At 43.4% G+C, this 72,089-nt stretch overlaps 1 protein-coding gene and 1 long non-coding RNA gene across 5 annotated transcripts; one reads left to right on the top strand and one right to left on the bottom strand.

The window, feature by feature from the left end:
- Nucleotides 1-24,761: 24,761 nt before the first annotated feature.
- Nucleotides 24,762-29,296, bottom strand: LOC124692867. 4 transcript variants are annotated; one of them, XR_006999749.1, is made up of 5 exons: nucleotides 28,862-29,296; nucleotides 28,478-28,544; nucleotides 28,002-28,131; nucleotides 27,573-27,769; nucleotides 24,762-26,768 (listed from the first exon to the last, which is right to left on the bottom strand). It is a non-coding gene; the product is annotated as an uncharacterized LOC124692867 (long non-coding RNA). The 4 variants fall into 4 exon arrangements; XR_006999747.1 differs by having other exon boundaries at nucleotides 28,478-29,296; XR_006999748.1 differs by having other exon boundaries at nucleotides 28,002-28,544.
- A 4,221-nt stretch (nucleotides 29,297-33,517) lies between these two features.
- Nucleotides 33,518-46,437, top strand: LOC124692866 (E3 ubiquitin-protein ligase BRE1-like 1). The gene is made up of 19 exons (XM_047226301.1): nucleotides 33,518-33,880; nucleotides 35,249-35,410; nucleotides 35,492-35,579; nucleotides 35,826-36,023; nucleotides 36,139-36,306; nucleotides 37,700-37,893; nucleotides 37,987-38,070; nucleotides 38,534-38,653; nucleotides 38,731-38,917; nucleotides 39,008-39,168; nucleotides 39,260-39,331; nucleotides 39,489-39,565; nucleotides 39,776-39,970; nucleotides 40,154-40,226; nucleotides 40,428-40,514; nucleotides 45,106-45,243; nucleotides 45,328-45,530; nucleotides 45,616-45,781; nucleotides 45,857-46,437. Exons 1-19 carry the CDS (start codon nucleotides 33,761-33,763, stop codon nucleotides 45,986-45,988), a joined length of 2,625 nt encoding a protein of 874 aa, XP_047082257.1. The 5' UTR covers nucleotides 33,518-33,760; the 3' UTR covers nucleotides 45,989-46,437.
- Nucleotides 46,438-72,089: the final 25,652 nt, after the last annotated feature.

Below are 72,089 nucleotides of genomic sequence, written 5' to 3'. Positions count from 1 at the left end.
ATTAATTTACCGGGCCAAATTTTAAGATTTTGTACTTTATGGAATCCTCAGACCATGTACTCCAACTTGGTATAGGAGTTGTACAACTTTTATACATGCAAAAACTTGCTTTAGTAAAATCTATTCAAATCAGTAATTCAAAGATAATTCAAATTCTATAAATCGTTTTCGAATGATTCCAATTGCCCTATTATTGTGTTAATGTAGCCTATCCAGGGAGGTCAAATTCATATTTTTACAACACATAATGCTTTCTGTAGCTAATTAGTAAGGTTGTATATGTAAGGTAGATACTCGATTAATGGTTTTTCTAAATCAAATTAAATGTCCAGAATACTTTATTAACATTGCACATATCAGAGAGCACATAATGCAACACTTACACACCACCTCTCTTGTGAAGTTTAAATTGTTGCATAGCATGCATGCATACATGTCTATGATTGTTCATATCGAATGTTTGTTTATTTGTTGTGATTGTTTGAATAGATTGTGGAGGAGATCAAGGAGGTGCTTGTGATTGCTGTGAGTGTGCGGGTTGCATTGATCAAGGCAAGTGACACTCAATTACCTACTTATTTTGTTAAACATTAGTGTTTTATAAATTAGTATGCATGGTAGGAATTTGTTTTTGAAAGTTATGCTATGCTTATCAATCCTAGTAGTGTGTAGCCACCATGAACCCTTGCTAGGATTCTTAGTTTGCCTAGCAATAACAAAGTGCCACTGCTAGTTTTGATCTATTTGGATTGTGAGTATTGGGAATTAAAATTAACAACTTTAATGAATCACCTGGGTGGATTGATTGTGTGGTGGGCGGCTGCTCAGAGCTCCGACCCTGGAGTAACCAGTGGCAGGTGGGTAACTGAGAGTGCGTAGTTGAATAGTCGTTGCTCCGGACTGCACCTCTGGTTTTCATCAGAGGATCGTGCGGGGGTTTACTACCTGTAATGGGTTTTAAGCCTGCGAGTTTCACTTGTGGTTAGCCACCCAGGATTAAAGAGATTAATATGTCGTCCATGTTTTAGTTAGCTTCCAGTGCAGCCTTATGGTATTATGGGCTCTGCCGGGATTAAGTAAGTTGTGAGGTCAAACTTGTTGCTAGACATGATGATGTGGCTGGCTACCAAACGGGAACGCGTCTAGCTGGTTATGGTTGAAGCCTCCTTCTGAAAGATCTTGTCTCATTTCTTCTCTTGGGAAGGGTGGGTCGTAAGGTGAAAGTGCACAACCTCTCGAGAGTAAACCTAAGATCTTAGTCATGTCCCCGGTTATGGACAATTTGAGCTTTCTAGGCAGGGAATGTACGGAAGAATCTCATCACCTTTTCAGAATAAGTTAAAATTTGAGTAGCAATTGTCGGATAGTACATGGGAGATGTAACCATGATACTGTTTATGACATCATTATGAGTTTTGTAAAATGTTTTGTTTTGAAAAAAAATGTAGGATAAAATTGGCTTTGTGCAAAATTGCCTAAACTCCACTTGCCAAATATCATGTAGATAGTTAAGCCCAAAACAGCCACCATATAAGTGTCATTTGCCAGTATATCATTGTACTGACCTCCATTCGTGGGGCTGCATATTCAAATGTGCAGGTTCGTCCGAGGAGGATTACTAGGTAGGATCTCGAGTCTACATTCCAACATGCCTGCCTGTGGCGCATGAAGATAATGGAGGCTCATTGAAGTTATTTTTCCGTTGTGTTTGCTTTGAACATTTATATTTGAGCTAGTCTGTTTGGCTATGCAATTTGTAAGACTTTATTTTATCTCCTGAGGATCTACGTTGTAATAAATTTGATACTATTGCTATGATTACTACATTTGAAATGTGTGTGCTATCAGTGATTCCGGGAATAACACTATACACAGGTATCATGTCTTTATTTAAAAGGTAGGGTGCAACAAAATGGTATCAGAGCATAGTGTTGCCTGTAGGATCGAGACCCTAGGATTTGGAAAACCCTAGGATACAAACTTGTTTAAAATGATAATTGTGAAAGTTTAATTATGCACTTATCTATTCTTTTGGATTCCTTTCTAATCTTGTATTCTCCTATAAAATTGTAGATGGCCGACTACGACGAGACGTTTGTTGCTGGAGACGAACCTTTCTACCTCAGCGACATATTGTTTGATATGTCATCACTAGTTGGGATAGCACCTTCGATCATCCAGGACAGGCAGCTGTACAAGGAGCATGACACAGAGGCTTGGTTGATCAAGACCTTTATTCCGGGAAGTGATGATGACCTTGATGATCCGGGCATGACATATTCTGACGTCTACCCTGATTGGATGAGTTCTGTGGAGATCGCCATCCAGGGCGCCATTGCCCGCATCCGCCACAAGTTCCATCGTAAGATTCCCCCGACGTCGCCTTACTATCAATTCGGTGAGCGTTCAGAAGATGGTACACCACTCCGCCGCATGGGTACTCGGAATAACTCGGTTTGTTGCAATTATATGATCGAGAGGGAGTTTGTGTCCGCTAACTCCGAGATTCTGCTGAAGAGGCAAACCGCCTTGGTGGGTGAAGCCAGGGAGATGCTCCAATATGCCAACGCCAGAAATATGCAGATGGAAGCAGCTCTGTTGGCCATAGATGATAAGAGACTGGCGCTAGAAGAGCTCATCGCCCTTCTAGAGGATCCAGTGAAGCTGGAAGAGAAGATAATCATTAGCGACAACTGGGCAAGGACAGTCCAGAAGACACTAACGCTGATGCTGGAGAACAGGGCCATTGAAACTAAGGAGAAGGATGAGCTCATGGCCGGTCCATAGATTTCGGGGGCCTAGGGCAACACGGCTCCAAGGGTCCCTTCTTTACCGTGTCGAAGCTTTTTAGGGCAGGGGGCCATGGCCCCCTACTATGGAGAATTTCTTAAAGATATATATTTATGCTAACTGCCTAAATTTTATTCACAATTTAAGTACGACTGGTGTTCTTGGCACCCTTAAGAATCTCCGTCATGTTCCGCCATTTGGTTACGCATAATTTTTAAAAAATATTATTAGTATTCCACAAGAGAAATATTTGGGTAATGCAATAGCAAACTAAATAGTATTTACATTTGAAAGATCCATGGTCTTTGGAATCTTAGTAAAGACATTGAAACTATTTATTTCTATTGATCGAGCAAACTATATATCATGATTCTTAATTTTACCATAGCTACATGTATAATTTATGAGAGTCGGTGTTGTGCTTCATATTTGGAAAGGCTAGAGAGATATCATGTCACCGGGAAAAATTATTTAGAAGTATTGAATTATTTTTGTAAAAGGAGTCAGAGTAGAGGTATGGCAAGAAGATTGGATCTTTTGTATTTTCTAGAATTATTCTAAGCCGTATGGCCTAAACAGTAACTATTGATTTTTATGGTATTAGGAATCGGAGTAGATGAGCGGTAAGCTACATCATAAAACATCTATATTTTTTAGAATTATTTTAAACTATACAGCCCAAAGAATATATGTGTAAGTGTATTAAATATGCAAACAAATCTTGAGCCAGGAGTCCTACCCCTTAGCATGCTATGGAGCGATCAAGAGACGTTAGAAGATCCCTTTAGATTTTTAAGTTTTCTTTTTCATTACGTTTTTCCTTGTATTGTCCTACTATCTGATGTAAGGCAGTACTAGCTATCTTAGTCGTATTTTCGAACCTCGATAAGTTTTAAGTAAAAGTTTGAATTTCTGGTTTTCAATATTTCTGTTTGGTTGTGTGACTTGCTTGTGCATGGGTAGGAAATTTTACTTCATAGATCTATCTATCTTGTTTCTTATCTGTGCTAAAACTGTATCAGATGCCGCCAAGACGTGACCCAACTCAGGACGATCTGAATCAGATGATGACAGCTCAGGCACAGCTCATGCAGATGATGACCCAGTTCATCCAAACCGCCCAGAACAACAACAACAATCCACCACCACCACCACCTCCACCGCCGCCGCCACCTCCACCACCACCACCACCCCCAGTGGATAGACTCGCCAGATTTCTGAGACTCCGACCAGCTAAGTTCTCCAGTGCCACTGAACCAATTGTAGCTGATGACTGGCTGCGCTCTGTCAGCAAAGACTTAGTCACCTGTGAGTGCATGGAGGCTGAGAAGATTAGGTTCACCGCTCACCTGCTGGAAGGACCTGCTGCGATGTGGTGGGAGACTTATCAACTCACCCATCCCATAGATGACTTGGACTGGGAAACCTTCGAGGATGGATTCCGTACTGCCCACATCTCCTCGGGCATTATGAATCCCAAGAGAGATGAATTCCGCAGTCTGAGACATGGAGGGAGAACCCTGAAGGAATACATGGATGACTTCTGTACCTTGGCGAGGTATGCCCCTGAGGACATTGACACAGATGCTAAGAGGAAGGAGAAGTTCCTCAATGGACTTAAGGGTGAACTGAAGATTCCATTGTCGGTAGCTTACGCACCCAGTTACCAGTCCCTACTTGACCAAGCTATCACCCTGGACAACAATATCAAGAAGGAGGAGAACCGCAAGAGGAAGTTTGGCAATAAGAGTCACACTGAGCCATTCCACAAGAAGCACCATTCTTCTGATGGGAATGGAAGTCACAGCTCACACAGGCATAACAGTCATTTCAACAAGGGGAATGGCAACAATTTCAATGGTCACAAGTTCAATGGAGGATCCAGGGGAAATCATTCCAATGGGAATCACAGTGGAAACAATGGCCGTCAGAATGGGGGTAATGGACACCCCAATGGAAATAATGGCCAACACCGACACAATTCAAGAGACTTGTCCCATATTACCTGCTACAAGTGTAAGAAGACTGGACACTTTGCCACTTAATGCCCAGAGAATAAGCTTGTTGATGCCACCAAGTCAAATACATTCCAGAAGGGACAGGCGAATCATATCAATGTGGAGGAAGTGATGAATGAACCTGACGCTGTGATGGGTATGTTTCCACTCAACTCATTTACGGCATTAGTTCTATTTGATATTGGTGCATCACATTCATTCAAAGAGCTTTTGTGAATAAAAATGGATTACCCACCGAAACAATAGGAAAAACAATTAAAGTAAGTTCTCCTGGTGGAGAGATGATAGTTAACTCGGGATGACGAGATTTGGTTTTAGAGATTGGCCCCTATAAATTCGTCGCCCACTTAGTAATACTAGAATCACAAGGTTTGGATGTTATTTTGGGAATGGACTGGATGACAACCTATAGAGGAGTCATAGATTGTGTGAGTAAATCAATCACTCTCACAACCCCTGATGGCGTGTATTTCACACGTTCGTTGGGCAACCCCAAGAGGAAGGTATGATGCGCACAGCAGCAAGTTTTCCCTCAGAAAGAAACCAAGGTTTATCGAACCAGGAGGAGCCAAGAAGCACGTTGAAGGTTGATGGCGGCGGGATGTAGTGCGGCGCAACACCAGAGATTCCGGCGCCAACGTGGAACCTGCACAACACAACCAAAGTACTTTGCCCCAACGAAACGAGTGAGGTTGTCAATCTCACCGGCTTGCTGTAACAAAGGATTAACCGTATTGTGTGGAAGATGATTGTTTACGAGAGAAAATAGTAAAACAAGTATTGCGAGCAGATTTGTATTTCAGTATTAAAGAATGGACCGGGGTCCACAGTTCACTAGAGGTGTCTCTCCCATAAGATAAAAGCATGTTGGGTGAACAAATTACGGTCGGGCAATTGACAAATAGAGAGGGCATAACAATGCACATACATGACATGATAAGTATAGTGAGATTTAATTGGGCATTACGACAAAGTACATAGACCGCCATCCAACTGCATCTATGCCTAAAAAGTCCACCTTCAGGTTATCATCCGAACCCCTCCGGTATTAAGTTGCTAAACAACGAGACAATTGCATTAAGTATGGTGCGTAATGTAATCAACAACTACATCCTCGGACATAGCGCCAATGTTTTATCCCTAGTGGCAACGAGCACAACACAACCTTAGGGGTTTCTGTCACTCCCCAGGTGTCAATGCGGGCATGAACCCACTATCGAGCATAAGTACTCCCTCTTGGAGTTAAAAGTAAAAACTTGGCCGAGCCTCTACTAGAAACGGAGAGCATGCAAGATCATAAACAACACATGTATAATAACTTGATAATTAACATGACATGGTATTCTCTATCCATCGGATCCCGACAAACACAACATATAGAATTACAGATAGATGATCTTGATCATGTTAGGCAGCTCACAAGATCCAACAATGAAGCACAATGAGGAGAAGACAACCATCTAGCTACCGCTATGGACCCATAGTCCAGGGGTGAACTACTCACTCATCACTCCGGAGGCGACCATGGCGGTGTAGAGTCCTCCGGGAGATGAATCCCCTCTCCGGCAGGGTGCCGGAGGAGATCTCCAGAATCCCCCGAGATGGGATCGGCGGCGACGGCGTCTCAGTAAGGTTTTCCGTATCGTGGTTTTTCGCATCGGGGGTTTCGCGACGGAGGCTTTAAGTAGGCGGAAGGGCAGGTCAAGGGGCGTCACGAGGGGCCCACGCTATAGGCCGGCGCGGCCAAGGCCTGGGCCGCGCCGCCCTATAGCTTGGCCACCTCGTGGCCCCACTTCGTGTGTTCTTCGGTCTTCGGAAGCTCCGTGGAAAAATAGGGCCACGGGTCTTCGTTTCGTCCAATTCGAGAATATTTCGTTACTAGGATTTCGAAACCAAAAACAGCAGAAAACAGGAACCGGCACTTCGGCATCTTGTTAATAGGTTAGTTCCGAAAATGCACGAATATGACATAAAGTGTGCATAAAACATGTAGGTATCATCAATAATATGGCATAGAACATAAGAAATTATCGATACGTCGGAGACGTATCAAGCATCCCTAAGCTTAGTTCCGCTTCGTCCCGAGCGAGGTAAAACGATAAGAAAGATAATTTACGAAGTGATATGCCATCATAACCTTGATCATACTATTTGTAAACATATGTAGTGGATGCAGCGATCAAAACAATGGTGATGACATGAGTAAACAGGTGAATCATATAGCAAAGACTTTCATGAATAGTACTTCAAGACAAGTATTAATAAGTCTTGCATAAGAGTTAACTCATAAAGCAATAAATCAAAGTAAAGGTATTGAAGCAACACAAAGGAAGATTAAGTTTCAGCGGTTGCTTTCAACTTGTAACATGTATATCTCATGGATAATAGTCAACATAGAGTAATATAACAAGTACAATATGCAAATATGTAGGAATCAATGCACGGTTCACACAAGTGTTTGCTTCTTGAGGTGGAGAGAAATAGGTAAAGCTGACTCAACATAAAAGTAAAGAGAATGGTCCTTCAAAGAGGAAAGCATCGATTGCTATATTTGTGCTAGAGCTTTTATTTTGAAAACATGAAACAATTTTGTCAACGGTAGTAATAAAGCATATGAGTTATGAAAGTTATATCTTACAAGTTGCAAGTCTCATGCATAGTATACTAATAGTGCCCGCACCTTGTCCTAATTAACTTGGACTACCGGATCTTTGCAATGCACATGTTTTGACCAAGTGTCACAATGGGGTACCTCCATGCCGCCTCGTACAAAGGTCTAAGGACAAAGCTCGCATTTTGGATTTCTCGCTTTTGATTATTCTCAACTTAGACATCCATACCGGGACAACATGGACAACAGATAATGGACTCCTCTTTAATGCATAAGCATGTGGCAACAATTATTATTCTCATATGAGATTGAGGATATATGTCCAAACTGAAACTTCCACCATGAATCATGGCTTTAGTTAGCGGCCCAAAGTTCTTCTCTAACAACATGCATGCTCCAACCATGAAGGTGGTAGATCTCTCTTGCTTCGGACAAGACGGACATGCATAGCAACTCACATGATATTCAACAAAGAATAGTTGATGGCGTCCCCGAAACATGGTTATCGCTCAACAAGCAACTTAATAAGAGATAAAGTGCATAAGTACATATTCAATACCACAATAGTTTTTAAGCTATTTGTCCCATGAGCTATATATTGCAAAGGTGAATGATGGAATTTTAAAGGTAGCACTCAAGCAATTTACTTTGGAATGGCGGATAAATACCATGTAGTAGGCAGGTATGGTGGACACAAATGGCATAGTGGTTGGCTCAAGTATTTTGGATGCATGAGAAGTATTCCCTCTCGATACAAGGTTTAGGCTAGCAAGGTTATTTGAAACAAACACAAGGATGAACGGTACAGCAAAACTCACATAAAAGACATATGGTAAACATTATAAGACTCCATACCGTCTTCCTTGTTGTTCAAAACTCAATACTAGATGTTATCTAGACTCTAGAGAAACCAAATATGCAAACCAAATTAGCAAGCTCTAAGTATTTCTTCATTAATGGGTGCAAAGTATATGATGCAAGAGCTTAAACATGAGCACAACAATTGCCAAGTATCAAATTATCCAAGACATTATAGCAATTTACTACATGTATCATTTTCCAATTCCAACCATATAACAATTTAACGAAGAAGAAACTTCGCCATGAATACTATGAGTAGAGCCTAAGGACATATTTGTCCATATGCAACAGCGGAGCGTGTCTCTCTCCCATAAAGTGAATGCTAGGATCCATTTTATTCAAACAAAACAAAAAACAAAAACAAACCGACGCTCCAAGCAAAGTACATAAGATGTGGCCGAATAAAAATATAGTTTCAGGGGAGGAACCTGATAATTTTGTCGATGAAGAAGGGGATGCCTTGGGCATCCCCAAGCTTAGACGCTTGAGTCTTCTTAATATATGCAGGGGTGAACCACCGGGGCATCCCCAAGCTTAGAGCTTTCACTCTCCTTGATCATATTGCATCATACTCCTCTCTTGATCCTTGAAAACTTCCTCCACACCAAACTCGAAACAACTCATTAGAGGGTTAGTGCACAATAAAAATTAACATGTTCAGAGGTGACACAATCATTCTTAACACTTCTGGACATTGCATAAAGCTACTGGACATTAATGGATCAAAGAAATTCATCCAACATAGCAAAAGAGGCAATGCGAAATAAAAGGCAGAATCTGTCAAAACAGAACAGTCCGTAAAGATGGATTTTATTAGGCCACCAGACTTGCTCAAATAAAAATGCTCAAATTGAATGAAAGTTGCGTACATATCTGAGGATCATGCACGTAAATTGGCTTAATTTTCTGAGCTACCTACAGGGAGGTAGACCCAGATTCGCGACGGCAAAGAAATCTGGAACTGCGCAGTAATCCAAATCTAGTACTTACTTTACTATCAAAGACTTTACTTGGCACAACAAAACTCAAAACTAAGATAAGGAGAGGTTGCTACAGTAGTAAACAACTTCCAAGACTCAAAATAAAAACCAAGTACTGTAGCAAAATAACACATGGGTTATCTCCCAAGAAGTTCTTTCTTTATAGCCATTAAGATGGGCTCAGCAGTTTTAATGATGCACTCGCAAGAAATAGTATTTGAAGCAAAAGAGAGCATCAAGAGGCAAATTCAAAGCACATTTAAGTCTAAAATGCTTCCTATGCATAGGAATCTTGTAAATAAACGAGTTCATGAAGAGCAAAGTAACAAGCATAGGAAGATAAAACAAGTGTAGCTTCAAAAAATTTAGCACATAGAGAGGTGTTTTAGTAACATGAAAATTTCTACAACCATATTTTCCTCTCTCATAATAATTTTCAGTAGCATCATGAGCAAACTCAACAATGTAACTATCACATAAAGCATTCTTATCATGAGTCTCATGCATAAAATTATTACTCTCCATGTAAGCATAATCAATTTTATTAGTTGTAGTGGGAGCAAATTCAACAAAGTGGCTATCATCATATATAGGAGGCATATTGTAATCATAAAAGAAAATTTTCTCCTCAATGCTTGGGGGACTAAAAAGATCATGCTCATCGAGCCAGCTTCCCCAAGCTTGGAATTTTCCATAGCATTAGCAACAATGGTGTTCAAAGCATCCATAGTAATAACATTCCCATTAGCATGCATATAAAGTTCCATGGGTTTTTTAATTCTCTCTTCAAACACATCATGTCCTAATTCAAGATAAAGTTCATAAAGATCTCTCATATTTTTGTTGTTTTCCATTATGCTTAACTAGTGAAATAAAAACATGCATGATATTAAGTAAAGTAAAACAAGTAACTAATTTTTTTGTGTTTTGATATAGAGTGCAAGACAGTAGATAAAGTAAAGCTAGCAACTAATTTTTTTGTGTTTTGATATAATGCATCAAACAAAGTAGTAAATAAAATAAAGCAAGACAAAAACAAAGTAAAGAAATTGAGAAGTGGAGACTCCCCTTGCAGCGTGTCTTGATCTCCCGGCAACGGCGCCGGAAAAAGAGCTTGATGGCGTGTATTTCACACGTTCGTTGGGCAACCCCAAGAGGAAGGTATGATGCGCACAGCAGCAAGTTTTCCCTCGAGAAAGAAACCAAGGTTTATCGAACCGGGAGGAGCCAAGAAGCACGTTGAAGGTTGATGGCGGCGGGATGTAGTGCGGCGCAACACCGGAGATTCCGGCGCCAACGTGGAACCTGCACAACACAACCAAAGTACTTTGCCCCAACGAAACAGTGAGGTTGTCAATCTCACCGGCTTGCTGTAACAAAGGATTAACCGTATTGTGTGGAAGATGATTGTTTACGAGAGAAAATAGTAAAACAAGTATTGCGAGCAGATTTGTATTTCGAGTATTAAAGAATGGACCGGGGTCCACGGTTCACTAGAGGTGTCTCTCCCATAAGATAAAAGCATGTTGGGTGAACAAATTACGGTCGGGCAATTGACAAATAGAGAGGGCATAACAATGCACATACATGACATGATAAGTATAGTGAGATTTAATTGGGCATTACGACAAAGTACATAGACCGCCATCCAACTGCATCTATGCCTAAAAAGTCCACCTTCGGGTTATCATCCGAACCCCCTCCGGTATTAAGTTGCTAAACAACGAGACAATTGCATTAAGTATGGTGCGTAATGTAATCAACAACTACATCCTCGGACATAGCGCCAATGTTTTATCCCTAGTGGCAACAGCACAACACAACCTTAGGGGTTTCGTCACTCCCCAGGTGTCAATGCGGGCATGAACCCACTATCGAGCATAAGTACTCCCTCTTGGAGTTAAAAGTAAAAACTTGGCCAGAGCCTCTACTAGAAACGGAGAGCATGCAAGATCATAAACAACACATGTATAATAACTTGATAATTAACATGACATGGTATTCTCTATCCATCGGATCCCGACAAACACAACATATAGAATTACAGATAGATGATCTTGATCATGTTAGGCAGCTCACAAGAGCCAACAATGAAGCACAATGAGGAGAAGACAACCATCTAGCTACTGCTATGGACCCATAGTCCAGGGGTGAACTACTCACTCATCACTCCGGAGGCGACCATGGCGGTGTAGAGTCCTCCGGGAGATGAATCCCCTCTCCGGCAGGGTGCCGGAGGAGATCTCCAGAATCCCCCGAGATGGGATCGGCGGCGACGGCGTCTCAGTAAGGTTTTCCGTATCGTGGTTTTTCGCATCAGGGGTTTCGCGGCGGAGGCTTTAAGTAGGCGGAAGGGCAGGTCAAGGGGCGTCACGAGGGGCCCACGCTATAGGTCGGCGCGGCCAGGGCTTGGGCCGCGCCGCCCTATAGCTTGGCCACCTCGTGGCCCCACTTCGTGTGTTCTTCGGTCTTCCGGAAGCTCCGTGGAAAAATAGGGCCACGGGTCTTCGTTTCGTCCAATTCCGAGAATATTTCGTTACTAGGATTTACGAAACCAAAAACAGCGAGAAAACGAGAGCGGCACTTCGGCATCTTGTTAATAGGTTAGTTCCAGAAAATGCACGAATATGACATAAAGTGTGCATAAAACATGTAGGTATCATCAATAATATGGCATAGAACATAAGAAATTATCGATACGTCGGAGACGTATCAACCCCCGAGGGAAAAAGAATTAGGTTCAGATCCCAATTGGACTTTGGAGAAATAAGGCTAGAAAATCTTAAGGGGGTTAGCCTAGACCAAGTACGCATAGTAAAGGAATACCCTGATGTTTTCCTCGAGGAGCTACCGAGAATGCCTCCTGATAGGGATGTGGAATTCCTTATAGAAGCTGCTTCCGAGCACAGAGCCCTATAGCAAAGAGACCTTATCCTATGTCTACTGATGAGTTGAAGGAACTCAAGAAACAGCTGAAGGAGCAGTTAGGAAAAGGTTTCATTAGGGAGAGTTCGTCGCCGTGGGGAGCGCCTGTTCTGTTTGTTGAGAAGAAGGATAAGAGCCAGCGTTTAGTTATGGATTACCGTTCGCTAAATGAAGTTACCATCAAGAACAAATACCCCCTACCCAGAATCAATGATCTTTTTGATCAGTTGGTTGGAGCTAGTGTGTTTTCTAAGATCGACCTTCGGTCTGGATATTTTCAGCTCTAGATTAGAGAGCATGACATCCCCAAGACAGCCTTTGTCACTAGATATGGTTTGTATGAGTATACGGTGATGCCCTTCGGCTTAACCAATGCTCCCTCATACTTCATGAATATGATGAACAAGGTGTTCATGGAATTCCTCGACAAGTTTGTCGTAGTCTTCATTGACGACATACTTATCTATTCCAAGAGTGAAGAGGAACATGAGAAACACCTTCGCCTAATATTGGAGAAACTCCGAGAACATCAGCTATATGCCAAATTTAGTAAATGCGAATTTTGGCTCAGTGAAGTGGGATTTCTTGGACACATCATATCCAAGGAAGGGATTGTTGTTGATCCATCCAAGGTAGCAGCTGTGACAGAATGGGAACCACCCAAGAATGTTGGAGAAATTCGTAGCTTCCTGGGATTGGCAGGATACTATAGGAGATTCATTGAGAATTTCTCCAAGATAGCAAAACCGATGACTGAGTTGCTGAAGAAAGAGAAGAAGTTTACTTGGACTGAAGCATGTGAAGCGAGTTTCCAGGAATTGAAGAAGAGATTAGTGTCTGCATCGATCCTGTGTTTACCAGATCTGAAGAAGGAGTTCCAGGTGTACTATGACGCTTCTCATCAAGGGCTTGGAAGTGTGTTGATGCAGGAAGGCAAGGTAGCAGCTTATGCTTCTAGGCAACTCAAGAAACATGAAATCAATTACCCCACACACGATATAGAGTTGGCTTCAGAGGTCCATGCACTGAAGACCTGGAGACACTATTTGATGGGGAAACGATGTGAGGTATTCACCGACCACAAGAGTTTGAAGTACATTTTCACCCAGAAGGATTTAAACATGAGACAAAGAAGATGGTTCGAACTCATCAAGGATTACGATTTGAGTTTGCAATACCACCCTGGTAAAGCAAACGTAGTGGCAGATGCCTTAAGCCGTAAGTCTTATGTAAATTGTCTGTCGACCGAAGAATTACCTGAAGATCTGTGCAAGGGATTGAAGGACCTTAGTTTGGAAGTAGTACCGGAAGGATTTGTAGCATCCTTGATAATACAACCAATGCTGATGGATAGGATAAAGAAAACCCAGAAGGGAGACGAAGATATAGAGAAGATAAAGGTAAACTTGAAGGGGGATAAAGCGAAAGGTTTTAGTGAAGATGAGCAGGGTATTGTTTGGTTTGGAAATCGTATTTGTGTAGCTAAAGACCCTGAACTTAGGGAGCTGATATTTCAGGAAGCTCATGAGACACCATATTCCATTCACCCCGGCAATACCAAGATGTACATGGATCTGAAGGAGAAATTTTGGTGGAATAATATGAAACGAGACATCGCTGAATATATAGCCAAGTGTGATGTATGTAACAGAGTGAAGGCTGAACATCAGAAGCCAACTGGATTGTTGCAACCACTGAAGGTTCCAGAATGGAAGTGGGACCAAATTGGTATGGACTTCATTACTGGATTACCCCGAACAAAATCTGGTTATGATTCGATTTGGGTTATTGTAGATCGTTTGACAAAGGTAGCTCACTTCGTGCCCGTAAAGACCACTTACACCAGCGCAAAGTTAGCAGATATCTATTTGAAGAGGATAGTATGTCTTCACGGAGTTCCTAAGAGTATTGTGTCTGATAGAGGTACAGACGAGGGATCACCTCGCCAATGCCTACGTATTGTAGACTTGGGTTTCGGGAGAGAGCGACGATGGAGATTCCGGGGTCGAGATTAGGCACACGACGTACCCAGCTTCGGATCCTCTCGGTGGAGGACACCTACGTGCTGCTAGCAATCCAGTATATGATCATAGATGTGTTCACAGGGTGCCGCCGTAGCGGAGCTATGTTGTCTATCTTCTGTCTATCTGTTGGCCTCCTTATTTCGGGTACCCTGGCTAGCTTTATATATGCAACCAGCCTAGGGTTTTACAAGAGTCCTAGTCGACTACTTCTTCGGGTTGCCTTGTTGGGCCTTCTCCATATTGGGTCTTCTCCATATTAGGCCGAGCCAGGTATACTAATAATGGGTACCCGAAGGGTATGCCCATGTCAGTAGCCCCCGAGTTTATAGGGAAGTCGAAGACTTGCGTAGAAACTCCAAGCATAACAATCTCTGAAGTTGAAGAAAATACAAGGCGAGGTCCATGCCGTAGATCACGTGTAGCGTAAATGATGTCGACGATTCTTGAAATTATCGGGTGCGCGGCAGCGCTCCCGATGGGAGTAGCCCCCGAGTCTATGGGAAAGTGCTTGCACTTGGGCATAGACTCAAGTTGTACTACTCGATGAAGAATTTGACTGTACTTCTGGGCGCAGCCCCTCTTTTTATCGACTCCTGTTAGAGGACTTAATGAAATCCAGCACTCCCGATGGGAGTAGGCTCCACTCGAGTCGTAGAATCGAGTTGAGTCTACAAACATTGATTGTCGTAGATGTTGTCGAAGTTATTTTCTATCGGGTGCGCGACCGGCGCTCCGATGGGAGTAGCCCCGAGGCTACGGCCAAGTGTTTGCACTTGGGTGTAGGCTCAACTTGCTTGTAGTTGACTCCACAATTTTTCCACTTTCTTGTATCTTATTGGAAGGGTGAACAATGCTCTCGATAAGAGTAGCCCCCGAGCCTATGGGCAGGTGCTTGCACCTGGGCACAGGCTCGAGTTGTACTACTCGATAAAGAACTTGGCACAACCCCTCTTTTTATCGACTCCAGGCCGTTGCTATTTTTATTTGGCATTCATATCTATATTGTACATGGATAATGGTAATTGGGGCTAGTTCATCTGACGGATCAGGTACTAGTTAACTGCTCTAGTGGCAATCCGCAAAAACCTACTTCAAGATCACGTCCCTGGACATGATCTCGGGATGCGAGTGTTAACTCGACGGGTGCCGCTTAAGGTCTTACCATCTGTCGAGCCCCGGTCATGTTTTATCGGGTCCACAGCGCGTCCGGCTGGGATATTTCTTCACATCTGTTGATGTGGAAAAAAGTAGCGGAGCGCGAGTCTTTGGCGATGCCACGCCACACAGGACGGACCCGGGGTCTTACCTTCGCAGAGTTTTGCGGCATTCAGAGATTGTTCGCTACTTTGGCGCTCTGAGAATATTTTGTCAAGTGCCTTGTTCGGCTAATGCAATGACCCATTTTGCGGGTTCTTCTATTTTCCTCTCGGGCTTGATGAGATAGGCGAATATATTGGTTATTCTATATTGTCGGGTACATCACCGATGCTCTTGCTCGGAACAATATGACGAGTCAATGGACCCGAAGATTTGTCCACCTTTTTTTTTGGTTCCTCCTTGATGAAAATTTCGTCGAGTTCTTTCTTGAAGAAAATTTCTTCGGGTCCTCCTTGAGGACAATTCTTCGGGTTCCTCCTTCAGGAAAATACTTCGGGTTTCTCCTCCAGGATAATTTTTCAGGACCTTCTTGAAGATAATTCTTCTTGACCTCCTTGAGGATAATTTTTCGGGACCTTCTCTTTTTTTGAAGACAATTTCGTCGAGTTCTCCCTGTAGACAATTTCGTCGGGTTCTCTCTTATATACTTTGAATTTTGCTTTCTCCTGCACAAATAAACAAACTTTTTCTATATTTCCTTGACTCTCTTTTTCGCATGCGGTGTTAGATGCTCAGATTCGATGATATATAAAGTGAATATATGCCGCGCAGCCCCCGAGCATCGGGTGCGACGAAAGTAAACGATAATCAACTTTGTGCAAAATAAAAGAGCACTTAGCTTTTTGGACACGATGAAGTCGATGCGCGATGAGGTCTTCGAGTGCAGCGAAAAAGTCGAGCCGAAGTAGAAACCATAAAATAATGAAAGTGGATGCCACAAAATTGTTGATGAAGAGATAGCCGAGCCCCCAAGCACTGCTGGGGTGATGTCATAATTGTTGCTTAGACGTTGTGTCACAGTTGTTACTCACGACGAAGTCGTTGTCGAGCCTCCGAGTGTTTAGCCGTGATGTAGGAAGAAGCCATTGGAGATGAAGTCGTTTGAAGATTGAACCATTGTAGATTACGCCATAAAAAATGAAGCACTGGAGATGAATCCAAGATGAAGTATTTGAGATGAATCCACGTTGAAGATTACGCCATTAACCATAAAGTATATATTGAAGATGAATCCGCCAATATCATAGATGATGAGTCCATTGACCCGAAGAAACATAAATCCAATAATAACCATAGAAGATGAATCCATTGACCCGGAAACGCATCGGGTAGTATTGTATAAGAGTAAACCCAATCCACATAGATGAATCCGAATAAATTCACTGACCCGAAGAAATAAATCCGGTAATAACCATAGAAGATGAATCCATTGACCCGGAAACCCATCGGGTAATATTGTATAAGTGAAGCAATTATTAACCAAAGAAAACCAATCCAGTAATCCGGAGAATAAATCCACTGAGCCGAAGAAGATAAATCCAAAGCCGAAAAAAAGAAATTCACCAAGTAACTGAATATATTTGTGGTAACGAAGTAATGGTGAAGCCCCCAGTGTTTGGGTGAATTTGCTGTAATAATGTAATGACGCAGCCCCCGAGTATTTGGGTGTGGCGAAAGTAAATGATAGTTAACTTTTGAAAGAGGAACACTTAGCTTTGTTTATCAGGTGCGACGGAGTCGTCGCTGCAACAGTCGATGTAAACGCGCGATGTCTGGCTGACATTGTTGATGTAGTCGCGCGGAACCTAGCGGGCGTGGTCGATGAAGATGACAATGTCGAAGTAATTGCACAACAAAAAGGCGAGACACATGATGGCGAACGGGATCGATGCAGCAAAGTCGTCGAAACTTATTACCGATCCGCAGTTATATTATGGCGCAAAAAACTTGCGCGCAAATAAATAGTACGAGCAAAACAGAATTGGCCAAATAATTTTGCAAGTAGTGATTATTCGGAAGTATAGCACCTGGCTGGAAGTAATAGACGCGGGGAAGTAGTCGAAGCTTGTTCCGTAATTGAAGATGTCAACAGCAGCGACGAAATACGAAGCCGATAGTTTTTCTGTCGAACGGCGAGTTCGCGCTGGCTAGCGTCCGCTCATGGACGAATCCCTCACACATAATACAAATAAATATGTCATTTGTCCATAAAAATAATGCTCAGGTGTCTTCACCCGATTAATCATAACATGCGTTTCATATGTATTCTTCTACTCGTGCATAGTAAGAAGTAGTAATAATGAAGCTTATATTGAAATCTGAACTCAATGACGGAAAGAACTAAAATAATATCACTTGGATGCAGTAGCAAGCAATAGTTTGGATTCTGTACCTTTTCGCGTGAGATGGCAGTACCTGATTGACTTTCCATTGGCCACCGACGAGTGCTTTGGTACTTGCCCGATAGGTCACGTTACCTTTTTTTTGTTGGATTTCGGCTTCCTCCGATCTCATGTGCGTCACGGTGGATCGATCTCTCTAAGATGATAATGAGCGCACCTAGCTTCTGATTCACGCACGCAGCTCCCGATCCACGCATGCAGCTTCCGATCCAATTTGGCGGTATCATGGACGATGAAGTTGATGAAGTATACTATCCGACCAGATTCAATCTGGCTAGCTGTCGATGACGGATCCCGCCCGGATAACAAAATCCAGTCGCCGCGATCCCCACAGACGGCGCTAATTGTCGAGGGATCACCTCGCCAATGCCTACGTATTGTAGACTTGGATTTCGGGAGAGAGCGACGATGGAGATTCCGGGGTCGAGATTAGGCACACGACGTACCCAGCTTCGGGTCTTCTCGGTGGAGGACACCTACGTGCTGCTAGCAATCCAGTATTTGATCATAGATGTGTTCACAGGGTGCCGTCGTAGCGGAGCTATGTTGTCTATCTTCTGTCTATCTGTTGGCCTCCTTACCCTGGCTAGCTTTATATATGCAACCAGCCTAGGGTTTTACAAGAGTCCTAGTCGACTACTTCTTCGGGTTGCCTTGTTGGGCCTTCTCCATATTGGGCCGAGCCAGGTATACTAATAATGGGTACCCGAAGGGTATGCCCATGTCAGGTACCCAGTTTACCTCGCATTTCTGGAAGCAGTTGCATGAGTCCTTGGGAACCAGATTGGAGTTTTGTACAACATTTCATCCTCAGACAGATGGACATACTGAGAGAGTGAATCAGATCCTAGAGGATATGTTGAGAGCCTGTGTTATAGATTATGGAACTAGTTGGGATGACAGTTTACCGTATGCGGAGTTCTCCTACAACAATAGCTACCAAGCCAGCATAGAGATGTCCCCATTAATTTGAAGCCCTGTATGGGAGAAAGTGTACCACGCCCCTGCTGTGGAGTGGAGTAGGAGAAAGGAGTTTCTTTGGACCAGATATTATCCAAGAAGCCGAAGAAAAGGTTAGACTGATCAAGGATAGATTGAATGTAGCACAGTCTAGACAGAAGAGCTATGCTAACAATAAGCGTAGAGATGTCTCGTACGAAATAGGCGATAGAGTTTATCTTAGAGTATCACCTCTTCGAGGAGTCAAGAGATTTGGAATCAAGGGAAAGTTAGCCCCAAGATTCATCGGACCGTTCAAGATCTTATCTCGCAAAGGAGAAGCAGCTTATGAGATTGAATTGCCAGAGATTTTTTCAGGAGTTCATAATGTGTTCCATGTCAGTCAGTTGAAGAAGTGTCACCCTGAGATGTCGGAAACGCCATTGAAAGATACAATACCGCTCGAGAAAGTTCAACTGGAAAGTGACCTGAAGTATGAGGAGAAACCTATCAAGATCTTGGAGAGAGCTGAAATAAATACTCGCACCAAGACTATCAAGTTCTGCAAGGTTCAATGGAGTCACCATACCAAGCAACTTGGGAACGCGAAGACAATCTTCAAGAAGATTACCCACACCTATTTGCTAGCCTTTCCGAAGCCTGAGGACGTGCTTCATCTTAAGGGGGTTAGTCTGTAACATCCCTAGTTTTCAAAATACAAAAACCTTCATGCATTCATGGCATCATTGCATTTTCTCATTTACACATAAAAGGTTAAGCACAAATATGACACAACCATAGCTACATACTCAAATGCAAAGAACTTTATTTTCCTACCATGCTAATTTGAGTCAAAACATTGTTCACTATTGTTTAAATCAAAGCCCCAAATTTTACAAAAATTTAGAAACTGGTTTGACCCTATTTGGATTCCTAAATCAAAAGTTATGAAGAAAACAGTAAAAAGAAAATGAAAAAGAAAAGAAACAAAAAAAAGAAAGAGAAAACGGTTCGGACTGGCCGAGTCGGGCCAGCTCGACCGCGTCGGCCCAAAGCGGCCTGGAAACACGGCCCGCACCGCACCTCCCCTGCTTTTTTTCTTTTTCCATTTCTGTCACCGACACGTGGGGCCCTCCCGTCAGCGGGGCCCGCACGTCAGCTTCTTCTTCCACTCGTGTCCGACCTGGACTCTGCCACCACCGTGGCCTGCCCGAGATTGACGCAGAGCAATCTCCGCCGTCCGAGGGCCTCGACGTCCGTGCCCTACTCCTATTTGTACTCCGCGACCCCCGCGTATTTCCCCCCCACACCGCACGCGCCGCCGCGTCGCCAGACCACGCCGATTCCTCGCCGTGGCTGCAGCCGGCCGCGCCACCTCCAACCAAGCAGCGCCGCCGCCCTAGCCCACCAATTGCCGCGTCGCTGCCACCAAACTCGCCACCGCGCCGAGCCGCACCCCGTAGATACCTTCGCCTCCGCCAGGGACCATCGGAACCGCCGCTGCCTTCACTTACCGAGCCGCCCCGCCACTTCGTCGTCGTCGGCCAGGTAAGCTCGGGCCCCCTTTTCTTTTTATTCTTTTCCTTTTATTATTTCGCCGTTAGATCTAGATCCCGTGGCCCAGATTAGATCCACTGCCAAAACGATATCCGCCAATCACGTAGCGCCGCGTGGCGCCTAGTCAGCGCCCCGGTCAGAGTGGTCAAACCGTGTTTAAATTCGAAATTTGAATCCTAGATTGTTGTCCAAACTTGTAAAATCAATATAAAATCAACCGTTTGTCCAAATTTAACAAATTTTGTATCGTTGGAAAGCTGGTAATATGTAGAATACAACTATGCAGTAATATGGTATAGGTACTGTGTCGGTTTTCGCATGTAAATTCAAATAGAGAAATTGATTGGTTTACACTATATAAATTTTATAAATTAATTTACCGGGCCAAATTTTAAGATTTTGTACTTTCTGGAATCTTCAGAACATGTACTTCAACTTGGTATAAGAGTTGTACAACTTTGATACGTGCACAAACTTGCTTTAGTAAAATCTATTCAAATCAGTAATTCGAAGATAATTCAAATTCTGTAAATCATTTTCGAATGATTCTAATTGCCCTATTCTTGTGTTACTGTAGCCTATCCACGGAGGTCAAATTCATATTTTTACAACACATAATGCTTGCTGTAGCTAATTAGTAAGGTTGTATATATAAGGTAGATACTCGATTAATGGTTTTTCTAAATCAAATTAAATGTCCAGAATACTTTATTAACATTGCACATATCAGAGAGCACATAGTGCAACACTTACACACCACCTCTCTTGTGAAGTTTAAATTGTTGCATATCATGCATGCATACATGTCTATGATTGTTCATATCGAATGTTTGTTTATTTGTTGTGATTGTTTGAATAGATTGTGGAGGAGATCAAGGAGGTGCTTGTGATTGCTGTGAGTGTGCGGGTTGCTTTGATCAAGGCAAGTGACACTCAATTACCTACTTATTTTGTTAAGCATTAGTGTTTTATAAATTAGTATGCATGGTAGGAATTTGTTTTCGAAAGTTATGCTATGCTTATCAATCCTAGTAATGTGTAGCCACCATGAACCCTTGCTAGGATTCTTAGTTTGCCTAGCAATAACAAAGTGCCACTGCTGGTTTTGATCTATTTGGATTGTGAGTATTGGGAATTAAAATTAACAACTTAATGAATCACCTGGGTGAATTGATTGTGTGGTGGGCGGCTGCTCAGGGCTCCGACCCTGGAATAACCAGTGGCAGGTGGGTACCTGAGAGTGCGCAGTTGAATAGTGGTTGCTCCGGACTGCACCTCTGGTTTTTCATCAGAGGATCGTGCGGGGGTTTATTACCTGTAATGGGTTTTAAGGCTGCGAGTTTCACTTGTGGTTAGCCACCTAGGATTAAAGAGATTAATATGTTGTCCATGTTTTAGTTAGCTTCCAGTGCAGCCTTATGGTATTATGGGCTCTGCCGGGATTAAGTAAGTTGTGAGGTCAAACTTGTTGCTAGACATGATGATGCGGCTGGCTACCAAACGGGAACGGGTCTAGCTGGTTATGGTTGAAGCCTCCTTCTGAAAGATCTTGTCTCATTTCTTCTCTTGGGAAGGGTGGGTCGTAAGGTGAAAGTGCACAACCTCTCGAGAGTAAACCTAGGATCTTAGCCGTGTCCCCGGTTATGGACAATTTGAGCTTTCTAGGCAGGGAATGTACGGAAGAATCTCATCACCTTTTCAGAATAAGTTAAAATTTGAGTAGCAACTGTTGGATAGTACATGGGAGATGTAACCATGATACTATTTATGCCTTTCTTTGTGATCATGACAAGTGACTTTTGTTCCTAGATGGGCTTGGGGCCAAATTTGACACGTGGGTTGATTTGCATATTTTATTGTAAAACTTAAACTGAAAATGTGAGATGACCATTTTACGTCTTATTAATTAAGTGAAAAAATAATTAACAATATGGATAAGAAAATAGGATCCAAGCAGGATGACTTCAGGTCCAATGGTTTTAATTTCATTTTTAATTTCATCGAGGCACGATCATTTGAGTTGCAAAATCCTCCTAATCAATTTTATTCAAGTTATTTGATCTACTTTAACATAATGTAAATAGGCTTAGTTTTATTGGATTCATTTTAGTTTTTAAGTTATGAGTGGTTTAATAATGCATGGCTATTATGCATTTTATACCTTGTGGTTTTTTATATTTCCGTAAAAATTGTTATCACTGGTTATGATTTAGATAGAGTTAGAAGATCAAGATAAGATAGGATCAGATAGAATAAGGTAGTAATAGAATCTATAATCTTTCTATTCTTAATAGGTGATCCCATTTCTCTTCACATGCAGCCTATCCACCTCAGCAGGTCCCACTCACATCCACGTCATACCATCAAAACCAAAAGAGGTAGCATCGTTCGTGGTAGGACTCTTTTCTAACTTCCAGCCCCGACACCTTCTTCCGGTTCACGAAAAACATCTGCGTCAGTTGGCATTCCCGCACCATCAAGGATGGTCTCCTCGGCTCCTCCATATTCCAATCCCAACCCCCGACACCATCCTTTCCGATTCATGTTTTTATTAGGAAGGTTCCAGACTTCCATCCGTTCCGCTCCCTTTCTAGATGATCCCACGTTATATCTACCCCTGATCTCTTTCCTCCCCATCATGTGCTCTCATCTTGGATCCCATCCACTCCAGTTCTTGAAAGTTGTGGATGCGTAGACTACCATCAGTGCCTAGCAGAGGGAGACATCCGACCAGGCATTCCGCCGGTGGCCGTCGCCATGGGCCATGGACGACCAACTTGCCTCCATGTGTTCGGGTCCATCATCAGGCTGCTCAACTGAAGGAGAAGCCGCTTTGTCTCATTATTTGTCTTCTATTCCAACCAGGTGATTCTTTGTCTGCTGAAGACACGTCGGACAAGGTGTAGGTATGCAGGACTTACACAATCGTAATCCAGATTAGCAGTTGTTCAAGGATAATATTGAGAAGAATTGGAAGGCTGATGTTTGTTGATTTGATTTGTACTTCTCCTATTTCCGTTCAGTTTTGTTCCTGTGATATCTTTGCCTTCGTCAATTTGTCAAGTCTTTCCACAGGAAGATACGTCTTCTTTCAGTTTGCAGCATATTCGTCCAATGCAGAGCCATGTACTACAACAAATTGACCGATCAGTTACAGTTGTGTTGAATAGAGCTTTGGTGGGTTGCAAATCATCCATCAGGTTACTTTTGACCAATCTGACTGCAGAATTTCAGTGGTCCCGATAAAAAAGTGTTTTGTATGAATGTATGATAGATTTATAAATTTTCTGAGATTCTCAGCATTGCGTGTGTGGCCTTGCCGCCTTGGTAAAGAGATTTGGATATTATTTAAGTTGCATCTCTACTGACAGCTCAGTTATAATAGGCAGGGCTCCTTTTTATTACCATTGATTGATTTTTTTCTTCTTCCGGATATTAGCAGCATGGGCCAAGCTCTACCATGCGCTTTGCTTCCATTATCTGCAGTTGGTAAATAGTGGTTGCTAATCCCTCACGCTAAGTTCTACACGCCTATTCTTCAATGGTTTCCAGCGATACCCAGCAAAGAAAATGTTTCCAGTGATACGGCTAAGCACAACATTAATCAGGAGGCGGAGTTGCCGGATGGCTGATCCATTCCTCTATCCTTCGTCTTCTCCAACAGCTAAATATTATTCCATGTTTCTCTTAATTTTTGAAAAAAATGTATGGCTTAAGTACATGTTCGTTTAGAATCGTGAAGCTTATTTTGTTTGGAGAAGATTTGACATGTGAGGCAACTACCACAGCGTACATATGCCACTTCCATGGTCTGCCATGGTATAAGCCAACAATGTTAAACCTCCTCTTCCTCTCATGATATTTCTGCAGTTTTTTTTTGTCATGTTCCAACATGTTCACTGAAAGTAGGTTGCGGCCCTTAAACCTCCTCTTCCTCTCATGATATTTCTGCAGGTTTTTTTTGTCATGTTCCAGCATGTCCCTTATATTGTAGACAATGATAATGAGCAGATTAGTTCATCTAACTTCACAGTCTGGGCTACTGAATATAAGGAATATACAAGTTTTATCTAAATCGTGTTAATCTCATGGATTTGCTATAACATATCTTGGGTGAAGTACTCCCACTGGTGCAGAAACTACAACCGCATATGGACATTGTTTTGGACGAAAAATAAAAAGACCAACACTGCAGAGTGACAAACAGCAACACATATGACCTCAAGAAGCTACATCTACCTCCCACCAGGCATCTGTTTTGATTGTGGAATGATGTAATGTTGAATTCCTTTTTGGTTCATCTACATATTTTCTTCTATTTTTATCACTCAAACCAAAGTTGTAGGCCCATTATGTCTGTATACTCCTAATTACATGGGAGTAGTATAAGCAAGGCTCTTTACTTTCCTAATTAATGGTTGAGTCACCAATTAACTGTTTTAGATCTGATCATCTATTACTAACTTTTTCTTAGTTTTATCTGTATACACGTAATTAGAAAAGATACACATACATGCCCGCAGCACCGCGCGGGGAATTATCTAGTATCTAAATAGGAGCAACCCACTAAGTTGATTTTCCTCAACATGCAAGCATGCCACATCATTTTTTCAGTTTCAGGTCCACGTCATTTCGTCACATTTGCCACGTCAGCAATAATCTCCCATTTTTCTTGCTCACTTTTTTCTGTTTCAGTCGATGAAACACACAATAAAGGCATTTAGCAAAAGAAGTCAATAGCAGGCCATCCCATTACTTCAGCCCACATATGCATCCATCCTCCATCTTCATTGATGATCACGTGATGTACTGGCCCAAGGCTGTTTGTCTTCTCCATCCACCTCTACACTGCCTGGCTCTCCATCTTCGCTATTAATTCCATGACGCCGCGCTCTCTTCCTCTCCCGCACGATCTCAGCGAGAAATGTAAACCGATGGCGTCAGTGCATATTTCTCTCCCTTTAAAATCCATCAACTTCAGTGCAGCTTCCATGGCCGCCATCTTCCCCATAAAACTATAAAAGTTCTTACACCCGGAGAGCCAAACATGCTTCATGTCTGATGGAAGTCAATAGCCAAGGAAAATTGCTAACACAGATAGATAACTCATGGAGGACAAAGGACAATTTTCAATAAATATGGTGGCCCTGATTATCGAGTTAGCACTTAGCACTACATTGAAATTTATGTGTGAGCGCGACTCCAAATTATGTATGCACCTACTGGACCGCAACAAAGCATCAATAGTTTTTAGAGTGTTACAAAAATAAATAACCCTAGGTAATCATGAAAGATTATAGCGCAATAATGGAAAATAGTATACTAACTCAGATTTGAATTGGAAAAAGAAAGTAGCATACCATTATAAATATAACTCAGAGCATGAAGCTAGAGAAAGAATTGATGGTCCTCTATGGCTAAGTCATACTGGAATTGAATTGGTGGGGTATGAGAAAATTGCACGAAAAGGCTTATGTAATTTAAGGATTTCAAAAGGTAAACAATGTCATAAGTAACATTGGAACTGCCAAGCATTTTTAGCATTTTCAGAACAGCAACAACTGGCATCAAAAAAATATTGGAAGAATAATTATGTTATGAGAACAGTCGAAAGAATCTTATCTTGTCGTAACTTGATGTGCACAAGATATTCCTTACAAATAAACATATAAGTTTTGAGCATTGATTCAACTAATGTTAATTTTATATTGCAGGCGTCGTAGAAAGGAGCAAGAAAACCAAGAAGTCAGCAAATATTCAATACCTTGAAAATGAAACCATGATTACCTGAGATGCAGCACATGCACCAATATTGGCAGTACACCTGGACGATTAACAGATGAATCATCATGCAACAGCTGATGCAATCTCAATTTTTAACACTAAGTTTTTTTATGCTCATGTCTACATGTAGTAAATGCAAGAGAAGCTTAGTTTCTTAAACACCCCTTGTATGGTTGTACCTGGTATCTAGAGAATATAATAGAACTTCTCCCGGGCTATCTTAACACAACTATCATCCATGATTCCTTTTTCGCCTAATTCTCCTTTTTTAGAGGGAATCAGTAGGAAGATCCCCACTACTTAAAAAGAAAGCACAAGTACATACACGAGAGTGGATAAGAACCAAGATAAATGATAAACACAACATGAATTGACAGAACAAAGGTTAACAATAAATATTGTGCATAAGCTAGTAGCAAGGCCTTGTCCAATCGGAAGATATTTGAGTATCATCCTCAGTGCAAATATAAGTGAGAGCTAACCTCAGAGATGGTACTGCTTAAAGAAAGAGTGTCCCCAATAGAGATAAATGTAAACACGCACGCATGATGGTTATATATAGAACTAACCATTTATCAAGATCGGGTCCTCGATGAGATCGTGCCAGAACTTGCAAGATGAAGCAAGGCAGGCAAGGGGGCTAGCTCAGATACGTGCATGATGTCCATAGGAAGTTGTGGCGCTGGTGCTTCTGAGTAATCTTCCTCCATGGTCTTTCCCTGCAAAGAAAAGCAAGGTACCATGTTTGTTAATCTCATCAATTAAACAATTGCCCCAAGGGAATTATATCATAAAGTTTCTTAGATTGACTTAACAGATGGATCTGACACAAATGTAAAAATAATGCACTTGGAAGAACACCCACATGAGAATTTAAACAACCATCGACCATCATAACAAGGAAATGTTAAAATATTAGTCAAATCTATAATTATTTATATAGAACCCATGTTATGCCTAGAAGATGTGCTGGAAATTCATGAACCTCTTCGGTAAACTTTATTAGGTTGACTTAACAGAGGGTTCTGATAGAATTATTGAAACAAATTTAAACCATCATCCAGCGTAATAGTAAGTTAAAATTTGGAACATCCTACAAAGGTATGATCATTTCGGTAGAACCACGACATGCCTACGATTTATAAAGCTACATGGTAAAAACACACCTCAACAGTGCAAGAGCTGATTACTGACCAAAATACCAATGTAATTCAGCTGCAATTACATAACAAGCTCTAAGTAAATAGAAAGAGTGCATATGTATGCCCCACAGAACAACATTGCATTAACAAATTTTAAGCTGCAATTGATTCAACAAACTAATGAGCCAAACTTGAAATAAAAAGACAACAATTATTCTGTCACAACCACGAGCACACAAATCCTAGGTATATAATACGTGACTGATGATTCGTGAACCTATGCAGACAGTAAGAGCAAAGCACATAGCCTGATGAACATGAAAATAACAGGTGTCTTCAGTGATATTGTTGTGTGTTGGAGGAGGTAGGGGTGAGAGTGACCTGCAGACGTAATTGTGGCAGCGAGATGCCAGATCTGGGCGTTCCATCGGGGGGTTCCAGGAGGAAGAGACCGAACCTAGAACAATGCGGCAGCGTCCACAACCTCGACGGTGGGTGGCTTGATCTTGATGACCCCGTCATTGCCAATCGTCTCATTTTCCCAAACTCTAAATCTGATCTCAAATTCAAAGCTTCATCTACAAAGGACCATACATATGCGGATATTATTGTCACAACAGTCAACTTGCAAGAATCTATATCTACAGCAGCAAATAATTCTTCGATAATAATGCTTGAATGGCTGAAGTTGCTTATCATTTTCACCGAGAAAGTTACAGAAGATAGAAATGAAGGGTTAAATCACACGTGAATTTACCATTAACTACCAAAGTTGTTTCCTCAGAATAGTTGAACCTTCTACCGACTTACCTTGATAGCATGATCATCAACCACCATATCCAGCAGTATCATCAACCATCAACTTATTCAAAAAGGAAACCTTGTTGTTGCACGTAGCACAACCCACCTACACTTCCGCTCCCGCCTTCCCCTTATGCCACTGCCAATGGTGGACATGCAATGCCAATCACTTAACAGATGAATGATAAATGATAAATGTTATGGAATCAAGAATGAAAGAAAGAAACGACAATCTATGTAGAAGACATCTCCATGATATGACACTATCAATATTAAATTCTACTAATCAATTTATCCATATAACATAAAAGTTACTCCACATAAAATTATAATGATGCCGAGAGGACGGGAAACAGTAGCATATGATCAAATATAAACATAAGTTTCACTACAAATTAATCGAATTTCAGTTTATAGAACTGTAGCTTTAAATTCAATCCACTGCAGCCAGAGACAGATGAAGAAAACCAACTCGTTTTTCTCACTCTTTGGCTTTTGTTTTGAGCTCACTCCCCCCTTGACTGGTGGCGTTGGGTGCTGTCTCCCTCCCCCCTGTAAAATCTGCTGTCACCACAAAAACGGGGCTCCACCAAAATCTCTGATGAAATGGAAAATTCAGGCGGGAGCTTTTCGCTCCCCCCCCCGGTGATCACTCAAAAAAAAAACTCGTTTTTCTCAGTCATTTGGAAGTAGTCTCTGTTGATTAGAACTCCACTGTTGTACGTTTTGGCTACTGGATTCAATTCAGTTCAGTGATATACCAATTCCTGAATGAACAATCCGCAGTAGACCAATAATTTCCGCTCGATTTGTAGTTGTTGGATCAACGATTTTGGGGGAAAACGCTTCTTTAATTTCTGTCGATGTACCTGGTTACGTGGCGGCAGCGGGTTTGTGCAGATGCAGTAGGCGGCGGCCATGACGAACCTCATCAGCCGAAGCAGCAGCTGCCGCATAACCCCCGGGGCTCTCTCAAGATCTTCAACCCCTCCTCCGCCGTCGACCCACCTTCCGCTCGGATCCGCGTTCCGCCCTACGGCTGATGCCAAGTTCACCTCTCCGCTCATCAAGGATGAAGCGGGCGACATCTAGGATGTCGGCAAGGCAACAAAACATGTGACGAGGTGGGGCATCGTGCTCTAGTTCCAGCCCAACGAGCAGACCGGCCAATCGCCTTGAGCACTCCGCGTATCGGGGGCCGGAATTCGGGGACGGGGAGACAGTGCAAGATCGCGGTGGTAGCGCAGGATGCGGGGCTGGTGGGGCGGCAAGGAGGCCGCAATAGAGCAGGACGTAGGGGGCGGCTGGAGCGGGTGGCAATCGGTGCCGTCATCGACGATGCGGGGGAGACAGAGGATAAGGAGGTCGCTGGACCGTGGGATGTGTTTTACGAATACTTGAGGGTCTAAAATGCAAAAACAGCGACCGTGCGCGGGACGAAGGATGGACGAACGGACCATGTACTGGTTGACGACGGAACGCTTTCATTCTTTTTAAGTAGTACAGATACAGATTCGAGCTTCCGTCCACTATGCAAGCCTATACTTTCTGAAGCACCCACGGGAGGAACTCTATTCCCCGTACAAGGTGAGCTCACAGCTGCCGACTTTGTTTTGAATCAGATTGGATTAATCTAGCTTTTACACTTTAAGTGATCCTCCGATGCAATTAATGGTTCTACAGGAGGTGTACCTGCTGGTCAGCTTCAATGTTTCAATTCAACTGAGGTACTAAACATGCGTTTATCCCGATTCTCACACTTTCCACTCGAATGGCGCTTCCTCTCCCTGGACTGTGCGTGCCCCCTCAAGAATAAAGTTTGCATATAAAAACTAAAAGCTAATACCATGCGCTTCTTTTGTGAGGAGGATGAATGAGAAGGGTCTTGCCTAGAACAGATTGTAAGTTGCCATCTTGACCTTGAATCTTCCGTTATAAAATTTTCCCATATTTCAGTGTCTAGGTAAGCCGGCCACATCTTACCGAAAAATACTTGATGGTAGAACTTCGATCAGCTTTTTTTGTTGTTGCAGATCTGCTGAAAATACTAGCTAATTGATAAAACTTTTTAGATGCACATTCACTATTTTAGCAGCTTTCCAAGTACCTGCATAAATTGATCTTCATATCTATGGACGCTCAAATAGTAATGTTAGGGTTTTATATGGAGTATATTGTAATGATGAACACTGATATATAGTTAGAACACAATTTGATAGTCCTACATCTATTTTGAACTATTGGCTTCGAGCACCTGATCCATTCCACAATCATGTTTCGTGCATCTTGAAAACTGAGGTATTTTGCTATAGCATCTTCCATGATTGTTGGACCAAATGACAATTTTGCTATAGCACTGACTATAAGGATTCATTTCATGACCATTCATTCTGCAATTAATTGCATGGGTTATGAATTAAAATTGACTCTTATTTCTGTAGTATTGTTTTCTTAGTCATGTCGTGCCTCAATGCAAATGTTACAGATCGATGAGCTCAAATATACATAGTGGCTTCTTCTTTCGGAGCATTTATTCTGGAAATACAGAGGGCACATAAGTGCAGAATTGCCAAAGTATGATCGTCATGGCATCAGTATCTTGCTTCCCAGAAGAGATAATTGCTTCTTTGGACAGAGCAAACAACAGTTATTAACTTCCTTTTCTTTTTCATGTATGCAAATATGTAAACGCTGCAAAATTAACAAGATCAAAATGACTATATATGCATGTGGAATGTTTTTGAATGAGCCAGGTGGTCATTATTTAACCCTTACATGTATTTTATGCATGTTGTAGTAAAAACGGTTACATATCTATTTTCTACGAGCATATCTAAATTCAATTCTTTTTACCAAATGTTTTTTCACCAAATGTTCCGCAGCAACGCGCGGGAAATTATCTAGTTGATCTTGTTTTGATGGATTGACCACATGCTAGAGAATTATTCAACACATGTGTTTATTGATGTTTAGAGAAGATGAGTTAAGCATGAACTTATTACTTGTTCATTAATGATGTGTTGTGTGTTGATTCACTTTTATTTAACCTCCCAAACTGGACTTAACCAAAGGTCCTTTCAAAGTTTTAACAGTCAACATGATGAACTAGTCTTAAAGCATCAACTTGGGTGAAACTTCAATCACTTTGATAAGTTTATCAAAAAGTTATAAACTTCCCTGGATTTTAAATGCACGAATGCAACACACATTTGTTTTCCTATTATTTGTAGCCTCTAAACTTTAGATATTACGCAGTGTCTAGCCATTATTTTATTATAGCCTACAATGTAAAATATTTACATGTTTGCATAATTATAAATAATGTGGGTAGTTGAATCAACATTTTTTTTTTCAAATTTTCAACCCACATCATGGTTATGAATATGTTACATGTGTTAGTTGTGTTCGTAAAAGGGTTGTCACGAACCAATGTGTTGGTTGTGATTTGCGACCACAAAAACATGTGCGTTGGGTGTGACGACAAAGCCATGCATTAGGCGTGAAGCCATAAAAATACTATGTACTAAGATACGACGTGAAGTTATAATGATCTAAGTACGTACCATAATTTTAACAATATCCATATTTAATGGGTTATAATTATAATTTTGTGACTCTTGGAACTAAATTTTAATGATGAAAAGAGATTCTTAACAGGAAGGTATGTTTGTTTGACATCAAAGCTTCCATGTACTTTTTTTTATCATTAACTTATTGTTATATATAGTTGGATTGTTAGTAGTGATGACGCAATTATGTAAATAGCCCTACCACACACTTATATTATTTTTTGAAGATATAGTTACCATTCTCCACAACGTAAAACATGTTGTAAATTTACTACACCTATGAAAACTTAAAAATAATTAAAAATAGAATCACACTGATGTATATGATAAATTATAGCAACAACATTGATAGAGTCCATACGAATTACATATTTTTAAATAAAGTTAATTGCAGAAAACACGAAATTGCATCATGTGTTTGTGATCATGTACAAAATATTGTGATGAGGAGATAGCAAAGAGATAGGGTTATACATGATATAAAATAAAAAAAGTAGTACTATAGTTAGTAAAGTTGATACTACGATGTGATAACACTGCCGACGATGGACCTCACGATGGCGATATTTTATTAGATTATGCATAGCTACATCTTCACGCACTTTCAATTCTACCTTAACCCGTCTGCATTTAACATAGTCTCGTAAAAACAACCCATCATGAAGAGTTAAAACCTTTTTTGGGCCTCCATGCTAAGGACACAACTGCGATCTCGAATAGCAAAATAGGTAGTACCTTTCCACCCTCAGTGCTAAGTATACATGGGCAACCTAAAGTAGCATTAACCCTAGGTATTTGGATTAGACTCTTCGTGCAATGAAAATAGCACATTTAGCTCAACCTAAGCATGCAATGGTTTGCACCACTTTTATTCAAACCTTTTCAACTCCCTCTCCAACCCTTACATAATATATACGGTTAGGAAAAATATAATCACATCGCTTATGTCCCATCAAATAGGCCAGGCAACTGGCCCCGGGCCCCATACATCATTTATGGAAACCTAGTCCCCCTTAAATATGAAGGTGCAACAAGAGGCCCGACGAATGGGCAATGATTTTGAACGATAATCATTGATTGCCACAACTAAGCAAGATCTATCTTACCAACACAAGTTAGCAAACATGAGGTCAGCATGCATGATGACACTAACTCACATGTCATGTAAAACGTCGATCCAAATGCCGTAGTTCTCCTTGGACACGTGCCAAGCAGGTTCACCGATCCGCTTCTTCATGATATACATCTTTTTTTTCCACGTCTCTCTCCCTCTCTCTCTCCACTTCACATATAACTACCGTTTGATCAATCTAATCACAAAAACTAACAAGGATATCCCACATGACAACTCCCACACATGCCACTTAACACCAAACGTCCATAAGTTATATGCCAGAATAACCAACTATTCAAGCTAAACCAGACCATTTTGCATTACTACCACTCCAGAATTTTTTTGTCCTCTCGCAAATCTCTAAACCTAACTCCAATAACCTGCCTATCCTCTTACCGCTTGGGTGCTGCCATGTAGGCCATATATTTCACCTTTCTTATTAGTTTACCTACAAAAAGAAGTATTGCTGCTTGATAGAGAGGATTGGGCTGTGTAACACCTTCCCCAACAAACTAGGGTCATGTGATAAAATTTTCAGATATTTCTCTGGATAAAATCTTGAGAAGCTGAGGTTCTATGTGACTAATGCCCAAAATATTGAGCTTTCTTGATATTCACTCGAAAAGAAAATTATCCAGAGCCAAACAAACTCCACTCCTCTTTCCCGTGCCTTTCTTTCCTCTCTTTTCTGTGTCCTGACCTGACCCCCTTGCCAAGATCGGAGCCAGCCGCCTTGTTCGTCGTCTCCACCACCGCCGCTCTACAGCTACCGCCGTGCCGTACCTTACCGTCACCGCCGACGCCTCAATCCCGTCCACGCCGCCCCGCCCCCACCCCTACCCCCTCCGCCCCCACAAAGACCCCAGCTTCCATCCCCTCCACGCGCGTCGCCGCCGTCTCCGTCCCCGTTCTCCCTTGCCGGGGCATCGCGTTCTTGCTGTCTCCACCAAATCCCAGTTTTTTGGTCACTGGGTTTTTAGGGATGAGGTTTTCTTCATCCAGCGATTAGTGAAATTCCACTGACCTTCACAATTTCTGGGTGTGCCGGGGCACACCCAGCACACCACTAGATCCGCCCCTCACCTATGGGGAGCACTGGTGACCCCGATCGGAAGCGGCGCCTCTCCGGCTCCTTTGCGCAGGGCGTGGATACGGTATCCCCTGCCAAGCGCCCAGCGCTTCCGCCTTGCTCCGACGACAAGAAGGTATATACCCCTCATTCCATCTCTCCAAGTAGCTTGCTCTTTGTTAAGGTGGGCTACTGCGTGAAGACCTGTTCCTTCGATTGTAGCTCAGGTCAAGAACCTTTCCAGGGTTGTTCCTGAATCGATTGGAGCTTCTCAAATCTCAACAAGTCATTTTACCTTGCAAAAAAGGTCATTTAACCTAGGGCTACATGTTGGGTTGTGTATCAGGTAGCTCTGCTCAACGCCTTAATCGATAGGAGCTTCTCAAAACTCATTAGTAGTTATTTTAGTTTTACCTTGTAAAGGAAGAAGTAATTGTATTTGTACATAGGGTTACATGTCTGTTCAAGCTGGTTTTGGCAATCCAGGCGCACGATGCACACACCGCTTACTATAACGGTTGGCATCCCATTCTTGTTCAGCCGTAACTTTACGTCAGCGCAGAGTTCTGCGCACAACTCTTGCCTTTTTAGTTAGACCTAAAAGGTCTTGCTGAATTGTGCAAGACATGGAGGATGTTCGATATATACCTCCTTTGAAGCCACTAGGTAGTTCACTATCGTTCACAACTATATGGTATACTCCTCTCTTCAAGCTGCTAAGTAGTTCACGCTCACTTTCTATAGTGTAAAGGCTTGTTGCTTGAATCTTATTTGGATCATGTATCAGGTAGCTCAAGTCAGCGACACTGCTAGGTCAACTTGTGACAGGCTGTATATGTCTCGTTTTACTGGATTGGCCAGCCCGCTTGGTCGCAGGGGTTACCTTGGAGTGTTGTATGTACACCGATATATGCATGAACGTTGGCAAAACCGCATTTGTCCAATCGTAACTTTACCTCAAGTTGTACTGTACAACTTTACCTGTTGCCTCTTTAGCTAGACCTAAAAGTTTTTGCCGAAGTTGTTCAAGACATGGTTAGTGTTAGATAGTAAAAGATGTGTCTCCATGAAAGCGAACATATGCTTTTAGCGAGCTAATTAAGGATATAATAACCTGTATTTTGCGAAATCATTGGATATAAATTGCTGCTTGGATTTTTAAATAGAGCTGCTCTGTTTGGTATAGGTTATGCCAGACGATGTTCGGACTAGTGCATAGATGTACAAAACAGACATATTGATCATTAATAAGGCACTGTTATTATTTGCCATAGTGCTCTAGTCTGCACATATTTGTTCTTGCACTCTCTGCTCTTCATTGCATCAGTATTGTCAAGTGTGCTCATAAACTTTATTTTCCTGTATTTAGCAAATGAATCCATGCAGCTTTATGGCTCTCATCTTGAATGCATCCTTTTGTTCCTTTTGTATACTGTAATTTTCATTAAATATTTTTTCTATGAAGTCTTAACTAATAACATTAACACTTTTTTCTGGTTGGCAGCTTGATTTTGCTGTACTCAAATATAGAAATAAGAAGCTTTCGGAACAACTAGAAGTCCATAAATTTGAATACCAAGCCCTCGAGGGTAAATTTGATGATCTAACACAGAGGCAGAGGGCTCACCACGAGACACAAGATCTGGTTAATAAGTCTTGGGAGCATGTAAGTTAAAACCCAACCTTGTTGTTACTACAAAAGACCAGGAGTCTTCCTTTTTTTCACCATAAATGTACGCTTGAACAGCTTGTGAGAGATTTGAAGGCTCTTTCTGTTTGCAAAAGTGGACCCCAAAATTCTCCTGGCGGTACAGGTCCTAGCAACATTCCTTCGGGTATGTATTTGTACTTACCTCATTTGATTTGATTGTCAGCTTATAATTACTTTCTTCCTCATGTATAACGGAAGCAGTGTATGTGTCTTCTTCTTCACTATTTCTTGTTGTGATGTGCCAGCAAGGTTTTCATGCGAGCTTTGAAACTTGCACTTCATTGTATTTCATTTATACAATGGTCTTGAAATATTTTACCATACTTGTTGTGCCAAATATTACAAGCTTTATTTCTAACGTCCTGTTCAGATGGCGCATGCATCTCAAAAGACCAGGACTTCCTTAGCAGAATCACTGAGACAGGTGCCACAGAAAGCTCTGGTTGCAATTTGGAAAACCATATACACTCTACTGATGTGTTGCAGAACGTCTTGTTATCATCAACTGATTCCTGGCATGCAAATAAGAAGTCCCCGTTGGATCTCTTTGCTGCATTACCTGAAAATGGTTTGTTCCGAGTTCACATTTCCTTGGTAATTATTTATTAGTACTTGTAGCTATAGGACTGGCAAATTTCATAACCCTTTGGTAATGTTTTCCTTATTTTGCTTCTTCACTGCAGAGTGCAGTAGGGAACTGCGAACTACTGCTAGTGAGCTATCGGTAGAGCTTAATGATGCCATACAAGCTTTAAGTGATCTCCACTTGAAGCACAGGCAGCTGACAGAGAAGCACCACAATCAGAAATATTTAAATGCTCGACGCAAAGCTGAACAGAAACGCCTTAAAGGTATCTTGCTTAAACACGAGACACTACAAATATGGATATGACCCTGATACATCAGGCAGATTCTTACTGTATTATTATTATTAATTATCCGGATACACCTCCTGTACTTGCCAATACTCTTATGATATGCATCAAGCCACTTAAATGGCAACGTATGTGTGTTGCTACATCACGCTTTCACCCAAATCCACCAATACTTAGTCACCTATTCTCCCTAAGTCCCTTCTCACCGCTGTCCCCCGCGCCTCCATCCCTCATCTGCTGCCCCTCTCACATAGCTGCTACTGCTTCCTACCCAACGTTCAAAGAAGCGGTTGCGAGCGTACGCTTAAGCGGGAAATTAAGCGCATCGGTAGCAAACACCGCTTTGCTTTGGGCCTAAGCGGCCCATTAAGCGCTGAGCGGAAAAGGCCCCTGGTTAGGGTTAGGAATTCCATCCGCTAAAAAAGGTTAGGGTTAGGAATTCCCCAATCGGCCACTCCTAGTCTTGATCCGAGACAGAACAGAGAGAGGCGGCGCCATTGAAGCTCTCCTGCGCGCTGTCGGTCAACCTCCTCCCGCACCGCTGTTCAAGCTCCTCCCACGCTGCCCTCCACCTCTCCGTCCAGATCGACCTACTCTGCTACTGCCACACATCAGGTGTTCCCTTACTCCACATCAAGTGCGTGTGTTGCAAACTTGCAGTACATTCTGTTGTGCGTGTTTACTGGTATTACTACTACTTGCTTGGGGAAATTACACAAGATCTTGCTCACAATTGTGTGTCCGTGCGGTTCGTACAAAAGGCTTAAGCTTCAACTCCTCTGAGCGCGGAACCTCACCGCTCGCTTAGCGGTTAGCACTTTTTTGAACCTTGTTCCTACTTCTGGTTAGAAATTGACAATATGGAGGTCAGGAGAGGGTTTTGATTAGAGATGAGAGGGCAGACGATATATAATAGACATAAGAGAGTAGAGGAGAGATCAGGAGGAATGTTGAGAGCCCAGTGCTGGATTGGGACTACAGAGGCGACTGGACACTGATCGGGATATGTGAAAGAGGCGGTGGGCGGTGGCAGGGGTGCCCTCAAAAGAAGCATGATGTATGCCGGGCTTGACCTGGATGAGCTTCACTGGGCTTAGTAGGGAGGTTTTTTCTCTTACACACTTTTCCTTCTTTCCTTCTCTATATCTGTACGTCCGCACAATATATCGCTGATCGTTGTTTTTGAGGATAATAACTGTATTGCCCATTGGACCAACCTAGCCACACAATGGCCCTTTGTACTGAGTTGATGCGAGGAATTACGACATTGCTTGCAGTATTGCAGTGTATGTGTGTCTATGATGCTATGCGCAACTAATGTTAAGGATCATCAAATTAACTTACATGAGATGTTTGTTAACTTTTCAAGAGGAGTTGGCAAATGCTGTTGCCGAGTTGGAAGAAAGCAACCACAAATTGGCAGTCCTCAAAGCACAGGGAGACACTACGCATGGAACTCCAATCTTCTTTCCAACTTTAGGAAATAAAAACATGCCTGGGGATAATCTCCGAGACAAACAAAAGGAGTTGCAGGATCTAGAGGCCTGTCACAAAGAGTTCACGGTAAGTATTGAATGCTTGGTTTTTTAACATCCGTGGTATTGCATACGTTTGTTGTGAACCTAACGTTGTTGCTTGTTCTATTATTTGGCTCAGGATCTGACCTCACAGCGTCTAGTGGAAATTAGGAGACTTCACGAAGAGAGAATTGAAATTTTGAACAAGTTGGCTACTTTTCAGGTTTGCATGCTGCTTGTTTAGGTGCCATACCATGTGAAGTACTAAACGATGTTATACATTTTTCGAGTGTGGTTCCAAGGTTGATATGTAATTCTAGTTTTTTCCACTCGTGCTCTGCTGCAGCCTTCTTGTATGATGGTTGCTTCTATACATAGTACCAACAGTAGCGGAAGCAGTTCTAGACTATTTTAGCATCCAAAGGGTGTCATAGAGATGTATCATTCAGAAATAGATGTTTTTTTCATGATATTATGGTTTTGAAATTCCATCCTCAACTAATCGGTGTCTAATCAAATCATCTCCTAAGTATTTTAAAATCAAGGATTAATATAATTATCCATTGGCTATGGTTTTAGTGGTTACAAGGTTAATTGAAATTACAGATAGTAGTCAATCTTAGAGTGAAGGAAGATGTGCTTCATAAAAAACTCTCGCACACCTTACTTTTGCAATTTATGAACAGAACACTTTGACGGATTTGAAGACCATTTCTTCTTCAAAAGCTTTCCAAGTTCTGAAGGATCAACTCAAAAAGTCGCAAGCAGAGTTGGACCATTACCGGGCACTACTAGAGAAATTGCAGGTAGTTAATGCTCAATATATATTTACATGTCATGTACCATAGAGGCTAGAGCCTCAGCTTCTACTTACCTTTTTCAGGTTGATAAGGATAAATTGATATGGCAAGAAAGGGAAATTAATGTAAAAGTTGATCTAGCTGCGATTCCTCATAGGGTTTCTGTGAATTGTGAGTCAAGCATTGCAATTTTAGAACAGAATCTGCGGAAAGTAGTTGATGAAAAGAATATGCTTGCGGTGAAACTCGAAGAAACTTTGAGAGAACCTGGTATGATGATTCCTGTTTGATTTTGTTAATAATATTGGTTTATTCTCTTGTGGCCATGCGATAATATAAATAAGTAAAAGCTTTCTTCAGGCCGGAACCAAATAATATCAGAATTTAAAGCGCTGGTGTCATCATTGCCAAGAGAAATGGGTGCTATGCAAACTGAACTGTCCAAGTACAAGGATGATGCTTCAGAATTGCACTCATTGCGAGCCGAACTTCACTCCCTTTCTGATATTCTGACAAGAAAGGTAAGTTTCTTGATACAAGTTTGTTGAAGAAGTTTATAAGTATTTTTAACTAATATTATTAAGTTTAAGCTATTCACTTTGTGCTTTACAGGAGCATGCTATCAATGAATCATTATGTAGATCAGCTCGTGCTGGGTCTGAAATAAGGGATCTACAGTCCAGGGTACTGATATTAAAGTTTGCTGATTTAATTAGAAATATTCTGGATTCCATTGCCTTTGTCAGACATCAGGAAAAATGGCTTGTTGTAGCTAGTTTCTTGGATTTCATTCATGTTATTTTCATGAATTCTGAAGCTATTGTATTCACATGTTGTGTAGGTTTGTGAACTAAGGCAAACGAATTGCGAGTTGAAGCTCTTTGTGGAAATGTATAAGCGCGAATCTACTGATTCTAGGTGGTTTTATTACAGCAGAAATCTTTTGTGAAACTATTTCTATGATTTATCATGTTCCTCTGCTTGTTCTCCTAATTTGTTTACAGACCAGATCATCTAAATACCTTGTACCGAGTATTCTAATCATTGTTCACTATCATTTTACCAGTCTCACCTAACTGCAACAAACTTCCACCATTCTAATGTGCATACCTTATTGTTTTGTGACAGAGATGTGCTGGAGTCCAAAGATAGAGAATACTGTGAATGGGCTTATGTCCAGAGCCTCAAATCTTCTCTTGATGAGAGTAGGCTAGAACAGCGTGTTAAGGCAGCCAATGAAGCTGAAGCAATGTCTCAGCAGAGACTAGCAAGTGGTGAAGCTGAGATTGCTGAATTAAGGGGGAAGATGGACAGTGACAGAGGGTACATGTTTTCAATACTTTTATGATGAAGCTTCTCGATTTGATATTTGGAAAGTTTATCTCTACACTTGAATATGATATGCCATTACATCTGTCTATGTAGGCAGAAGTCAGGTACATATCTATTTTTAGTTTTTAACTGGGCAAAGAGGTGCTAACTGGTGATTTTTTCTGTTCACTACAGGGATATTGGTAATTTATCTGAATTGCTGAAATCAAAACACGAGGAAGGTGAATCTTACCTGTCAGAGATCGAGGTCTGTATACTCTCTACATCTTTGTACAATGCAGAACATCAGTAATACTACCTCTGTCCATAAAAGGATGTCGCAAGTTTGTCTAAATTTTGATATATCTAGACACTCTTTAGTGTACAGATACATCCGAGTTTAGACAAATCTCCGACATTCTTTTATGGACGGAGGGAGTACTACAAATACTTATTTTCGACATTTCAGAGTATTGGACAAGCATATGAAGATATACAAACACAAAATCAACAATTGCTACAGCAAATTATTGAGAGAGATGATCACAATACAAAGGTAATTCTATGGACTCATCTGTTATTGTTTGTTCATGTTGATGTATCCTTGTCTTAGATTAGTTTGACCTGATTTCCCACTTCATGATGACCGAGAGTGGTTTTACTTAAAGCCCTTTATTGAGTTCAGCGCCCGTAGCTCGCGTATATGCCAATAAGAACTTAAACGTGGAACTAAAACGTTTAGGTTGGTACCAGGATTTTTTCCCTTTATTTTCATTTAAGTCATTGCAATTTCATCGCATAACTCACCAGACCATCGTAAGTGATTTCCTGGTGTCAGATTAAAAAATATGTTGATCATCATATTTTTCTTTTGAGCACACGGGAGGCTTAACCCCTGGTTCATTTATTGAAACCAGTTCAACATAGACACACAATCACAGGAGCATCTTCTGGTAGATGCAGCAGGTGATTTGCAACACAAACCAACAGAATGCTTTTCACGTTATACTATCGCTCAGTACATTGCAGGCTTTCAAGACACATAACGATATAGCAGTGTGAAGCTCCCTTGTGCCACCATCGACTTAGGCATGAGGGTATTGGTACCATTAACGCTGGATTATGTAGGCATATATGTTGTCTCCTAGGTGATTTTTTGTTCTTTCCATGGCTAAAAATCACTGTCCCAGCACGCCAAGTCATTGCTTTTGGCTTGACCTGCTCCATGCCCTTCACCCTGACCGGCATCATGTTGTGTTGGGTGTATGCAGTTCCCTTGGCTCCGCTACCATGGTTGATCGAGCTTTTTTATGGCCCGCATTGTGCTCCACTACTGCAGGATTTTTTTTTGTTAAGTTACTCTGACTGCTGTAGCCGCTTCCCACCTCCCTCACAGCCTCACTACATCCCCTTGATCTCCTATTCCAAACACTGAGTCGAACACATGTCAGTCTCTTTTGGTTTCCATTTTCATGCCAGCTCAGGGTGTGCATTCAGTATATACTTTTCTGGTGAAAGAAGGTTTTGTTACTTTGATAAATATGTTTTTTTGGTAAAAACACTTTAGTACTATGGTAAATATGGTATTGATTACAAATACATTGCACTTTTGGTAATTACCGAACTATTTCTGTGGTAAGAAGCTCATTAACCAAAGTTGTTGCGGATTTTAAGACAACACAATGGCATTTAACTTCGTATGTCTCAAAATGGAAATACAAATTTACATGTACATGTGAATGCATGAGGTATCAGGTCTACTCATCGGATGGCAGAAGCCTTGAGATCCGTGGAAAACTATGGTGGAGAAATATAATTCTTGCGTTTCTGCATTCAGCGAAAATCAAATGGTGTTGCGACTGCTTGACACGACATAAAGTCAATGGGTTGGCCCACAAAGGATACAGAAATCCCAGGCGAGGCATAGTCAATTGCATCTACCACTCCTAGGTGGCAGGTAGCCATTTTGGTTGATGCCCCACCCTCCATCTTATGTTACTGCATTTGTTCTCCCCTGTTTATCCTCTCAACCGTTGTTCATCCCACCTCATTCATCACAAAAAGTGCAGGTGCATGTTTGCTCCATATATTCTTGTCGCATTTCCCTCACTAATCTGTCTCATTTCTGATTCAACACACACAATGGACAAGCTCTCTCACCTTTCCACTTTCTCCAAGATAAGTCTGTTTTCTTGGTCGTGCACTCCATATCCACTCATCCTACCTCTTCATGTCCGAGGGCTGCTAATTTTCTGAGACCACCAACAGCAACCAGCAACAGCCCTCCTCTGCTCGCGAGTACATGGACATCTGTGCCAGCATGGGAGTGGCAGTGGCACCTGTAGCAGAATAGAAGGTCACCAACAAGGAGGCATGGCACATGATTTGAACAAATTAGCCAGTTTTGCATACGCATTGCAAACAGCAGCGAGCCCTATTATAAGCTTTAAAAACACAATGATGGTGCTCCATAATCTATTTCTGAACGCACAACATGGACAGTACAGCGAATAGAATAGACACTAAAACATGACAGCTGAAAGATTAGACTAAAAATCTTGAACATTTCGAATCTGGGATTGACGATTGAAGCTCGCTGGCAGTATTTTGGTGTTCAAGCTGCCCCTCTAGATGCGCTGGCAGTATTTTGGTGTTCAAGCTGCCCGTCTAGATGCAGGACCTGTTTCTCCTCAAGCTGCCCTGTAACTACCTTTCCGTGCAAATCAAGCGCTGAATCATCTCTTCCAGATTCTATTTGTGCCTCTGACAATGGATCTGCAAGCTCTTTGGCTAGAGGCCTGGAGCAATAAACAACCATCTCTTCCACCCTCCCTTGACATAGCATGAGCAAGAATTATTGCAAAAAACTCAAGCAAAGGCCATCATACATCCATCATGTGCTGTCATACACAGTTACGCGTGTCCAAAACCTTCAGTTACTCGAGACAGCCTGAACACACCAATCTACCATCATTACCAACCCAGACACATTAACATGAAGAACTGGTGGGCATAATGAACAACGTAGATAAAGAACAACGAGCATCACCCAGTACCCTTGTGAGGGCACTGAGCGTGTACGGCGAGACTGCCTTGTTCACCTTTGTCCTGATGGCTGTCACAGTGAGGGGCACTCTCTTCTATGGCGCAGCGACACCATGGTCAAGGATCTCGAAGGACCACATCCAGTGATGAGCCTGGTGGCTGCGTTGAGCCATAGCTTTGGTTTTGTTCTCCTGCTCCATCTTGATCTTGCCCGTCTGGTTCGTTGCCAGTGGCACTAAGAAACAAGGATTCCTCCCCGGAAGAACCAAAGATTATGATGCGGTAGCCAGATGCATCAGGTAGCAGCATAGGAAGGAGACTGTTAACATTTCGTCTGCTGAAATGCTCATGCAAAATTGCGAAATGCTCTGCACGAACTAAAACGCTCGCCATGACCTGGTGCAAAAGGAGGTTGAGGTGTGGGCAGGGGTGTGGGGTCAGTTCAACGCATTGGTGAGGTGTACAGAATAGGGGGAGCGGCGGCGGCATTGCCACAGCGCGCAGAAAGTGGGGCAGAAACAAAGAAGAGAGATGGGGAGACATGGAGGAACAGAATGCTGGCGTCGGCATTAAGCGGTGGCAACAATGGTGGGGAAAGGACTGAGGAGGGAGACAAGCAGATCAGAGGAGAGGGGAGAAAAGGCTAAGAACATTTCACAGGGATGCGGAGGGGCCCTAGTCTAGAAGGTACAGTTTGATGTGACTATAATTTAGCGGCAGGACATAATGGAAATACTACTAGAGAGCTACGGATGTTGAGGTGCACATCTCAAGAACAGTAGCTGCGGTTGTGATAGCTCTTTTACCCACGTGTGCATGTACAAAATCCATTCTCGTTTAAAAAACCATAGTATTTGGTAGTGCGCAGAATCTATAGCTTAATGGCTGGTTCCGTATGCCTGCATGCTAGCCTTCTTTTCTGATAGGTTCCGTGGAGAATGTGACACTGATACAAGAAAAAGGACTGCATTGCAAGCTCTCTGGCCTAGCCCACTTCTTTGCTTTCATGACAGATGAGCCTGATTTAGTACGCCGCACACCACTCACTGCTCTAGTGCGATCACTGTATATGGTGGAAGCTACCCAGGATTAGTAGTTCAGTACCACCTTGCTACTTCCTTGGTGAAGGGTAGAGGCAAGATGCATATAAGAATGCGCCTGGGTGGCACTGGATTGGACTCTACATGCGACACCGTCCCAGGTAGATATGGTGTGTGCACAACAATCAAAGGAAAATAAAATGTTTTCTTTCGGAAGTTAGGTTAACCGATGGTATTGTCGGTATTTACTGAAATACAATGAATTCAAAATGGTTCAAAATTCTGATACCGTACCGATAAACCGACCTTTTCGGTTTGGTCTGGTGTGGTTTTGTGGTTCATTTGTCGGTTGGGTATATGTATGCACAGCCCTAATGCTAGCCAAGTTGATATTGCAAGTGGTAGAATTAGTGTGGCACCCTTCTAGTTTGCTTTAAGAACCAGGAGCAACACAATAAATATCTTGTGTTCTCAACTTCTCATCAACGCCCAGAGGCCGTTGATGCATCCTTAACCAAAGCCATTGGTGCTACTACTTGAGTTGATGTCCTTGCCATGAAGTGCCCTTGTTCCCTTCAGTCTGCTCGACTTCTGAACATTGAGGGCATTGCATCCCTTCCCATTCCGCATCGGCAACCCTTCTTTGCTCTACGTTCCTATCTGCCTCTTTGGCCTTGCCGTTATGCTGAGTCAAGCACCATTCGTGGATCCAGTGCCGAGGAGATCATGCCTGTGCTTCTTGTTGTTGGTTGGAGGGGATGGGATGAAAGAGGGGATGGTGTTCTCTTCCTGCTACAAGGGAGGCATGGATGACAACATTACTGTGCTTGGAGGTGAAAATTGGGGAAACTGAATTGGAGTGCCTTTTGTCTGGCTCGTATGGCAAGGTGAGCGCTTGTGGCAAGGAACTACAACTGCAGTCATCCATGAAACTGCGGTCCACAGGAAAAATGAATCACAATCATTCTAGTCATGATTACCTTTGTTTTTCAGATATGGACCCGTAATTGTTTTTGAACAGTGACTTGTATTGCACTATCTTATGTTTATATGTTACCGCAGATCTTTATGGAAGGTGTTAAAGCGAAACAGGCGCAGGACACTTTGCATTTAGAGGTATGCAGCTTGAGCAGGAATTTACGGCAGGCAAAGAGCTTGATGGATCTCTACAGAGAGAAAATTGCTCAGTTAGATGAGAAGGTAAGTGAAAACACATAATGTAGGGAATAACATCATAGTTTTGAGGTGTGTGCTGAACACATGCATTTCCTTGCCCATTCGCAGTTAAAAGTTTGGTCAGAGATGGTAGGGAGACTTTCAGAGGATGGACGGAGACATTCTGGTTCTTTGGGCAATGCTCAAAGAAAACTGGCGGATGTACAGGGAGAGGCTCAACAGTTGAGGAAGTCAATGGATCAAGTACAAGACAAGGTTGCAAGCAGTCGATTGGAAATGGCTGGGCTGCTTGTAGAATTAGAGAAGGACAGGTAATTGCTTGCATAGATTTATTTTTCCACACTCCATGTGACATTCAGATTTCTCCATGTCTTAAGTCGAATGATGGTTCTGCAGGTTTAGTAAGAGAAGAATTGAGGATGACTTGGAACTGATGTCAAGGCAAGCCTGTTCTCTTAGAGCAAAGGCAGAGGCATCATCAGTGCTGGATAAGGTTCAGCAGGAGGTCAATGAGTACAGGGGGATACTGAAGTGTGGTGTCTGTCGCGACCGACAGAAAGAGGTGAATGGTGTTTCCTTCATTTCCTGCAATCTTTACCATATCATATCTGACAACTTATTCTGCTGTGTCGTTTAGGTTGTGATTACGAAGTGCTACCATCTTTTCTGCAATGACTGTATACAGAAATTACTCAGAAATCGTCAGCGAAGATGTCCTTCCTGTGGATTATGCTTCGGTGCTAATGATGTGAAGCCGATTTATATATGATGCTGCAGTGGCAGCTGTCGCCTGTCGCGGGGCATCTAGGACAAGTGACTTAATGCCTGCTCGTTTGGCGTGCTTGGTGGCATGATCCTTGAGTCGGAAATGTAGCTTAACTTACCGAATTTCCGCAAGGAGGCACATGCCCGAGGCTTATGCTGTGCCAGTATGGCTTCCCGCTCCGTTGTAAAGTGTGGAGTTTTCTTGTTGGAATAGCTGCTAGTCTTAGCCTGCATATACATTCTATAAGTCTGTTTGACAGATCCAAGGAAGAGAAGTTAGTGGTTCCAAAAACATACCATAGATTGTACTATATATAGTTTGTAGATCCTTTTTTGTTGTAGCTGATGATATTAAGTATGTAGGTTTTGGCTGTCCGACTCAGCTTGTACCCTGTACATCTTCCGTGGTTTTTGTTCATAGAGAAATGCAGTCAGTTGCAGAATTGGCAAGCATGCATTTGTGTTTGGTGTCACAGGCTTGGATCGTCATATGCTATGATTTTAAGTTGCATCACTTCTTGGTGGCTATAGGATGGCTGGTACGTGGGGGCCGTGTCCTGTTTTGTTCTCCGTATCCTCTTTTTTTGAGAGAAAGTTAATCACTCTCTGTTTACTGACGAGAGGACTTGAACGTCTTTATGTGGAGACAGGTTGGTAGAGATTGCAGGAGCATCAGCCTTTCTCCTTGTCTCCTTTTCGGCACACTGGTACACTGGTAAGTTATTCCGATGATGCTCGCATTGATTGCAGGATTGATATGCTCTAGTCGGTCTCATGGGGACGGCACTTTGTTTTGGGTCCGTATGTTGTTCTTTTGAAAAAGTTAATTATAAACTTTGAACTAATAGTGGTTTGGCAAAATGAACCTTAAACTCAAGTCTCTTTTAAACCATGAACTTGTAGTTGTTCCGCGAAATAAATCCCAAACTGGTAATCCCGTTGTTTGTACCCGGAACTATTTAATCCCATTTCTTTCGCCTTGGACCTTTGGCGGACAGGGAAAGGTCTTCTGTCTTCATCTCTTTCCCAACCCATCTTAGGGTCTGTTTGATTCGTAGAATTCTTCAAACATAGAAATAGGAAAACCGCTCGAGCTTTATTTGACAAACTTGTCTGGTCCTCTTATTCGTACGAACGCCCCTGCCTTCTGATCTTCCTCCTTGAGGTCTATGGCATATTTCATTTCTTTCCTTCTAGCATAGTTTCTCCTTTAAGTTACCCTCCCACAGGCCACAGCTTCTTCTAGAAGTCCGTCTACTAAATTTAGTTACATTTCTAAATTAATATTGAAAATACTAATTTATACATTTAAATAATTCGAGGAGACAACCATCTGAGAGAAGCTGAGTGAAGATAATTTTTGGAAGAGGTCCTAGAAGCCAAAAGAAGCCCCCACATAAATCTGACTGTGGGAGAGAGGGCCAGTCCGGCTCCGGTACTATACGTCCGCAATCTCGTCGCAGTGTTGCTTTCGTCATAAATGGGCGCGCTACCGCCACAGCGACAAGCCGGGCCGGCGCGACGCTGGAACCAGCCCTCCTGCGTCTATCGGATCTCACCTACGTGGAACCAGGCCGTACCATTTCTATTCAATTACCAGCAGCGTACAGGAATCAGGCGATTAATGGCTGCTACCGGTGGCAGTAACGTACGTACGAATGTGATCTTTCCCAGTCCGAGATGAGATAAGGTTTCAGTGGCACGTACCGTACGCGACGTACCCGTTGTCACACTATTCATCTCAGTGGCCGTCGATCAGCTGCCTTTTAGGGCTACACTCGCGCAGCTGCAAGGAGAGCTAGCTTTGGCCTTTGGCACGTACCACGACAATGAATGCCTTCACTACAACAAATCACTGCCGCTACTTCCATGCTCAATGGGGACGCTTCTGGCTTTTTGAGATGCCCGGTACAGCAACCCATTTATGTGCACACTCCCTCCGTGCACGGTCAGTCTCGCCTCTACTGTGGTAGCACGTAGGAGTACTACCGTTGGTACACGCAATGAATGTTGAACCCGGCCTACATAAATCTCTTCAAGGCATGTTTGGTACTAGGTCGCATGGCCGTTTCGCACGTATCTGGGCGAGATGTAAATGAATAGTTTGGTTCCGGGCTTTCTCTATATGGCGTGTCTATACGAATATTAAGGGGGACATGAATTTGGTGCACCTGGGTGACAGTGCTCCCTCCACCTTTAGTTTTTTAATTTTTTTAAAATCTCACACTTTTATGTTTTTAAAAATTATGACGTTAAACATGTAGGTTTTTTTTGAACAAGTTAAATATGTAGGTAGATATGTTCATGAGAAGTGTATGCAAAAAATTCCCGGTAAAAAATACTTTAAATTTTAGGAAATATAAAAAAAACAAATTTCTGACAAAAGGATGCACTATTGTAATACTATTTTACTACCATTAACTGTCAGAAACTTGTGTTTTTTTATATTATTCAAAATACAAAGTATTTTTAACGGGACTTTTTTGCATACACCTCACCCGTATATATCTATCTATATATTTAACGTCATAATTTTTTGAGACTAAGAAACGTGAGATTTTTAAATATTTAAGAATCTGAAAGCGAGGAGAGCACATACTGGCACTAGTAGAAAAAGGGGCAACCGTCTGAGGCTTCCGTACCGGTTCGCTTACGAACCGGTACTAAAGGGGGCTTTTATACCGGTTTGTGCGCCCAGGCGGGCGAGGAGCATCTGTACCGGTTCGTGAGGGGCTTTCGTACCGGTTCGTGTTACGAACCGGTACAAAAGGTCTTCCGCCCGAATTTCAGGCCCGTGTGGGGCCAGGGCTGGACCTTTGGTACCGATTCGTAACACGAACCGATACTAAAGGGTGCCACCCTATATTATCACATCGCCCAGCCTGGCCCTGCTCTCATTTTCTCTTCTTCCTCTCACACTCTAAAATATTTTGCACCTCTCACACTCCAACAAATTTCTATTTTTTCTCCACCATTTTAACAAGATTAACGACATCCATCTATCCAAGGGTTAACAATATCATCCTTTCTTCCGGCGTTCCTAAGCTCATTTCTTTTGTAGTTTTAACTCGTACTATTTTTCTAGTGCTAGCAAGGTGTTCGATGAAATGCCTAAGTTAGGGATTTTATTTTTTTATATGCAATTTGATCTCAAATTAAAGTATGTTTTGTAGGTTTTAGTATCATCCCCGTCCTCACCGCCGTCGATCGTCAGCGTCGTCCCCTAGCCGGCATCGTACCACCTCGGTGAGCCTCTTCTTTTTTATAAAAAAACTTATTTTTATGTGATGAACTTGAATATTAATTAAGTTGGTCACTCATATATCCATGATGTTGTGTAATTAATGATTTTTGATATACTTATATAATGCAGATGAGTCGACAATGGATGTACGGTGACCGGTGCCATCCCGACTTCATTAATGGCATGCATTATTTTCTCAACGTGGCTGAGGCAAACAGGCGGTCGAATGGTTTCATCTATTGTCCATGTAGTTCCTGTAAGAATATGAAGGATTACTCTACCTCAAAGACCCTTCACGTCCACCTGCTGGAGAACGATTTCATGCCCAGCTATAATTGTTGGACCAAGCACGGAGAAAGAGGAGTTATATTGGAAGACAACGAAGAAGAAGAGGATAGTGACAACTATCCTATGTTCACTGAAGACGGTGATAGTAGAATGGGGGAAGACGAAGCTGAAGAAGAGCCCATTTTTGATGAGCCGATTTTGATGACCCCGATGACAATTTGGGTCGAGCCATTCTTGATGCGAAGATAAACTGCGGAAGTGAAAAGGAGAGGTTGAAGTTGGAGAAAATATTAGAGGATCACAACAAACTATTGTACCCAAATTGCGAAGATGGCCAGAAAAAGCTGGGTACCACGCTGGAATTGCTGCAATGGAAGGCAGAGAATGGTACTTCTGACAAGGGATTTCAAAAGTTGCTGAAAATAATAAAGAAGATGCTTCCAGGGGAGAACGTATTGCCCTCTAGTACGTACGAAGCAAAGAAGGTTGTCTGCCCTCTAGGATTAGAGGTGCAGAAGATACATGCATGCATCAATGACTGCATCCTCTACCGCGAGGAGTACGAGAATTTGAATGCATGCCCGGTATGTAGTGCATTGAGGTATAAGATCAGGCGAGATGACCCTGGCGATGTTGAGGGCGAGTCCACCCCCAGGAGGAGGGTTCCTGCGAAGGTGATGTGGTATGGTCCTATAATACCACGGCTGAAACGTTTGTTCCAAAACAAAGAGCATGCCAAGTTGTTGCGATGGCACAAAGAGGATCGTAAGAAAGATTTGATGCTGAGACACCCCGCTGACGGGTCGCAGTGGAGAAAAATCGATAGAGAGTTCAAGCCATTTTTAGATGACGCAAGGAACTTAAGAATTGGTCTAAGTACAGATGGATTTAATCCTTTCGGGGATCGAGCAAAGCTCCAGTCATAGCACCTGGCCAGTGACTCTATATATCTATAACCTTTCTCCTTGGTTGTGCATGAAGCGGAATTCATTATGATGCCAGTGCTCATCCAGGGCCCGAGGCAACCCGGCAACGACATTGATGTGTACCTGAGGCCATTGGTGGAAGAACTTTTACAGTTGTGGCGTGAAGAAGGTGTACCTGTGTGGGATGAGCACGAACAAAAGGAATTTAACCTACGAGCGTTGTTGTTTGTAACCATCAATGATTGGCCTGCTCTTAGTAATATTTCAGGGCACTCAAACAAGGGATACAATGCATGCACACACTGTTTAGGTGAGACTGACATTATATATTTGGGAAACAAGAATGTGTACCTGGGGCATCGTTGATTTCTTCCAAAACAACATCACGTAAGAAAGAGAGGAAAGCATTTCGGAGGTGAGGCAGATAACCGAACGAAGCCTACCCGCCCTACTGGGGATGCTATATATGATATGGTCAAGGATTTAAAAGTGATCTTTGGAAAGGGTCCTCACGGACAATCTGTTCCGCATGATGTTGACGGACACGTACCCATGTGAAAGAAGAAGTCTATATTTTGGGAGCTACCCTACTGGAAAGTCCTAGAGGTTCACTCTGCAATCGACGTGATGCACGTGACAAAAAATCTTTGCGTGAACCTGCTAAACTTCTTGGGCGTGTATGGAAAGACAAAAGATACACCGGATGCACGGCAGGACCAACAAAGTATCCACGAAGGAAACAACCTGAACCCAGAGAAGTATCAAGGTCCTGCCAGCTACGCTCTTACCAAAGAAGAGAAGGAGATCTTTTTCGAAGTCCTGAGTAGCATCAAGGCCCCGTCTGGCTTCTCGTCGAATATAAAGGGAATAATAAACATGTCAGAAAAAGTTTCAAAACCTAAAGTCTCATGACTGCCACGTGATTATGACACAATTACTTACGGTTGCATTGAGGGGGCTTCTACCGGAAAATGTTCGAGTACCCATTGTGAAGCTATGTGCGTTCCTCAATGCAATTTCTCAGAAGGTGATCAATCCACTAACTCTACAAAATTTACAGAAGGATGTGGTGCAATGTCTAGTCAGCTTCGAGTTGGTGTTCCCACCATCCTTCTTCAATATTATGACACATCTCCTAGTTCACCTCGGTCGAAGAGATTGGCGTTCTCGGTCTCGTATTTCTACACAACATGTTCCCTTTGAGAGATTCATGTGAGTCTTAAAGAAGTACGTTCATAACCGTGCTAGGCCAGAAGGAAGCATATCCAAGGGCTATGGAACAGAGGAGGTCATTGAGTTTTGTGTTGACTTTATTACTGACCTTAAGCTGATCGGTGTTCCTGAATCGCGCTATGAGGGAAGACTGCGTGGAAAAGGCACGCTAGGAAAGAAAGCAACAACGTGTATGGACGGAAATTCTTTCACTCAAGCACACTACACAGTTCTACATAATTCCATCTCGGTGGCTCCATACAAAGAAGAACACAAGGATATCTTACGCTCTAAATACCCAGAGCAACGTGAATATTGGATTGATGGAGAACACATGAAGACTTTCGGCGGTTGGTTGCAAACACGTCTCATGAATGTCACTGATGACGAGCAGCTATACTTGTTGTCCAAGCAACCATCTTTGACTATATCGACTTTTCAAGGGTACAAAATTAATGGAAATACATTTTACACGTTCGCCCAAGATAAAAAGAGCACCAACCAAAACAGTGGTGTCCGCTTTGATGCAGCAGATGACAATGGGAAGAAGGTCACATATTATGGGTACATAGAGGAGATATGGGAACTTGACTATGAACCTAATTTCAAGGTCCCTTTGTTCCGGTGCAAATGGTTCAACCTGAAAGACGGGGTTCAGGTAGACCCGCAGTACGGAATGACTACAGTGGATCTCAAGAATCTAGGGTACGGCACCGAACAATTCGTCCTAGCCAGTGAAGTGGCTCAGGTTTTTTATGTGAAGGACATGTCTACCAAACTGAAAAAAAGAAAAGAAAGGCAAGAGGACACATCATACGATGAGCCAAAGCGCCACATAGTTCTTTCAGGAAAAAGAAACATCGTGGGAGTAGAGGACAAGACAGACATGTCAGAAGATTATAATAAGTTAGATGATATTCCACCCTTCAATGTAAAAACTGACCCAAGCGTCATCTTAAATAATGAAGATTGTCCATGGTTGCGTCGCAATCAGAAGAAAGGGAAACACACGAAGAAAACTCAGAAGACTAGATAGGGATCATAACTTGTGTATCTCAATATGGAAATCACTTTTGTGTAATGATGTTACTGTATGTAAGATATTAACAATGGAGATGGAGTCTTTCACGGGCTCGCAGGAAAATTTTTCCGAGGCGCAGCTTCCGAAGATGCCGTAGGGCGTGTGCACTAACGACATCTTCGAGAAGCTGCACCACGGGAGATTTCCCAACCCTTTCCCCATTACTGTTAGAGTAGATGGAGTCTTTCACGGGCTTGCAGGGAAATTTTTCCGAGGCGCAGCTTTCGAAGATGCCGTAGGGCGTGTGCACCAACGACATCTTCGAGAAGCTGCGCCACGGGAGGTTTCCCAAGCCTTTCCCCATTACTGTTAGAGTAGATGGAGCCTTTCACGGGCTTGCAGGGAAATTTTTCCGAGGCGCAGCTTCCGAAGATGCCGTAGGGCGCGTGCACCAACGACATCTTCGAGAAGCTGCGCCATGGGAGATTTCCCAACCCTTTCCCCATTACTGTTATAGTAGATGGAGTCTTTCACGGGCTTGCAGGGAAAATTTTCCGAGGCGCAACTTCCGAAGATGACGTAGGGCGTGTGCACCAACGACATCTTCGAGAAGCTACGCCACGGGAGATTTCCCAACCCTTTCCTCCATCCATTGGGATGAAACTCTCCCTACCCACTTGTTGATCTGCTTGCCAAGGCGTATCATTGTTCCTTTTATAGGCACGACGCCGCTTCTGCTTTGTCGTGTTCCTCCGACAGGGTGTCGTGCGCTACATGCTTTATCTCATCAAGCAGTGCGTCCACCCACGCGTCCTTATCCTGCCGACATCTTTAGTCCCGGTAGCACCCACGAGCCGGTACTAAAGGTTACCCACGCGTCCTTATCCCACCGACAGTTTTGTTAGATGACACAAAAACCACCTTTAGACCCGGTTGCACCCGCGAGCCGGTACTAAAGGTTACCCACGCGTCCTTATCCCACCGACAGCTTTATTCCCGGTTGCACCCACCAGCCGGTACTAAACGTCCCAGATAAGGACCTCCCAGATAAGCCTCCCCCAGATAAGACCCCCCATCTTCCCGCGCTTTCCACCGGTTCCCGCCTCCGTCTTCCCGCCTCCGTCTTCCCGCCATTTTTTCACTATATATATGTAGGCTTGGCTTACATTTACATATCACATCTAGACTCATATCTGCAAACCTCTCATCACTCTCTCTCATGGCTTCCATCGTATCTGTAACCCCCCGGGAGGCGGAGGCGCTTTGCGCCTCGAACTACCCCTGCCCGCCGGGCTACCGCGTCCCGACCGGCTGGTTGCTGAGCGTTGGAGGCGTACCGGTTCCTCCTATCCCTCTAGGTGTGGCACGCGAGATGGCCATCACGAACCACTACTACTTCGAGCTCATGCCAGAGCAGCGGAGGAATCCCCAGTGGCATCCCGACTACAACCCGACTTGGGAAAGCTTCTTCATCAATCGGCGTGAGAGTGCGATTGCCAGGCACGAGGAGGACGGCCCGCCTCGTTCAAACTTCAACGAGGCCGGTCGTCGGTTGTGGTGGCGCGACCGGACTCTCCAGAGCGTCATGGCCTACCGTGGCCCCCGCCTGCGCTACCCTCAGTCCCAACCCACGCGTGCTCACCCGGCGAGGTTCGACTACCGCGACCCCGATGCCCGCGACGACGACATCGACGACTAGGACGACTACAGTGGCGACATTTATAGGGCTAGGCACGACTATGACTGAATGACTCCAACATTCGAATCTGGCCATGTATCTTAATTTTCAGTTGAGCTATGTCCTTTTAATTCGAGTTCAATCGTAATAAAATTTTATTCCCGCCCTTTTTCTCCCGCGCGGCGTCGTGGCGGGTAACTTTCCCGCGCGACATCGTGGCGGGAAACTTTCCCGCACGGACGTCGTCGTTGCGGGAGTAAAAAAAGAAATAGAAAAGATATAGAAAATAAATAGAAAAAAAGAAATACAAAATAAAAACAAAAAGAAAAGAAAAAGAAAAAGAAAAATAAAAGAAAAATAAACATAAAAGAAAAGAAACATAAAAGAAAAAAGAAACAGAAAAGAAAAAAGAAATAGAAAATAAACAGAAAAGAAAAAGAAAAAGAAAAAGAAAAGAAAAAGAAAAGGAAACAGAAAGGAAAAAAGAAACAGAAAAGAAAAAAGAAACAGCAAAAGAAAAGAAAACAACAAAAGAAAAACAAAACAAAAAAATACCTTTGGCACCGGTTGGCACCCCCAACCGGTACGAAAGGTGCCTCCCTCGTTCCCTTAGGCGCGCATCACCGAATCTGTGCCAAAACGCACGTACTAGCTACTTCTCCGCGCGCCCGCTCGCCGTCGCCGTCGACACGCCACGCCGTAAGAGGCCGTCGTCGTCGCCATCGCCTTCGTCCACGCGCCGCACCTCTCCGCGCCATATCTGCAGGTATGTGCGCCGCCCCCGTCGCCTCCCTCCCCTTCTCCGGCGCCGTTGCCCACCGCCGATGCGCCGCCACCGCGAGACCGTGGCCGCCACCGCTACGCGCCACGCCGCCATGACCGAGACCTGCTGGAGGCCATCGCCGTCCGCGCCACGCCGCCGCACACCACCGCTCGACGCCGCACACCAGGTGCTCGACGGAATCCCTGGCCGGGCGTTGGCGGCGTTGTTGTTGGCGGCGGTGCTGTGGGCGACGAGCTGCTCGCCGGGCGGTGCCGTGGGGGTGGCGTTGGCGGCGGTGCTGTGGGCGGTGTTGCTGTGGGGGTGGCGTTGGCGGTGGTGCTGTGGGGGTGCCGTGGCAGTGGGGGTGGCGTTAGCGGCGGTGCTGTGGGGGTGGCGTTGGCGGCGGTGCTGTGTGAGCGGCGTTCCTGTGGGGGTGGCGTTGGCGGCTGTGTTGTGGGCGGTGTTGCTGTGGGGGTGGCGTTGGCGGCGGTGCTGTTGGCGGCGGTGCTGTGGGCGGCGGTGAGGCAGGGCTGGTGGCGCAGGTGGTCGTGTATGACGGGATGGGCCTCAACGCAGGTGGTCGTGTACTTCGTGTGCAAGAGGTGTTGCCAGAGCCCCGATCGACGGCACCGCGGAGAAGAGCCGAGTCCGTGGCGGTGCCGCCGCGACATAGAGCTAGGGTAGAGAAATAGAGAGAAGAGCGAGAGGAGGAGGAGCGCCGAGTGTTAGGGTTAGGGTCGAGAAAAAGAGAGAAGAGCGAGAGGAGGAGGGGGAACGCCGAGTCCGTGGCCGTGGCGGTGCCTCCACGACATATCTGTTATGATCATGACATGATGAATGAAATAATTGCTTTCTTAATTTTGTAGTGACATTGAGCTATGGAGGACGGAACCGTCGTCCGAGATGAGGATCAAGAAGAAGCGATGCAGAAATTGATATATGAGACTGCCCATGGGCCGGAACCCGATGGAGATGACTATGAGTTCACACAATTTCTGAACGATGCCGGTGAGGGACTTGAGTTTGAAGAAATTAGAAGAGATAACGAAGTGTCCATAACAAACTCCGGCGAGGTGTATATTTATGTATCAAGTCTATGTTCATCACTAGATGCATTCATTTATTTGTATTGCACTTATTAACGAATCATTTTTCTTTTAGCCTTCTGGATCATCGAGCAAGTCTGTTAAAACAAAACGAGGCCCGACGCAACTGCTAAAGGGCGAGGGTAGGTTAGCCCTCACCGCATTTAAGGAAAAAGATGAACCGGAGCATCCCAAAGAGCACTACCGCAAATTTACAAATCAAGCTGGAGTTCTTGTTAGGGACCATGTACCGATCAACATTCAAGAGTGGCATAAGCCGAAGAACGCGGGGACTAAAGCTAGTTATGTCAACAACGCGCTGAATATTTTTCTTTGGGACAGTCTACTGACACGCTTCAGCCTACAGGAAGAAATGACGGAAGGCCAGAAGAAGAAAGTCAAGGAATGGACTCTCAAGAAGATGGCCACGCAATTTCAAACATGGAAGAAAAATTTATGGGACAAATATAAGCATGAAGATCCAGTATTCGATGATAATCTAGTGAAGATAAAAGATCACTGACCCGCATTTAAGAGGTATAAGCAATCGTCTACTGCTGTGTCCCGACCGGTCACAAATACGAAAAATGCTTCAAAGAAGAAACTTTTCCATCATTTGGGGTCTGGTGGCTACAAGACTGCCATTCCGAAGTGGACAGTGTTTGAAAATGAACTGATGGATGCAGGAATCACTCTACAGACATGGGACTGGCCCGACCGGTCCAAGTCCTGGTTGTTCGTGCATGGGGCAGGGTTGGACCCAAAGACAGGGCAGATCGTTGCGCAGGGGAAATGGAAGGACAAAATTTAAGCAATCACGAAGCAGCTTGTAGATGCAATTGAAAAGGTCAGAAAGGGAGAGTACATTCCCGATAGAGAGAATGACGAGCTGACACTAGCTTTGGGGAATCCTGAACATGTTGGACGGGTTCGAGCTCGCCCAGGTCAGACCCTGAAGGAAGCGTGGTCGGAGTGCGCTGACACTTATAGAAGCCGTTCGGGAAAGAAGAACAAGGAGTCGGACAGGTTAATGGAATTATTAAATAGGGTGGAGGCGCTTGAGAAAAATCAGAGGGCACCTGATCAGCCGATGTTTCTACAGGATCCTCAAGCCGATGCCGCCCCATCTCAGCGAAGAAGCAGTGTGGGTTCCACGCATCTTGACAGATGTGGAGGAAGCTACGCCGTGGATTATGTCACGGAGAAGACAGATTGCGAGCTACATATGTTATTCAGGACCGCGTCTGTTAAGGTGGCGGTCGGCTATGTTTACCCAAATGAAGATGGAGCAACGCACCATCATATGCCCATTCCACCTGGCTATGTTCGTGTCGGGGTGGATGAAGTTGTTCCGGGTTTCGAAACAGTGGAGCTTGATTTTCCTAGAGGTGACGATGAGAAGACAATGGACCATATCAAGCATGGTTTCACCCTATGGCCGAAGAAATACGTCGTCCTTTTGCAAAGGCCACCAACTCCTCGTAGCAGTCCACATGAGCAGGAAAGGCCACTGACTCCTCTTGGTAGCGGTCCACATGAGCAGCAAAGGCCATCGACTTCTCCTGGTAGCAGTCCACAGGAGCAGCAAAGTCCACACCTACCTGAGAGGGACCCCAGCGTGAGTCCACCATCTCGAGATCCTCCACGTAAGACAGTGTCCTTTAAGCGGAACGGTACACCGCCTAGGAAGAGATCTAGACAGGAGAAACCACTACCACCTATTGAGAAGTTGCCTTGGGAAATGAGTATCGAGGAAAATGAGCAAACCTGCAAGTCCCAGCTGAAATCCTTTTTTGCTAAGAAAGTGCCAGAGATACCTTTTGAGAAGACACTAGATCCGGTGAAAGTTGTGCGTACCGTTGAGAATCTATATGACCCTGTACCATCGCCGCCATCTGACTATAGGCGTTCTATTGAAAGGTCGTATGATGAGATGGTGGAGGAGAAAAAATGCAATCAATCGGGTGTCACAACGAAAGAAGGGAAACAACAAGTGCACCAGCTCGGAGAACAACCCGTTCAATCGGTCCCCCTCTCATGGTGTTTGACGAGAAGGCCGTTCAAAGTTCTCGACAATACATCGATTACCCCATCGCTGAAGTAGAATATAAATTTGTTCAAGGGAAAGATTTGGTCGAGAATCTTAGGAAGCTACCAACAAGTATGCGTATGCGTGGTACAGTAATGCCACAAACAGAGGGATCGTGTCTATCATGGTGCGAGTTAAGGAAGAGCACTACTTCCAAGAATACTCTGTGAGCGTTGACTTCTCCGAACTTTTTCAGTTATACAATCTCCGGGCCCTCGATAAATCAATCATCAGTTGCTATTGTCTGTAAGTAATTTATTTATGTAATTTGAGAAGACTTTAGCTCAGCTCGTTCATTGTCTGCAAATTATAAAATTTTGTGCGCTATATTATGCAGATCGAAGATGATCGAATGCAAAAGGAATGAAATCAAGCACATTGGTTCATTGACCCGGATACAATGCATGAAAAAACCATAGAGGATCACATCTATAACAGGGATACACCGGAGACTTTGCTAAGTTTTTTGAAGCAACAACGTGACAAAACGATAATACTTTGGCCTTACAACTTCAAGTGAGTGTTACTGTCTTATAACACATTCTATTTTGCTCACGAGAAGTTCAAATTTTAACTGATGACTTATATATATATGACACTGCATATTTAAACGTGCGCAGGTTCCACTTTATTCTTATCGTCATTAAGATATATGAAGGAGAGGTTGAAGTCTTTGACTCACAAAGCAAAGAGGCTATACTATACAAGACGGCTTTTTTATGCTCAAAAAGTAATTTTAATTCTTATCGGTCTTTTCGTTAATTTCCCGATATCAACTAATTGATAACTCTTTTATGCATTTTATTTTATCTGGCAGTGTATGGGAAATGTTCATCAAGGAAGATCGGTCCCATGAATGGAAACCGAAACTCATATGGCGTGCGAACAAAGTAAGTAGTACTACCTAGGTCCACACATTTTTATCATACTTGATTATTGTTTCATTGAATTATATTCTTGTACAGAAATGCCCGCAACAACCAGAGGGGACTAATCTATGTGGATACTACGTTTGCGAGTACATCCACAGAATTGTCAGCGAGAGAACGAATAATCAAAGAAATAAAGAGGTACGAAAACAATATTCACAAATTTATTTTGTTACCATAAGTTGTGCTTAGTTTCAGTAATAATTGTTTGATTGTGATTTGATATATATACACACACACATAGCTCATGTATTTATTTGTATCTCATTCTTTTACAATTGGCAAGAAAGCGGGACAGGATCTCAATCGAGGAACGCTTCAAAGCAATTTGCGATGAATTGGCGGGATTTTCCCTTCGGGACGTCATACCGCCATTCGGAGAGTTCCACTATGAATGAAGATGTACATGTAACATATAGTTTGACTCGGAGAGTACCACTATACTACATGTAATAGATAGTATGCCTTGGAGAGTACCACTATATATGCATGAAAATTGATCTTCATGCATACTACTTAATTTGCGATCTTATGCAATTACATGTGTTATATGATATGCACCAAGTTGCTATGCATCACCTTTATCTTCATGTACTACCTAAACCAAAATGCGTAGCAGGTGCATCGACGCGATATGAAACGGTCCGATACCCCTAAACCCCTCCTAAAAACCTAAACCCTGAATTCTCTGCCGCGACAAAGATTTCTGCATTTTCTCTGCCGCGACAGACAACCTTTGGTACCGGTTCGTATTACAAACCGGTACCAAACCTCCCTAGCCCTGCGCTCCACTGGGTGCCCACGTGGAGGACCTTTAATACCGGTTCGTAAGGAACCGGTACCAAAGGGGGGGGCCTTTTGTACCGAACCTTTTGTACCGGTTGCTTAACCAGTACCAAAGGCACTCTGGAACCGGTATTGTTGCCCCTTTTTCTACTAGTGTGGTGCCCATGTGTCAAAGACACTTTCCGTATTAAGGGCATGTTTGGTTACCGGACCGGATTCCTGCACCACTGCGTCAGTGAGATGAAACATATTGTACGTTACCCAAGTGCCAGTTTGTTTGGTTGGTCGCATTCTCTTCGTAGCCTCACCTCATTAGTAGAAAACATGTCTTTTTTCTGGAGCTGCCCGGAGCAGTAGTCCCGGCTATGTTTGAATCCAGGACTAATGTGCCCATTAGTACCGGTTAAAACGGCTAGGACGTCAAAAACCTTTAGTCCTGGTACGTAACGGTACCTTTAATTTTGATTGGAGACACCAACCGGGACTAAAGGATTGCGGCAGACCCCCTGTGCGAAAACCTTTAATCCTGGTAGATGTTACAAACCTGGACTAAAGGTCTACCTTTTAGTTCTGGTTGGAGACACCAACTCGGACTAAAGGTTTCTAGGTTTTTTTTGCCTTACCCCCTGTGGATCGCCTTTTTAGCTTTGTAAAATACAAAAGAACTTGATAAAAATTAAAAAAAATCCTCCGAGATGTCCATGTGTTATGTCATCTAGTTGCAAAATAAATTAACAAACATGAATTTTGACTTTTTGCAAAATTGCGGCATGTATCTGTAAAACGGGATTTCTGGTGCATAGCAACTCCGAAAAATACGTTTAATATATGAAAATGTATCTACGTCTGAATTCACCCGGATTTACCCGGTTAGCCAAATTTAATATTCTCAAACTGCCAAAGGGATGTATGAATTTTTTCAGGTTTTAGGTTTTGCAAAAAAAATTAGAAAATTATATTTATTTATTTATTCAAGATTATTCTTACATCATTATTTTTTTATTAAAATAATTATTAAATTCAAACAATAAAGAAGTATGACATTGTGACCAACAGGTTAATTGGATTGACATGATAGTAATATCAATAACATGCCCATATAACACTTGGAAGCGGAACGAGAGGAACTCAGAAGTTAAACGTGCTAGTGCTGGAGCAGTGTGAGGATGGATGACCGAACGAGAAGTTTGACCATGAGTAAGTAATTGAACTAGAGACTAAACTTGTCAAATAACTCAAATACTAGAAATTTTGAAAAAATAGAAAAAATGAGGACTGGAAAAAAATTAGAAAAAAATAAACGTAATGACCTTTAGTCCCGATAGTGTTACAAACCGGGACTAAAGGTCCTCCGCCCAGATGCACGCCCGCATACCACGTGGAGGGTCTTTAGTACCGGTTTGTAACACAACCAGAACTAAAGAGTGAGGCTTTAGCCCTTCCCAACCGGTATAATAGGCCCATTTTCAACTAGTGCCTATATAACAACATGGTGATATTACCTCATCCATCACAAGCATCGGTGCTTCGGCGATCACGAATCCAAACACCACCATGGCCCCACCGGTCACAATAATCACGATGTCGCCGTACACCACCATGACACCGTTGTGGTCACAAGCATCACTATGTCGCCGGCGACGTCATCGAACACCACCATGACACCGTCGGTCATGTCGTTCACAAGTATCACCACGTCGCCGTACACCACCATGACACCCCCGTTCTCGCCGGTCACAAGCATCACCATGTCGCCGGCAACGTCTTCGAACACCACTATGACACTGCCGGTCACGCCGATCACCAGCATCACCACGTTGCTGACCACGAAGAAGAACATCACCTCGATGTAGCCGTTCATGTCGTCGTTCATGTTAGCTGGACAACACCATGCCGCTGTTGTCAGACCGTCATATCATGACAACACGCGGAAATAACACCATGCACCAACGACGACGATGACCATCACCATGGATTATCACCTCTCACTTCACCTATCATCACCATGTCGCCGTCCATGAAGATGACAAGTGAGAAGTTAAGCTATCATCACCACGTTGCCGTCCAGGAAACCAAACGGGCAAAAAACTACGCACCCCATGCGAGCCAAGGGGAGCCCAGGATACCAAACAAGCCCTAAATCACCTGACTGCCGAATCGGTTGTTTCCGTGGAGCCTGGCCCATTGTCGCTCCTTGGCTGCTCCATCTATGCAACTTTTGCACGTGCTTTGCTTTCCCTCACTCTCTCTTAGGCTCTTTCACACACTCTCATCTAATCAACACAATAATTATTTGATTCAACATAAGCTGTATATGAAAAAGATGCGCGTCGTTGATATGATTCCATTTCAAATTTAATTTCAAGTTTGGTTAACCGTAAATTACAAATTTCGTGTTCATGTTTAGAGCCTTTTGAGTGAATTTCCTCAAATTCTTCGCACTGGCAAACTTGTGGCTGCATGGGATCGATGGGTCTCACTTCAGAGCGACTAGTACTTTGTTTTTACATCTAATCAATCAAGACCATTTCTTATTTTCATAAATCAAACAATACCAGACAATTCATGTGAGCTCAAACATAATTTAGATCTCTTGTACCATAGTTTAATAAGAACTGCATGGTTGAACATCACTCGAGGTAAGTTGCAAGTTAGGGCGTGTTTGGTTGACGTTTTCGTGGAGCCAGGCTCCAAAACAACGCACGTTCTTGGCTCAGTGGAGCCTGGCCCGTTCGAAAAGGAGCAAAAGGCGTTTGAAAATGTGCAAAAGACGTTGTTTTCATTTCGTGATGAGGACATCCCTACCACACCACTACCTCCGTCATTACAAGATAAAGATGAACCTGCTGTGAAGCTCAAGTCCAATGAAGTTCGGATTGGACCTATTACAAGGGCTCGTGCGAAGCTACTTAAACAACAGGTGAACTTGTTCCTAAACGATACTTTGATTGATCAGAACTTTATACTACCTAAGTCCTATTACTTATGTATCATCAGGTATGAAGAGGAGACAAGCATCGCATGAGGAGGAGAAGAGCAGCTGGACGTGAAGATGGACGTGGAGCTGGACAAGGAGCTGGACATGAAGATATCTCATGGACGCGCGAGGGAGGAGCGGGAGGCATGCGCGAGAGGAGAAGACGAAGTCCAGGCCGGCCCAGCACCCGGTCAGACCGGCCGCCACGCCGGCGCGCCCGGTCCCTGGCCCGGTCCGATCGGGCGGCAGGCTGGATCCACCCCGGCGCCAACCGGGCGCCCGCTGATGCCAACCGGATGGGTTACTGCGCCACAATTCCCGAGCCCGGTTGTCACCCGGTCCCTGGCCCGGTTTGAACCGGCCAGCCCGGTCCCAGGCCCGGTCGATCGGCCTCCAGACCGGCCGTGTCCGAGTCTATCTCGACCAGATCTATTTTGGGTCGGTTATTTTTGTATCTTTTCGACCAGAAGTCGTCCCGGACGCCTATATAAGTGCCCAGGACGCCCCCTAGCTGCTTTAGACCATGTTTAAGATAAACCCTAGTTCTTAGTTGTTTGCTTTGCAAAACTATTGAATCCCCTACACCATATTGCTTGATATTGTGTAGATCTGAAAAGTCTTGTATGATCTGTTGTTCATTGGGAATTAGACGGTTGCAACTTACCGCGTCGTGGTCGGCGGCTACGTGCGCAAGTGTGTGGAGTTGCGAATATCTTGAAGGGTTGAGAGCTGTTGCATTGGCGACAGGGACCAATCGAGAGATCTCGTTGCGTCATACAAATTATCATCCACTTCATCAAGTTACCTCCATTGCAATCACCCCGTGATCATCATCACCACCGTTGCTTACTGAGAAGATCGGGCCACTCCTTATCATCTTGGTATCAGATTTCCAGTTTCCCTCGGTAAGCCATCCACAATCCACCCCATAGTTGAGTTGTGAGTGTTTCCTATCCAGAAAAAGCAAAAAAAATTAGGGTTAGGGTTTGCCATAGCCTTAGATTGCACTAATTTCAAGTTTTAGTTGCTTTTCGTAGTTGTTTTTGCGTATCTTTTTCTTGCATCTAGTATTGTTAGGGTTTGAGTCTCCATAATCATCTAGTTTCAGTTATTGTTACTCCGAGTCCACATAGCATACAGTGTGTTTGTCCCAACCATAGCCACAACGTTTCGATATAAGTGAGTAGGAACTTCCCCAGAAGAGACTAGTTTTACCGCTCGACAGGCTGCTCATTAGGGTTTGGTGCTTTGCATATTTTGTTGGCCGTGTTATCAAGGAGCTGAGTCATAAAATAAAAAAAAACAGAAAATGGAAAAGAAGCAAAAGAGCTACATAGCTGCTTGTTCTACAAAAATAAAATCCAAAAAGAAAAGTGAAGTGCTAGAAGAATCAAGTGAAGGCCTAAGTTTACTTTACTGCACCCATAGTTGAGCAAGTCTCGTTGAGCTTTGCTAGCGTCTCTCTAGTGCATTGCAATCTTTTCCTACATATAGTTGCATTGCCACATTATCGCCTTGTGTGAGTATCATTGGTTGTCTACGGTCAGCGCTAGAGCTTGTTATTGGTGCAAATAGGTAGCCTACCTACAACCCCACATATATCCTGCTTTACCGTGTGATTTGTTCTTATACCCTTGATATTCGCTTCGCTACATCCGTGCACTAGTTGTTACTACAAGTGGTAAGCAACACTAATTTACTTTGGAACGGTAAGATCTCCTTTTCTTATCAGTTTTTGAGTAAGTTGTGAGAGTACCACCATATCTTTTTGATTTAGTGCACTAACCTACTAATCATGTATGCTAGTGATCAAAAAATTGTTAACCAGGAAAACAAGAATTCTGCAGATATCATCACATGGTGGGAGTATGAAGCCCTTCGTAATGAGATGCGACGTGAATTCCGCACTCCAATTGATGAGCTTAAGGGAACAGTCCAAGGGATTTCCCAGAAGCTGGATACTACATGTGAGACCATCACTACAATGAAAGATCAAATGACGGATATACATCGCAATATTGCAGATATGCGCCTAGTTATTGAGAATTTGACCCAACAACAACAAGAAGATGACGATGATCCTGAGCTTCAAGATGACGCCCGTAATGCTCGTGGTGCGCCACGTGGTCATCGTCCTCGAGGATGGGCTCCACTTGGCCGCAATGGTCGTGGACATGATGAGGAAGATGGATTGGGTAAGCCCAAGTTTTCTATACCTAAGTTTGAAGGCGGAGCTGATGTTGAAGAATATCTCACTTGGAAGCTCAAGATTGAAAAGTTATGGAGTTTACATCCACATTACACTGAATATAGGAAGATCAAACTTGCTTCTTCCGAATTTTATGGTTATGCTTTGCGTTGGTGAGATCAATTTGTTCGTGCTCGCGATGAAGGGGTGAACAGCCTATTGTCACATGGCGTGCTATGAAGGCGGCAATGACTGAGCGTTTTGTGCCCCCAAACTATTTGCGCAATATATTTGATAAATTGACCCTATTGGGACAAGGTGTGACGACTGTTGATGAATACTACATGGAGATGGAGATGCTCATGCAGCGTGGCCGTGTCAAAGAATCCCTTGAGATGACAATGACTCGTTTTCTCAATGGTTTGAAGTATGATATCAAAGGCAATGTTCGTCATTACAGTTACACCACTATGAATGAGTTGCTACATCATGCAAGAGAAGCTGCATCACAGTTGGCTGATGAAGCAAAAATTAAAGGACGAGCTTCAGGAGCTGGGCGCTTCACGCCTCGTGCGCCCCACCAACGGCGCTGGCGCCATCGACGCGCTCCGCACCTTACTATACTAGCAAGCCGGTCTCTAATGTGTCTAATGCAAAGAAGTCCGAATCTGCTGCAAGTACGAGTGGCTCTAACATGTCTACTGCGCGCAATCGTGATATGGCTTGTCATACATGTGGAGGCAAAGGTCACTTCAAGAGAGATTGTCCTAACCGTAAAGTTATGATTATCAATGAGGACAATGAGTACGAGACTGGAGAAGATGTTGATCCTAATGCTCCAGAAGTTGATGACTATGACATTGATGGTGAAGATGCATATCCGTCTGATGCTCGCACCATTGTTGTGTCGCAGCGTGCTCTTAATGTGTTGCCTAGTGCATCTACTCAGCACTGTAATTTTTTCCAAACAAAGGCTTTAGTTGGTCCTGACAAGGCTTGCAAGGTCATTATTGATCGCGGGAGTTGCCGCAATTTAGCAAGCAAGGAGTTATGTACCAAGCTGAAGTTGAAGTATCTACCGCACCCGCATCCGTACTATATTCAGTGGTTGAGCGACAATGGTGAGATGAAGGTAAACCACATGGTGCGTGTTGAGTTTGCTATTGGACCGTATAAGGATTGCATTGACTTTGATGTGGTTTCTATGACGGTGTGTCACCTATTATTGGGTCGGCCTTGGCTCTATGACCGTTCTGTGCAACACAATGGCCATGCCAATACGTATCACTTGGAGTTCAAGGGCAAGAAAATCAACTTACAGCCTATGTCACCACAACAAATTGTCAATGAGTCTCGTCAGAAAGTTGAAGTAAACTTGGAGGATGCTTCTTTAGATAGGCGAGAGAATTGTAATGTCGTGAGTGATATAACGACAAGTGAGAGAGTGAATTCCTTAGTCTCATTAGCCACCAAAGAAGACATGAGAGAATTTAGCGAGGATCCTACAGCCATGCCTCTTGTGCTCTTGTACAGGGGTACGGTTTTGGTTTCTAACGACATGACCCCTCTTCCTCTTGGTGTTTCTAATGTTTTGCAGGAATTTGGCGACGTGTTTCCGGAGGAGATACCCGCAAGACTTCCACCATTGCGAGGTATTGAGCATCAAATCGACTTGATCCCCGAAGCTTCGCTACCCAATCGGGCACCATATAGAATGAATCCCGAAGAAACGAAGGAGATACAGAAGCAAGTACAAGCGCTACTCGACAAAGGTTATATCCGCATAAGCCTTAGTCCTTGTGTTGTTCCTGTTATTTTAGTTCCTAAGAAAGATGGTACATGGCGTATGTGCGTAGATTGTAGAGCGATAAACAACATTACTATTCGATATCGTCACCCTATTCCCCGTTTAGAGGATATGTTAAATGAATTGAGTGGTGCTGCTGTTTTCTCTAAAATTGATTTACGTAGTGGTTATCATCAAATTAGGATGAAAGAAGGGGATGAGTGGAAAACAGCCTTTAAAATAAAATTTGGTTTATATGAGTGGTTAGTAATGCCTTTTGGTTTGACTAATGCACCTAGCACTTTCATGTGACTGATGAACCATGTTTTGCGTGAATTTATTGACAAATTTGTGGTTGTGTACTTTGATGATATATTAATCTACAGCCGCAATGAATCTGATCATACTATACATATTCGACATGTTTTGCAAGTGTTGCGTGATAATAAAATCTATGATAATCTTGAGAAGTGCACATTTTGCAAAGATAAGGTCATATTTCTGGGTTATGTTGTCTATCAGCATGGAGTAGAAGTAGATGTGTCTAAAATTGAAGCTATTCAAAATTGGCCTACTCCCATGAATGTGAGTCAAGTAAGAAGTTTTCATGGTCTAGCTAGGTTTTATAGAAGATTTGTGCCCAACTTTAGTACTACTGCTGCACCTTTGAATGACTTAACTAAAAAGAGTGTTGTTTTTGAGTGGGGCGCAGCCCAAGATCATGCTTTTGATGAACTTAAGAGATTGCTAACTTCTGCACCGTTGCTTGCACTTCCTGATTTCAATAAGCAATTTGAGATTGAATGTGATGCTAGTGGTATTGGAATTGGTGGTGTGTTGATGCAAGAGGGTCGCCCAATTGCATATTTTTCGAGAAACTGTCCGGTGCTAAGTTGAACTATCCTATATATGATAAAGAATTGTATGCTTTAATTAGAGTTCTTGAGGTTTGGCAACATTACTTGTGGCCAAAAGAATTTATCATACATTCTGATCATGAAGCTTTAAAATACCTGAAAGCTCAGTCTACTTTGCATAAGCTTCTTGCTAAGTGGGTTGAGTTCATTGAGTCTTTTCCATACATTATTAAGCATAAGAAGGGAAAAGATAATATTGTTGCTGATGCTCTATCTAGGAAGAATATGCTATTAACTCAACTTGATGTTAAAATTCCTGGATTAGAAGTACTATGTGATTTATATGCTACTGATCATGATTTTGCTGAACCATATTGCTTGTGTGCTATTGGTAAAGCATGGGAAAAATATCACATACATGATGAGTTCTTGTTTAGGGCTAACAAACTATGTGTTCCAGAATTGTCTGTGCGTTTGCTCTTATTACAGGAATCACATGCTGGAGGTTTGATGGGTCAGTTTGGGCGTGAGAAGACGCTACTCATGCTATCTGACCACTTTTATTGGCCAAAGATGAGGCGGGATGTGGACATGTATGTGAAGAGGTGCATTACTTGCAACAAGTCCAAGTCCAAGCTGAAGCCTCACGGTTTGTATACTCCTTTACCGGCACCTACTACACCTTGGGAACATATTAGTATGGATTTTGTGTTGGGTTTGCCGCGTACTAAGAGAGGCCATGATTTTATATTTGTGGTAGTGGACAGATTTTCTAAGATGTCACATTTTATTGCCTGCCACAAAAGCGACGATGCGTCACATATTGCTAACCTGTTTTTCAGGGAGGTTGTGCGACTAGATGGAATCCCGAAGACTATTGTTTCTGATCGTGACGTGAAGTTTATGAGCTACTTCGGAAGACGCTCGTGGAGAAAGCTCGGGGACGAAGCTACTTTTCGGTACTACTTGTCATCCCCAAACCGATGGACAAAGCTGAAGTGGTGAATAGAACATTGTCACAACTGTTGAGATCCATGATCAAGAAGAACCTGAAGGAGTGGGAAGATTGTTTTTGCCGCATGTGGAGTTTGCTTACAACAGGGCGGTACATTCTACCACGGAGCTGTGTCCTTTTGAGGTGGTGTATGCTTTCAAACCCATTACTCCACTTGACTTGTTGCCTTTGCCCATACACGAGCGAGTTAATATGGAGGCATCCAAGAGGGCAGATTTTGTGCGAAAGATCCATGTGAAGACTAAAGAGTTGATAGAGAAGAAAGGCAAGAGCAATGCTGCAAGGATGAACAAGAAGCGCAAGGAGATGTTGTTCAAGCCTGGTGACAAGGGATTAACTTATCAATGCCTACGTATTGTAGACTAGGGTTTTAGTCGGAAGTAGAGGGCAAGTAGATCTCGAAGGTTTCAGCCGAAAAGTACCCGACGATTATGAAAACTAGGGTTGCGTGAAACAATGAGTCGATCCTCTCTTTGTCCCTCGACCCCCCCTTATATAGGAGGTGGAGCCGAGGGATTCGTAATACACAAGTTACAGAGTCCGGGAGGGTTTCTAACCCGTCCCGTAAAATTACAAGTCTATATTTCCTATTACAACCCTAACTTTTCTTGGTACTAATCTGGGCTTCCAAACTTCATAATTTTCGACTTGTGGGCCTTCAGTAAACCCCGGGTACGATCTTTGGCAGGCCTATTGGGGATGCCTATGTCACCTGGTGATATGGTCTGGGTACATTTTCGCAAGGATAGGTTCCCGAAGCTACGGAAGTCCAAGTTGCTTCCTCGTGGTGCTGGTCCTTACAAAGTGCTTGCCAAGATCAATGATAATGCATACTCGATAGATCTTCCACTTGAAGAGTTTGGTGTCAGTAATTCTTTCAATGTTGCTGATTTGACACCATATGACAGAGAAGACCTTGGAGCGTCGAGGTCGACGCCTTTTGAAGGGGGGGGGGGGGGAGATTATGAGGACATCCCTACCACACCACTACCTCCGTCATTACAAAATAAAGATGAACCTACTGTGAAGCTCAAGTCCAATGAAGTTCGGATTGGACCTATTAGAAGGGCTCGTGCGAAGCTACTTAAACAACAGGTGAACTTGTTCCTAAACGATACTTTGATTGATCAAAACTTTATACTACCTAAGTCCTATTACTTATGTATCATCAGGTATGAAGAGGAGACACGCATCGCACGAGGAGGAGAAGAGCAGCTCGACATGAAGATGAACGTGGAGCTAGACAAGCAGCTGGACATGAAGATATCTCATGGACACGCGAGGGAGGAGCGGGAGGCATGCGCGAGAGGATAAGACGAAGTCCATGCCGGCCCAGCACCCGGTCAGACCGGCCGCCACGCCCGGTCCCTGGCCCGGTCCGACCGGGCGACAGGCCGGATCCACCCCGGCGCCAACCGGGCGCCACGCTGATGCCAACCGGACGGGTTACTGCGCCACAATTCCCGAGCCCGGTTGTCACCCGGTCCCTGGCCCTGTTTGAACCGGCCAGCCCGGTCCCAGGCCCGGTCGATCGGCCTCCAGACCGGCCGTGTCCGAGTCTGTCTCGACCAGATCTATTCTGGGTCGGTTATTCTTGTATCTTTTCGACCAGAAGTCGTCCCGAACGCCTATATAAGTGCCTGATGTCTACGGGTGCTTCTATTCTTGTAGACAGTGTTGGGCCTCCAAGAGCAGAGGTTTGTAGAACAACAACAAGTTTCCCTTAAGTGGATCACCCAAGGTTTATCGAACTCAGGGAGGAAGAGGTCAAAGATATCCCTCTCATGCAACCCTGCAACAACAAAGCAAGAAGTCTCTTGTGTCCCCAACACACCTAATAGGTGCACTAGTTCGGCGAAGAGATAGTGAAATACAGGTGGTATGAATAAGTATGAGCAGTAGTAACGCAGCGAGTAGTAACGTAGTAAAACAAGTAAACAAGCAGCGATAGCGATATTTAGGAACAAGGCCTAGGGATTAGACTTTTACTAGTGGACACTCTCAACTTTGATCACATAACGAGAATAGATAAATGCATACTCTACACTCTTGTTGGATGATGAACACATTGCGTAGGATTACACGAACCCTCAATGCCGGAGTTAACAAGCTCCACAATTCAATGTTCATATTTAAATAACCTTAGAGTGCATGAAAGATCAACACGACTAAACCAAGTACTAACATAGCATGCACACTTGTCACCTTCACACCATGTAGGAGGAATAGATCACATCAATACCATCATAGCAATAGTTAACTTCATAATCTACAAGAGATCATAATCATAGCCTACGCCAAGTACTAACACGGATGCACACACTTGTCACCATTACACCGTGCGGGAGGAATAAACTACTTTAATAACATCACTAGAGTAGCACATAGATAAATTGTGATACAAAACACATTGCAATCATAAAGAGATATAAATAAGCACTTCACTACGCCATTCATAACGGTGAATAAGTATTCCGTGAAATATAGCCTAAGAGACCCACACGGTGCACACACTGTCACCTTTACACACGTGGGACAAGGAGTCCCCGGAGATCACATAAGTAAAACCCACTTGACTAGCATAATGACATCTAGATTACAAGCATCATCATATGAATCTCAATCATGTAGGGCAGCTCATGAGATTATTGTATTGAAGTACATAGGAGAGAGATTAACCACATAGCTACCGATACAGCCCGAGCCTCGATGGAGAACTACTCCCTCCTCATGGGAGACAGCAGCGTTGATGAAGATGGCGGTGGTGTCGATGGAGGAGCCTTCCGGGGGCACTTCCCCGTCCCGGCGGCGTTCCGGAACAGAGACTCCTGTCCCCCAGATCTTGGCTTCGCGATGGCGGCGGCTCTGGAAGGTTTCTCGTACCGTGGCTTTTCCGTCTCGTGTTTTAGGTCTGGGACCTTTATATAGGCGAAGAGGCGGCGTCAGAAGGTCGAAGGGGCGATGACACCATAAGGCGGCGCGGCCAGGGCCTGGGCCGCGCCGGCCTATCATCTGGCCCCCCTGTGGGTCCACTCTGGCGACTCTCGGGTGTTCTGGATGCTTCCGGGCAAAATAGGAACCTGGGCGTTGATTTCGTCCAATTCCGAGAATATTTCGTTACTAGGATTTCTGAAACCAAAAACAGCGAGAAAACGAGAACCGACACTTCGGCATCTTGTTAATAGGTTAGTTCCGGAAAATGCACGAATATGACATAAAGTGTGCATAAAACATGTAGATATCATCAATAATGTGGCATGG

This window comes from Lolium rigidum, chromosome 2 (assembly GCF_022539505.1).
Source record: "Lolium rigidum isolate FL_2022 chromosome 2, APGP_CSIRO_Lrig_0.1, whole genome shotgun sequence".
NCBI lineage: Eukaryota > Viridiplantae > Streptophyta > Magnoliopsida > Poales > Poaceae > Lolium > Lolium rigidum.
Note: the sequence above shows the minus strand (reverse complement) of the source record. Positions and strands in the feature narration are given on the sequence as shown.

What these genes read in the sequence shown, in the direction of transcription:
- LOC124692866 (XM_047226301.1), top strand. Translation starts at nt 33,761, where the DNA reads ATGGGGAGCACTGGTGACCCCGATCGGAAGCGGCGCCTCTCCGGCTCC. An exon ending in CACTACTAGAGAAATTGCAG is followed by an intron (nt 38,654 to 38,730) that starts GTAGTTAATGCT and finishes TACCTTTTTCAG; the next exon opens with GTTGATAAGGATAAATTGAT. An exon ending in AGAAACTTTGAGAGAACCTG is followed by an intron (nt 38,918 to 39,007) that starts GTATGATGATTC and finishes AGCTTTCTTCAG; the next exon opens with GCCGGAACCAAATAATATCA.